The 72089-nt window shown below is 36.7% G+C and overlaps 2 protein-coding genes across 2 annotated transcripts; both read left to right on the forward strand.

The window, feature by feature from the left end:
• The first annotated feature begins 3666 nt into the window (after positions 1–3666).
• Positions 3667–46865, forward strand: LOC145766828 (microfibril-associated glycoprotein 4-like). The gene is made up of 7 exons (XM_082578532.1): positions 3667–3847; positions 22122–22232; positions 31217–31347; positions 31851–31947; positions 33467–33563; positions 35056–35123; positions 46432–46865. The coding sequence occupies exons 1-7, from the start codon at positions 3667–3669 to the stop codon at positions 46680–46682; spliced, it is 936 nt and encodes a 311-aa protein (XP_082434658.1). The 3' UTR covers positions 46683–46865.
• LOC145765977 (uncharacterized) lies at positions 39087–45567 on the forward strand. Its single transcript, XM_082577629.1, has 4 exons — positions 39087–39344; positions 42273–42341; positions 44233–44369; positions 45526–45567. Exons 1-4 carry the CDS (start codon positions 39101–39103, stop codon positions 45565–45567), a joined length of 492 nt encoding a protein of 163 aa, XP_082433755.1. The 5' UTR covers positions 39087–39100.
• Positions 46866–72089: the final 25224 nt, after the last annotated feature.

Raw genomic sequence — 72089 nt, forward strand, 5'->3', positions numbered from 1 at the left:
CAACAAGTTACCCTGACCTGCCCTTCCAATGACGTCACTGAGAGGGGTTTGGCTGGCCCTTCTGGCAAAAGGGGTCCAAAGGGTGAGCCAGGGATAAAAGGTAAGTTGATTGAATGCATTTTGTTGTTCTGCCGTCAAGCAATATTGACGTTGTGACGCTAGAACAACGTACGCGTCAATTGACGTCAGTCGGATAATAATGTCATGTACCTCTGTTGGACATTGATATGTTTCACTGAAACTTAATGACAATCATTTTTCCAGGTAATGACTAGTTGTGTTATTTTTTCTATTGTAACATTTAAATCACAAATTTAACGTTATTTATACTTTGAATCACCAAACGCATCATTGACGCATCCACGTCATAATAGATCAAGCTGTCATAAGTAGCCAATTATTCAATGGTTAGTCCAAAATACACTGAACATTGAGCATACAAACGCTTTGACTCACTGGCTTTACAGCGTCCAATACAACAGATGCAACTTGTTTTACCACTGTCAGCATACAGTGCAACGATGTTGTTATATAGCGACATTGCTATAAGTTGTAAAAGTAAACTCTTGGAAGCTTTACCTGACTATCAATACAAGGCTGAGCAATTACTTGTTCAGAAAATCATGACAAAAATATTATTTTCATGCATATTGTTTATGTGTATTTTCATGAACGTTTCAAGTGGTTGCTTAAAGCGCGTTTGTGAACTTTAAGCGTTGACAGTGTTTTAAGGTGTTTAAGGTGGTAAACTTTACGGTGTTTATGTAAACAATCCATTGTGAAAAGAGTTCTACAGCACAACACATTTTGCTTTTACTGCAAGCCACATGAAGACTGATCAATTGGTGGAATCTTTGTTAAAGAGAACTCATTAAGCAATAAATAATGTTAATACTTGCACAGGACAATGAAAGCGATGTGTAGGCCTAGTCATATGAATGTAGAAACAGACTTGATTAGTCAGGTCAGAGCATTTTCAAGAAATGGCTATCACTCGCCATTTATGCTAAACGTGCGCTTTTGCAAAGTAAAAATATGAAAATCATTTAACCCAGCCTATAGCTGCTGCAATTAGGACCGTAAAAGAGGAACCAAAATATCTCTGTAATAGCTTCTAGCGTGCAGAAAAATGAATGCAGTAATTTTTAGTGAAGTCGTAAAGTAAAGTAGTAAATGTAAATTTAATGTAATTTTCTCTGCTTGGCTTTTCGCTTGGCACTGAGCGTTTTTTGTAATTGTTGTTAAATTAATGTGAGTGCTTGATAACTGCGCAGCCTTACAATCGAGTAAGGCAAAATCAAGCAGCTAGTTTGTAACTAACTTCATCCAATCCATGTACAAACTTGATCTTCTTGTCCCAATATTAAATATTGTAAAAACATAATTACAGAAAATTACTTTTCATACTATTTGGACTTTTTTAAAAGAATGTAGCAAAATATGCCATAATTGCTTATTAGCCTATTCTTATGCGTGAGTTGACGAGTCGATTCGTACTGGGTAGTTCGACAGCGCAGTCGTTTTAGTGTTAAAATTGTCATTTGTTTTCGTTCTAATGACTTTCATATACGTTTTCCAATCTACAGAAAAGTTTAGACATTAAACTGGTTGTAACAATTAGAGGATGCTACTTGAATTGCTGTCTCATTAGCAAAACGATGTTCGCCAAGATTCTGCCAGTTTCTCACTTTTGTTTGGTGATGAAATATCGTTTATTTTAGCTGGTACTTTCCTTTGTGATCGAGACATGTTAATGACAAGAATGACAGATAAATGCCAAAATTATTTTTCGATAATGATTTAGTCTGAAAACGCCATTTTCTTGGCTTTAAATGCATCGTTTCTTTCAATCAAATTATATCAAAATGTGAAAGTATGTATTTGAAACAAACCTTAAACATTATGTTTGAACAAGTAGGCTTGTTAGTTAAACAAAACACTCCATTTTTCTTGTCTTGATTAAAAACATTCTTAAACAAGTTGTTCGAATCAGTATAATCAGACAAAATGTCCGTCCTTGGGTATTTGTGCTGACAACATGAACCTGATTTTTGTAACTGTTTGCCAAGTTTAAACTAACCAGAACTAATGGATGGAAACTCCAACCTTTAATTAAAATAAAAGAAAAAATATCTCACATGGAAACAAAAGTATTCAAGCTGCACGTCTGTAATGTCAAACTGAGAAAACAAAAGTATTGCAGCAAATTTCATATTGCTCAGTTTGAATTGTTGTGTCCAACACAATCTTCTATGCTGTATTTTTTTTTACTGATACACTTTTGTTCTCGTATCCAAACGTTCGTCCGGTGGTTGAAGATTTAAATTAATTTGGTAGGAAGACACTTTATGTGTCCACGTTCAGGTATGTTTTTAATGTCCTGCCAAAGGCACAGTCACATACTTTATAGCGGTGTCGAACCGGCACCCTTTGGAGCGTCAGATCAAGTTTCTTACCATTTGGCTATGCAGTAAACATTTCAGTAATCAGTATAGTAAGAATTAATATATAGTACAATTTGCAAAAATACATTTTTTTAAATGTCAAGTTCTACAATACTACATGACATTTTTATGTGGTTGTGCTTTACAAAGATTGAATATTGAACAACAACTATAGATTTGTAGGGAGAGGTAAATTGAAAGCCTCAAAACTTCCAATTACTAAGTTAACTACCGGCTTATTTTTGCTTCACTACAAGTTTATCAATCAGTCTAATTTTTTAAACCAACTGAGACATGTAGAAAGTTTGTTGAAGTGCAAAATGCACGGTTTTGCTGGTAAACGGCTTGGTCACGAAACATGAATTAGTGTCGACTAACGAAGTTTCAAACAAGATGCAATGGGTTGTGGACATTGATCAGTAAAACTGAACTAAAATGCCAGATAGTTCTCAATAAGCTCGCAATAATCTGCTAAGTCTCTCAAAATTAGAAAAAAGTGATAATGTCAGTTTTGAAGTTGTTTTATTAAAAGCAATATAATGTCAAGTTTGAAAGCTTTTGTATACCCTTTGTCATAACTAAAAAAGAATTAATATTTTGTTTTTCACTATTTAGGAAGGTTGCTCGAAACAAAACAAGTGTGTTTCAAAGCGAAGAAGAGATTCAGTTTTAACGCAAAAGTAGTAACAGGAGTTTTGTTTCGCAATCTAACGACATTCGTTTTGACTTGCCCTTGAAACAAATGAGCAAGGTAGGAAAATCGATCGATTCAGAAAAGACCTTAAAGTTGAAAGTAGCTAACCTTGTCATTCAAAGGCTGTTAAACATCAATGCTTTGCTTCATTTGATAAAATTATTTCGATAAGTAAAATTATTTCACTTTTTTAAAGTAATTTTTAGTTTCTGAATAAAGAACTTTTTTGCGTTAAAAGTTTAACCTAAACTTGCTTTTTTCCAAACACTTTTTAATCGCACTCCTGTTAAATTATTAGATAGCACTAGTCGATAGACCACTTTACAGACAAAAACTTATTTTAATTGCATTTTCATGGCACATTAAAACTTTTTGCATTACTTTTGATTAATCATGGATTCCAACACGACAAAAACTCAAAATGATGTCCTTGCACTGGGTTGTCGTTTGAGGAAGGGTTGTTATTATTATTATTATTTTTCAAAAGAAATAATAAGATCTTCGAAGACAATTACTTTAAGAATCAAGATGAATTTTCTCTTTCTCTGCACGTTGGTCGCAATTTTATTTTCAAAAGTCGCTAGAAGCTCACAACAAGTTACCCTGACCTGTCCTTCCAATGACGTCACTGAGAGGGGTGTGGCTGGCCCTTCTGGAAAAAGGGGTCCAAAGGGTGAGCCAGGGATAAAGGGTGAGCCAGGGATAAAAGGTAAGTTGATTGAATGCATTTTGTTGTTATGCCGTCAAAAAATATTGATTGATTGAATCTTTATCCTCGGACTGGGAAAGCTTCTTGCAGAGCTTAATCCTGGCAGTTTCGCATACTTGTAGAGGCTTTGAATCACTGACGCAGGCCGGTCACCGAGATTGACAGAGTGAAGTTTCCGATTGATGAAGTCTTGTTGCCGGGGAACTATTCCATCCATTAGATGCCGCTGAATGGAGAGCAGTCCTTAACGTGCGTTGCTCAAGCGCACATCCCGAGAGTCGAACCAGCGCCGCTTGATCTTAAAGCTTCTTCGTTCCAGAAGTGGCACGCTAACCAACTGAGCTATCGGGGCGGTTCGACTCTTGGTTGTACAATATTGAAATTGAGACGCCATAGAACAACGTACGCGTCACATATTATGTCACGATATCTATGTTGCGATATTCAATGTCATGTACCTCTGTTGGACATTGATATGCTCCACTGAAACTTAGTGACCATAATTTTTCCAGGTAATGACTAGTTGTGTTATTTTTTCTATTGTAGCATTTAAATCATAAATTTAACGTCATTTATACTTTGAATCACCAAACGCATCATTGACGCATCCACGTCATAATTTATCAAGCTGTCATAAGTAGCCTATTATTCAATGGTTAGTCCAAAATACACTGAACATTGAGCATACAAACGCTTTGACTCACTGGCTTTACAGTGTACAATACAACAGATGCAACTTGTTTTACCACTGTCAGCATGCAGTACAACGATATTGTTGTTTTGCGATATTGCTATAAGTTGTAAAAGTAAACTCTTGCAAGTTTTACCTGACTATCAATACAAGGCTGAGCAATTAGTTGTGCAGAAAATCATGACAAAAATATCATTTTCCATACATATTGTTTATTTGTATTTTTATGAACGTTTCAAGTGGTTGCTTACAGTGCGTTTGTCAACTTCAAGCGTTGAAAGTGTTTTAAGGTGTTTAAGAAGCTAAACTTTACGGTGTTTTATGTAAACAATCCATTGTGGAAAGAGTTCTACAGCACAACACATTTTGCTGTTACGGCAAGTCACATCAGATGACTGATCAGTTCATGGGATCTTTGTTAAAGAGAACTCATTAAGCAATGGGTAATATCGATAGTTGCACAGGACAATGAAAGCGATGTGTAGGCCTAGTCATATAAATGTAGAAACAGACTTGATTAGTCAGATCAGAGCATTTTCAAGAAATGGCCAACTCTCCGCCACTTACATTAAACGTGCGCTTTTGCAAAATAAAAATGCAAAACGGTCAGCCCTAGCTCTCCCGTGATTTGTCACAACCTAATATCAACCATTTTCAAGTTTTCGAGATAAACGACTTTTTGTGTTTATAGCTCTAAAATTAACAAGGTAAAACACTCGAAGTTGACTTTTGGAGGCTGGAGCGGACAAGCAAACAAAATTTTTTTAAATAAAATTTAAGCCAGGTTTTTTTTTTGTTTATTAAAATATGGCGTATATTTGTTTTTGCCAGATAACTAGTTATAAAAAATGTATTAGGTTTGTATGGTAAAACCTAATATAATCTCGATGTTGGCTTTATCCGCCTTATTGGCTTATTTAATGTTATGCTTTTGTATGGTAAAACCTAATATAAGCTCGGTGTTGGCTTTAACCACCTTATTGGTTTATTTAATGTTATGCTTTTGTATGAAAAAGCTTAATATAAACTAAATGTTGGCTTTGACCACACTATAATTTTATGATTTTGAATAGTAAAGCCTAATATAAGATTATTGTCTACTAAACTGCCTTGGCAGATTTTTTACTTTGACGTTTAGTGTGAGTACAGTACCCTGAAATAACTAAATTGTGGATTACTTTGCTCGTAGTAGATATAATAGAAGCATTAACATACAGTATAATTGAACCAAGTCGTTATGTTGATGCCTCCTTGATTTTTCAAGGAAATTTTTGCTACTTGCTGTGATGTGTTGGTTTTAAATCACAGTCATAACATTTCAGAAAGATAATCAAATTTATTTGTCGACCGGATAATGGTGTTATTAAAATAACCAAACTTCTAGTTAGGCCTGCAGGTAGACCCGCAAGGCGTTGTTACCGTTTTAGTTATTCCATGGATAGTTTCTGCACGTTTTGTGAAGTTTTCCTTTTGCCGCTTCTTGTGCTATGTTGTTGACTACTGTAAATTCTGTTGCCGCTTTACTGTCGTGTTGCTTGCATTAGTCGTACATAAATAAACATTAGGTAAAAATTATTGCAGTTTTGCAACTGTATGTGTACACTGTCTCCAAGTGATTTTACGCTTTTATTCAGAATACGGAACTTTTTAAGAAAAATGATATGTTTGATAACAATAAGTCGTACCAGAAAAGAACTCTTGGCTGCAATGAAGGCACGATCATGTTACCATGTCATTCATACTTCTTTAACTTATCATTATGAAACAACCACACAATCTCGATATGGATTGAAGGACTATTATAAAAGGCAAGACTTAAAAAAAAAATTCTTAAAAATCACACAGGTATGTTTATTCAGTGCTTGGTTGCATTTTTACTGCAACAGATTATCATAATTGTGCGGAAGTAACACGTATTGCGAAGGACGTTATCAAAGAACTTAAACACTGAGCTAACAGGGTCCGTCTCAAAATCACGCGGCCGGCTCAAGATCACGCGGCGCAAGAGGCTACGAAAAGTCAAACTGTTCGTTTAATGAAAAGCTAGTGTGCTCGGACGAACATTTTTAAGCTGCATAATTAAGTTTACCTAGTGGAGCCTAGTGCTTAACAACATTTCAACCCAATCTACTTTATCGAATGTTTTTAAATCCGCTTCACGCAACTCTAAGAGATGTAAGATGTGAAGTAGCCTGGGCTACTCTGCTGAAATTTTTCCGGTCACGTGACAATTTCCTGTTACTTGATTGGATAGACGAATATGTTAGGTTTTAGAAAATTATTCTTGCATAGATTGGAATATGTTAGGTTTTACACACCAATTATCTCGTAAACCATACTACATTGGAGCACAATTTTTTGTCAGGAGATGCATGAAGTCTTTAAACGCAGAAAAATGCAAAAAAGTCATTTTTGACAAAATGGCTGATATTAGGTCTACTAAAATCACGGGAGAGCTGCATTAGAACCGTAAATGAGGAACCGAAATATCTCTGCAATAGCTTTTCGCATGTAGGAAAATGAAAGTAGTAATTTTTTCGCAAATCTACCAACGTGAATATTGACAATGGTTATGCAGCCACTTTTAAAACATGACTTGGCTGCAGTGTCACTTTGATGGTTTCTTTCCAAGCTTTAATGTTGATCTGTGCTCTTGAAGGCAGAAGTTCAATATTCTTGTAAAGTCAGATACAATTGTAAAGCGACAGCAATTTGCAAAAAAACAACAAAGCTTAGTTTTCTTTTTTCCATCTTTTGTGTCTGAATAACTTATCACGTTGTTCAAGTATAGATCAACTTTTATTTATTTGGTTCAGAAATATATACATGTTACACATATAAGTCATAAATATATATTTAATGTAATTTGGTCTGCTTATCTTTTCGCTTGGCATTGAGAAATTTTTGTAGTATTGTTTAAGTCAGTGTTTCTCAATTTTTTTTTTAATAGCGCCCTCCTGGACAACGAACAAAGTATCAAAAGCCCCCTTCGACAAAAAAAGTAAAACCAAAGTTATTTTCTATTCATTGCAACTTAAAGTCCAACTCTAATGAGACAGATGAGGTTGGTGCAATGTCATCAGCCTCTTGATATCGGGTTTGTTGTATTTCCAGACGTTTAATATAAAATAAACAATAATAATTGTAGCGATAGCCAACCAAGTGAGAAAACCATTTACCTCTTGTTACTTACTGATTCAGTGTATAAAATCAACGCAATATATAGTAAGAAAGAAACGCAAAACAATCAACTGAGGAACGTGGTACAGAACGCTCAATTGATTACACGCGCAGTGCGGTGGTAATCAATTCCAACGTCTGTACCAGAAAACGCTGAACGGTGATTATGTAGTGACGCTGGTCACGAGTTACATATATTCAACGTAAATAGAATGACGACTATAACACCTCCCCGATAATTTTTATACACAAAGAAAAATATGAACAAGACACCGAATTAAACAATAAAACTCAAAGTCCGAAACGGGCCGGAGGTCTGCGGCGACGGCTCGACCTTCGTGGGTTGTGTGGCCCGAATTCCGGTACAGTCGGTGTGTCGTCCGAATCCGTTCGAGCTGAGGTGGAGACAGCGGAGGAGTCGACTGTTGGTGCAGGAGTTTCTCCCGGCTCCTGGTCCTCCGATGATGCATAGCGAGGTTGCAGTTGGTCCATATGGCGCCTCCACGTCGGACCATGTGGCAGCAGAAGTACCAGGAAGATTCGGCTACCCTGTCGCTTAATCACCTCGGCTGGAACCCAACGAGGATCCTGGCTCCGTCGTGGAGTGAAGGATAGCGCGTAACAGGGATCTCCCGGTTTGAAATGTCGTTTTGTACCTTCGGAGGCGTCCGTGTTGTGAGGGTTTTGTCGGGGTACCACTTGAGACGGTGTGGGGAGAAGCGTGTCGATCTTGGTTCGAATTTGACGATTGTTGAGTAACTGGCTTGGAGAGTAGCCACTTGGAGTGGGCGTGCGTCGATACTGCTGTAGGAACTCCAAGACTGCTTGTTTCGGGGGCAGGGAAGATTTGCGAAGTGCTTGCTTGAACGTACGTACGAGGCGCTCCGCCGCTCCATTGGTTTCCGGATGGTAAGGGGCACCCGTGATGTGTACCATACCCCTCTCCTTACAGAAAGTTTGGAATTCTGTGGATTTAAAAGTAGTAGCATTATCGGTAACTACAGTATGGGGATAGCCGAAATGAGCAAAATCTTCTTCTAGCAGGTTGATAGTAGCTGTTGAAGATAAGGAAGTAGTAGCATGAATACAAGGGTATTTAGAAAAAGCATCAATGCTGAGTAACCAATGGTAACCCATGAATTCTACCGCATGATCTATGTGTAAGCGACTCCACGGTGCTTCTGGAACCGTCCATGATTGGACCTGGGTTTTAGATTGCGGTTGATATTCGCCACAGGTACTGCACTTGTGACAAAGTTCCGCTATGTCTCGATCGATGTTTGGCCAGTAGACGGACGTCCTTGCCAACTGCTTCATTCTCTCAATGCCGAAATGTCCTTCATGAAGCAATTGAAGGACGGAAGGACGAAGTTTGGACGGGATGACCACTCTGGAACCGTAAAGTAGACATCCGTAACAAGTAGAAAGAGAGTCTGCGTACTTACGAAACGGTTCGACCGGGTCTTGTGGAGAAGACTTGGCCGGCCATCCTTCATGAATGAAACGCATTACCGTGGAAATGATAGGATCTTTAGAAGATTCTTTACGTAGTGATGCAGCATTTGGGGTCTGGACCTGCAAATCCAAAGCATCGATAGCGCAGACGATATCAATGTCATCCGCACTTTCCTCTTCATCGAAGACTTTATCCCCTCCTGCTGGTAAGCGACTCAAAGCATCAGCGTTTTGATGATCCTTCGTCTTCCTGTACTCAATAGTGTAGGTAAATTGCGATAAAAAGAGTGCCCAACGAGCCAAACGATTTGCTGCCAAAGAAGGTGTCGATTTGGCCGGGCCAAAAAGACTAAGCAATGGTTTATGATCTGTGACCAAAATGAATGATCTACCAAAAAGATATTGATAGAATTTCTTTAGCGCAAAAATTATCGACAAAGCCTCTTTCTGAATTTGACTATAGTTTCTCTGAGAGGCTGTTAATACTTTTGAAACGTTTGCTATAGGCCGTTCTGTGCCATCTGGGTAACGGTGAAACAAAGTAGCACCGATGCCCACACTAGAAGCATCACATGCGATACCTACCGGAAGTGACGCATTGAAATGTGTAAGAACCTCATCAGTAGAAAGATAATGCTTCAGCTGAACAAAAGAGTTTTCCTCTTGTTTTCCCCATCTCCAAGGAATGTCCCTTTTCGTGAGATGGTATAGTGGTTCTGCTACAGTGGAAGTGTTCAACGGTAGAAACGTCGAATAAAATTGTAAGGAACCTAAAAATGAACGAAGAGAAGATACGTCAGTGGGGGCAGACATCTCCAGTATGGCGTTTACCTTAGGACCTTTGGAGATGCCCTGCCTGGACAAAATGTGTCCGAGATACTCTACCTGAAGTTGTGCAAACTTACACTTGTCCTTTCTACACCTCAGGCCTTTTGAGTGAAGTCGATCGAGGAGCCGTCTAAGATTCTGGAGATGCTCCTCAGCAGTAGTGCCACTGACAAGAATGTCGTCTAGGTAGACTGCAACCCTTGGAAGGTCGGCTGTAAGGTCGTCCATGATCTTCTGAAAATAACCTGGAGCAGAAGATATGCCAAAAGGTAAAACATTTTGTAAAAGTACGCCACGGTGAGTGCTTAATGCGAGTCGTTTTCGACTGTCAGGACCAAGTCGAATCTGATTGTAGGCATCAGCCAAGTCTATCTTGCTGAAACCGTACCCACCACCCAACTTTGCATTAAGTCTTCTGGTAAGGGTAACGGGTGACGATGGGTCTCCAGGGAAGGGTTCACCGTGACTGAATAATCGCCACATATGCGTAACTTGGCCTTCGCTTCTGAAGAGTTTGAAGGCTTACGGACTGGAACAACCGGTGTGCCCCAATCGCAAAATTGAACTGGTGTCCATACACCACGTGCAATGCCCGAATCATAGGCTTGTGCTAAGTCCTCCTTTAGCGCGAAAGGTACAGGCCTAGGTTTGAGAAAAACAGGTTTAGCATCAGACTTAAAATCTATGTCTAGTTCATAATCTCGTAAGCACCCGAGTTCAGGCTTAAAAACATCTTTGAACTCGTCACATAAGAGGGAGCATGCTTTCTCCAGACTCTTATCAGGCTTGTCGTATGACTGGATACTCTGTAAAGTAGAATAGTTAGACAGAAGGAATTTATCGATAGAAATTCCTAAAGACGAAATTGCATCACGACCTAGCAAGTTCAGTCCTTTGACTGTCGTGACTACAAAAGGAATATTATCTGACCTTCCCGTGGAAGGACAAGTTACCTGGGCCGTGAAAGAGCCCGTGATTGGTACTAGATTGGAACTGCGACACTGGTGCTTGCAATTGAGGTGCGCCTACCCGAGTCCAGACGTCGCTGGAAAGGAAATTTCCATTTGTAGCAGTGTCCAGTTCTAAGTGTGTGGTTACCGAATTAATGGAGATCGGTACTTCCAACTTTGAGTTTCGAGGTTTTCTGCAAGAACTAGAAAGCATGTTAATTTCCTCGATACAATTTACCTTAGAAGGTTTAAACTGTCTAGCTTTCTTTCGACAAACACTCTGTAAGTGTCCCGTAATATTGCAGAAATGGCAAGTGGCTTTCTTAAACCTACAGTCATTGGCGTTGTGGTTGGAATTACCACAACGATAGCATTCTTTATTTTTAGAAGTAAAGAAAGTACCTGTAAGTTGCCTAGTTTTTGTAGGTTTGCTGATGGTCCTTACTTTCGCAACTGGTGCTGGTGGAGTGCCGTAAACAGTTTCTTTGGCCACCTTGGCTGCCTCTTCGGTTTCTGATGCAACCTCCACCGCACGTTTGAAAGTAAGTTCATCAGCTCTGATTTTGAATAACGCCTTAAGCACAGCCTCGTTACCTATTGAACAAATAAAACGAGTACGTAAAGCTTCGTCCAATGGATTTGAAATGGACGAGAAGTCACAGGTGGCAGCTGCCTGGCGTATGCGGATGGCTAGTTCTTGAGCTGTTTCCCCGGGCTTGCGCTTCATTTCGCTCCAGAAACGGAATCGCTCCCTCACGATGAAGCGTTTTGGGTCGAATTGTTGAGCCATGTAATTTGTAATTTCCGTCATGGTGAGATCGTTGACTTCTTTTGGGTTTGTTTCCTGCGCAGCCAAATTTGTTAACATTTTGTAGATTGTAGGTGATTGATTGGTGAGAAAAACCTGCGGCATTTTGTCTTGTGCGACTGAATGTGCTGCTACAAAGGTGTTAAACCTCTTCCAATAGTCTGCCCACAGTTCAGTGGTGGCTTCGAACGCTACGAACTTAGGTAAAGATACCTGTTGTTGTATTGTTGTTGGCTGTGATCTCGCAGTTTGGGCTCGTATTTCTCGTAGTTGTTCTTGGTGGCGCCTTTCTTGTTCTTCTTGACGTTCCTGGTGACGTTCTTCTTGTCTGGCAATTTGCTCCTTCGTCTGACGTTCTTGGTTGACAATTTGTTGTTGCAGGACTTCGATCAGTTTCTCCATGTTTCTAAAATCCTGTAGAAATTCTGTAAAGATCCTGCCGACGACGCCAGTTAAATGTCTGTTGTATTTCCAGACGTTTAATATAAAATAAACAATAATAATTGTAGCGATAGCCAACCAAGTGAGAAAACCATTTACCTCTTATTACTTACTGATTCAGTGTATAAAATCAACGCAATATATAGTAAGAAAGAAACGCAAAACAATCAACTGAGGAACGTGGTACAGAACGCTCAATTGATTACACGCGCAGTGCGGTGGTAATCAATTCCAACGTCTGTACCAGAAAACGCTGAACGGTGATTATGTAGTGACGCTGGTCACGAGTTACATATATTCAACGTAAATAGAATGACGACTATAACAGGGTTTGAGTTTGGACAGGAACAATCTTAAGTCTCCCCGTTTAACTAGGTCAAGACGGTTTCTTTCGTTATCAAGAAGTATGATCACGGCACTGAAAGTACGCTCTACCAAGTATGAAGTAGGAAAGGCAATGATAAAAATTTTGAGCCGATTTCACACGTGAGGGTATTTCTCTTTGATTTGGTTCTGTAGCCAGAACGATTGATCCGAGATATTGAACTTCGGTTTGAGTGCAAAATCGCTTTGCAATGTTATCAGTTCCTCCTCAAGAATTCCATGTTCGGAAATATCACAGAATGGGTCGATTATCCAGTCAGGGATTTCTAACTGGAATACATCCTGGAATCGAACTCCTATGTCTTTGTGTACTTCTTGAAGATGATTGCTGTACATCTTTACATCAACATCAGATATGCTTCTGTCACTGGTATCAAGTTGATGCAAACTTGAGAATTGGAAAAATTCTCGTCTAGCTAAATTTCGCTGATACAACACGAGCTTATTACTGAACCATAAAATACCACGCTGTAAGACAAAAAGTGTAAGCGGTGTGACGTCACGACTTTGCAGAGCGAAGTCGTTCAGCGAGCGAGCGAAGTCATAGTTTCCTGAATCTGAATCAAATTGATACTATTTTATTAACTATTTAAAATGAAATCAAATTTTTCTGAAGTCTGCACTCTGTTGAAATCGTTCTGGCTGTTTCCTGAATTTGAATCAAATTGATGTTATTTCATTAAATGCGATAAACGATTGTAGTTTTCGAAATACGTTTTCTGCAGCAAGGACATGTAGCTATTTTTTGTTCACAATTTCGGCAGCAACATAAATCTCCGCATGGTAGAACTTTGTAGATGTGAAGTATCGTGCGTGGTGGTTATAAAACAATCTATTTTTCATTACAATGAAAGTCCTAAATATACCTAAAGCATACACTTGAAGATCATAAAGGTTTATTAACATTATTTTTATAATGTTTCTTACTCAACCAACATAAAAATATCAATCTCAGAACACATTAATTAATGTAGTGTTGCTGATTTTAAACCGTAGACCTAGGTTTGTTACATTTCGCAAACTTCCGAGGACAACCCTTAATTTTTGTCAGTCTGATTGTAACCATTTTTTTTTTTTTACAAAGCTTCATTACATTTTTTTTAAACGCTTTAGCAGGTTATTTAACGGTGCTTGCGGTTATTTAATGTTACATGATACCTTTGTGTCATCGCTTCTGTTTCATGATGCAGCGCACTGAATGTTTTAATCGCGTAATTGTTTTAATCTCGTAGACGTTCATAATTGTCTTGCCTTAATTTCTTTCATTACAATTACATTACCTAGGATACAATACATATGAGAGCTTGTAAATGACGTGATTTTAACTATGTTTCATCTTCGTTTCGAAGTACTGCCATAATTATTATTACAATCCAACTCCTAAACACATCTAAAGCATATACTTGAAGATCATAAAGGTTTATTAACGTTATTTTTATAATGTTTATTGCTCAACCAACATAAAAATATCAATCTCACAAAATATTAACTAATGTAGTGTTGTAACATTTACGACTTGGTTTTATGATGTTTATTACAATTAAATCACTCAATGATAATAACATGACGATGCAACTCAATACACAACCACTAAATTAAGACAAAGAACCTTCTGCTTTGGTATTGTTCAGTTTGGATTTGTGTATAGCTTGTCAGGTTCATAATTTAGCTAAGCATTTGTTTGATAAAGATCATTGAAACAGTGGTGTTTGGTAATCACGTGAGGGTATTTCTCTTTGATTTGGTTCTGTAGCCAGAACGATTGATCCGAGATATTGAACTTCGGTTTGAGTGCAAAATCGCTTTGCAATGTTATCAGTTCCTCCTCAAGAATTCCATGTTCGGAAATATCACAGAATGGGTCGATTATCCAGTCAGGGATTTCTAACTGGAATACATCGTGGAATCAAACTCCTATGTCTTTGTGTACTTCTTGAAGATGATTGCTGTACATCTCTACATCAACATCAGATATGCTTCTGTCACTGGTATTAAGTTGATGCAAGCTTGAGAGTTGGAAAAATTCTTGTCTAGCTAAATTTCGTTGATACAACACGAGCTTATTACTGAACCATAAAATACCACGCAGTAAGGCAAAAAGTGTAAGCGGTGTGACGTCACTACTTTGCAGAGCAGGCAAAAATATCAATCTCACAAAATATTAACTAATGTAGTGTTGTAACATTTACGACTTGGTTTTATGATGTTTATTACAACTAAATCACTCAATGATAATAACATGACGATGCAACTCAATACACAACCACTAAATTAAGACAAAGAACCTTCTGCTTTGGTATTGTTCAGTTTGGATTTGTGTATAGCTTGTCAGGTTCATAATTTAGCTAAGCATTTGTTTGATAAAGATCATTGAAACAGTGGTGTTTGGTAATCATTGATAGTAATTTTAATAAATATAACTTACCTGGAAATTAAATTTGTTGGTATGATGTCACTGAAAGCTTGTAAGAATAAACAACGTTACTTTACTCAACAACGTCCCGGAACAACTTTTTCAAAACAACGTTAATCTTGTTATTGTTTGTTTGTACGAATAAATTTTACATTTTTATCTTAGATGATGCTAATACTAGCTAAACAATCAACATTCCCTTTATGCAATGAGACCACCCGAATGAACAGCTATAGAACAAATTGTTGCAACATATGGTTTGGTTTTGAATCTTTATTCTCTGACTCATACCCGCCGACTTCCGGGGGGGGGGCCGGGGGGCGGCGCCCCCCGTAAATTTATGGTTGAGGGGCAACAAAAATGGCTATTACAAGTGGTATTTCGAAGATAAAATACTTCGCGAAAGAGATTTAGATCATTTAAACGGACTTAAAGAATGCCGAAAGCGAAAAACAGCCTACGTTGCTCTTGCCCGCAAAACAGCAGCCGATCGCATGGCTTTCTCTGGAACGTGAATTACTACTGAGATGCGCACGGCACAGCACGCCAGGGCTCTCACAAATGAAAACCAGAAAATCCCTAAAGCTATGTCAGAAAATCCCTATATGGCATGAAAAATCCCTAAACGTAAATAGCGTGTTATGTTGGATTTCGAATGAAATGTAGCCTACCGTTTTTCCTTTCATTCAATCGTTTCAACACTATTTTTAGTTCAGCATGTACTGTATACATTGCACAATGCACATGCACACAAATGTATCATATGACAGCTACACTTCATTGTCACAACATCAGGATAGTCTTTCATTAACAAGGCAAGTGCACTGTTGTCTGCCAAACATTACGTTAATTAGTAGTGTCAGATGAGTATCCGACAATGTTGCACATTGGTATGCCTTTGTCATTCAGTGACTGCTTGATTGAACTATATATGCCTTCTGCTGTGACATTATTGAATTCTACAAGGTCAAGGAACTGGGTTTTAACACACATAGCTTCGACATCGCAAAAGACTACAACAATGCCCACTGCCCAGCTGTTTTGCGGATGAAACATCGGTAGTTTCCTCCGGTATGATGCTGAATTTTGTCTTTATTAACGTACACTACATATCAGTTTCTCAGCGAAAAATAAACCAGTTTCTTGTCTCACATCATTCAACATTGGTGCACTTTGTGGCAATAAGTTTCACTCATGATGAGGCAAATTTTTCCGCTGGGTTAGTAGGTACTCTTGACTGTATCAGCGACAGTAAAGGATTAGTCAAGGTGAAAGGTAAGTTATAAATTCATGCAGAAACACTGCTTCCAGGTTTTAAATAGGTTAAGCAGTTTCAGTTACTCTTTAAAATTTCAAATAAACACAAACAAGTTGGCATAATCAAAACTTGTTCTTTTTTCAACCTGTTTTTTTTTGCCTGGTTTAGTGGTGCTGCCAGTGGCGTAGTTAGGGAATGTGCCTCCCGGGGCGGATTCAGATTTTTCCGCTCCTTCAAGAAAATTTTTCGTGTACTTTTGCATTATCAAAAAAAAAGTCTTGTCTGAAAATGCCACCCCCAGACGTGCCGCCCGGGGCGGTTCGCTCCCCCCCCCTAGCTACGCCACTGGGTGCTGCTGGTCAACCCTGAGCCACTCGTCTATAAGCAAATCATATGGTATCTGGTGTACCGGTACTGGTGTAGTGACGAAAAAGGAAACAAAAAGGCCACTTGCCACACGGAACAAGTGACGGTGACGTGATTTCAAAAATCAACTTCATATCATATAAAATGAATAAAAAAAAAGGAATTTAGCCTACTGGTTAGCAAATTATACAATACGATTTGCAAGGGATTGCGAAAAATCCCTAAATCATCAAAATCCCTAGATTTGTCCCTAAAGGGGGTTAAAAGTTCCAATTTGGAACTAAATCCCTAAAAGTGAGAGCACTGCAGCACGCTCACAGGCACACACAGCTTATTTTCCCGCGTGTGAGGAGCAACTTCAAAGTCAAATACGGTGAGGAAATTTCAAAGTAGAGCATGGAGCAACTTACGCTGCTGGAATAGTCACGCAACACTATTCACGGCAATAATAAGTAAACACGCTAAATTGGACGCGCTATTTTCAACGAGGTCTTCCCGGCTCCCGCTGTGAGATAAATTATGATTTAACAGAACGCATTGTTTTAATCAGTGAGAATTACATCGAAAACTGATAAAAAAAAAGGTATTTAATGGTCTTGGTCGCAGAGCCAGATATCGCCTGCATTAACGACGTCTCTTACCGCTATTATCACCTAGCCAACCTGATATTGTTTTATGCGGCCGCTTAGGTTTGATATCGACTTCAACGATCATGAAATGTTTAGTAATAAAAGCGACTATATTCTACAAGCAAAAATAAAAAAATTGATCTCTTAAAACAGCTCTTTCTGCTGTTTTGCATATTGCTCAACAAGTGCATAAAGTTTAGAATTGACAAGAAATCGTTAAATTTGAAAATTAAGTTTGAATCACTTCACTTCGGCCGACGCCATTTCACACTCCATAAGCTACGTCGGCAAATGATTTTGCCGCTGCAAAAATGCGTTCATTTTGAAAACTGCTGAGTTGGAGACAACAACTTGTCTCATGCATAAGTTGAACCTGCCTTTTTGAGGTGAAAATCACTTGCGAACATTTCGACCTATACTCGAGTATATACGGTATTCGATAAAAGACTATAAAAACTTTCGATAAAAAAACAGAAGAGAAAACACTTCGCGTTGTTAACGCTTTGAAGGTAAGTAATTAGCAAAACGAACGAAACGTGGTTAATAAAACTGATAGCCGGTTTCCACTTTTTTTTAGACTTAGGTGTCAATGTAAACAAAACAATAAGCTTAATCAACGACTATTTTAATTCAGTAAAATAGCGTTATGGTTATGACGTCACCACTATTCTCGCCCCCCAAAGTTTTTTGAAAAGTCGGAGCCTATGCTCGGACTGACAAAGCCTTGATACGTTATTCAGGGTAGTTTCACATACTTGTAGAGGCTCTTGATTTAGGGCCGGTTACCGAGATTGGCAAAGTAAAGCTTTCCGGCTGTTGAAGTGTTATTGCCGGGGAATTATTCCATTCACTAGTTGCTGCTGAATGGAGAGCAGTCCTGAAATGCGTTGCTCAAGCGCACACGCCGAGAGTCGAATCGCAGCGCCGCTTGATCTTGAGTCGGGCACGTAACGACTGAGCTAACGGGCAGACAAATATTAAAACAGACTTAATGTAAGAATTTTTAGATTGGTCATGCTTACTGAGCACTTGTTTATACCAAACTAGATTGACCGAATGGTTAAGATGTTGGTCTTAATTACCAATGGACTAACGTCCGCGTGGGTTCGACTCCCAGATCTAGTATTTTGATTTTGGGTTTATTTTTAACGCATAATTCGATTTATTTTGTTTCTTAACATCACTTCAGTTGCTTGTTCACACGGTTGTGATTTCTTTTTTCTCAATCATAACAAGATTCCTTTTTCACATAAAACCATAGAAAATTAAAAATTTCCAATAAGTCACCTTTTGTTTGCTTAGATTCCAACATAAATAGATGAAAAATCTCTTTACCTTTGATCCATTTCACTATTTTCTGTCAAACAATTAGGTTTTGGCAACACTTTTGCAACAACTTATTCGGTTTTTACGTGTGTTCTGGCTACAATCTACTCATCACGAGTTTATTTATAATAAAAATGGCGGATAAAAGTAAAGAAACTCAACTTAGAATGGTGTAACCTTCGTAGTTTGCGATATGCTTGTGCCTACAAAATGTCAATTTTGAAACTGAACCAAAGTTAAATACATATAGCAACAACATTTTACTTGTTTTTATATAGCGATACCAAAAGTACAAATTATTTCCAACCATATAACACCACCCATTTGTATAGAATCGACATAGCCCATTTTTTAAACAAGGCTGAACACGATTTATATGAAATTAGCGACTTATTTTAAATCGATCACAACATCGTTTCAAATTGGTGGCAGTTAAGTTGTTTTTTTTAGTTTTTGGTAAATGTTCATTTATTTACATCATGTAAAGGTGCATTTTTTTTCATTTCACTGTGTTATTATTTGGTAATTTTTTGCAAATATCTCAGTCTTTTGTGTAACTTTAAGTGTTTTGTAAGATCAAAACAAAAATCAAGCAATCTGATACATTTCATCGTAGCTTTTGAACAGGTCTAAACCGGTTTCGATGAAAATATGCTTGAAAACACATGATGATGCTTTATTAAATGACTCACGTGTATCAACCACGAGCCAAACCAGTTGCAATAATTTTGTTTAACAACATCAAAAAACTTTGTGTTCGTAGATTTTAATAATTGTTTGGTCTGTAATCGACTTTACCGGTTTTTTTACCATCAACTTAAGTTTAAACATAAGAAAATTGCTTGAACACTCTAAATTGCTTGAACAACTACACACCAATGACGCTAATTCATTCAACAGAACCATTAAGTGAAGATTTGTTTATCATTATTCGCAACTATTTCCCACTGTCTTTTCACCATTGAACCAGTTTCTTAGACTTTCTTTTGTCGTATGTTAGGGGAGGGTGGGGTAAGATGAGCACCTTTTTGCTTAAGTCGCTTTTACAAAAGAACGGTTTGTTTTGGAAAATTTTAATAGGGTAAACTTAAAGCACTAGTGAATCAGCTACATTTTAGATTGAGTTTTATCACCTTGCGATTTTTTTTTTTATATTGATACTTATTCGCGTGTTGCTCAACTTACCCCGGCATAAATTGTATGGGGTAAATTGAGCAATGACCTGGGGTAAGTTGAGCAATTCGATTAAGTTGAAGCATTCCCCTGTCAGTTAGTTTGTATAATTGCGAGGCATTATGCTTCACAACACTGTTTTTTTTTATCCAATACGAACCTAAAAGACACAAATTCAACAGTTCAAACATTAAATAAGCTAAGGCTATTTCTTTTAGGGTAAGTTGAGCAATTGCTCCAAGATACAGTATTTCAACTAGCATTGCACACTTTACCCCATCCTGATTTTTGTGACAAAATTACAAATATTTAAAAAACTACAAGACTAACCAACCTGAACGTTTTATTGAATATCCTCACACTTTATACTTACCAATACAAAAAAACAGATTTGATTTACATAGTGTAACAATAAAGTTATTCAGTTTTTGGCAAAAAAAAAAAATTTCGAATTTTCGACATATGCAATATAATCTGATATAATTGCGTGCCTTTGTAAAATGCAATTGTCAGTGGACATAACAAATACATTGAGTGAAGTGGCATTATGAGTGATACATCCAGAATAAAAATAAAAAAATTCCGCCGACTCGTTTTTCCAAAAACAGGGGTTGCTCATCTTACCCCATTGCACACTTTACCCCAGTCTCCCCTATGTAATGTTTAATTCTTATAAATATGTTATTTGAACAATTTTCCGTTTTTATACTTATCCTCCTTTCAAACAGATTGCTTTTGAAGACTATACTTTATTAGTTTCCATATTTTAGTGAAGAATTCCATGTTTTATTTAACTCTCTATTCTTGCTCCTACATTTAAACTTATTGTTTGGGTCCTCTTGAAACTGCCTTTTGGTCACATGTTCCTGATGCTTTATCTTTATTACTCTATCTCACTTAGAATACATTGGTTTGTGGTTAGTCTACGTAATACTGACATATGGTTTTTGTACTAGTTTTTACTTCCATACAGTAGACTTATCCTTTTTATCTCCACGTAATCTTACAGTACAACTGCTTTCATTTCTTCCAAACACCTCTTCTTTAGTCTTTCTCTGATTTTATTGAATCAAAACTTAATAAGTTCACCAACTAGTCTTTCTGTTTTTACATGTCCATAGTATTTTATCACCACTCTGGTGTTTTTTCACAGATATTAATCCAAAGGTAAAGCTTTAATTTTGTGTTACATTTTCAAAATAACTTTAAAACAATTTTTTTAAGATATGTACAAAATATCATAAAATTGTGTTTGAACCTAAAAGCAAGAAAAAAAAAAATTATATCTATGCAATACTTATCACTAAACACAGATACAAAAGTGTTAAATCACTCAGTTTTGATAATTATTCTCTGTTATACAAAAATAATCTATTTTTTGCTTGAAAAAACGTTTTTTCGTTTAGATAAGTCACATATCTGTACACACCTTTCCACAGTGATTGTCTACCAAAGTGGTGCTTCTTCCACAACACTTGTTCGAAATGTTTGTGGTGACGTACTTGTATTTAATATGATTATGTTACGCTAACTACAAACTGTAAAACATTAAACCAGTCGTTCACCTCGGTGAAGTCGGATGGGCTACTAGCTTTTAAATTTTTATTGCGACAGAAGCAAACTAGGTAGGCTATTACTTTCTGTTGCAATCTGGACTGTATCGCTAGAGTCTAACTTTCCACAAGTTTGATGCTCAGACATTGCTGATTGTTCATTGTATGTGTGGAATGGTCGGAAGCAAAAACAGATTAAACAAAGCTTGTCGTGTTGTTTTTTTTTTTGATCTTTTTCTCACCATAAAGCGATGCAAGCAAGAAAACACCTGACAGTTTGCTACAAATCCCAATGAGTTTGTCAAATGACGTGCTTGGTCATTGTAGATATATCTGATTGACAATAAATTCGTTGGTTTAATGTTAAAATCCACAAAAATAACACCAACTGATTATCACCTAAACAATTGCTTTGCCGTGATGTTTCAGCTGAAACGATTGTCTGACTGAAGATATTAGATACCTAACTTGTGTCAATAGACGCACACGGTCGTTCTATTGATAACTGTAAAAACTACCAAACACCACAAATACATCCACTGGTTTATTATTCCCCATTACCTCCAATATTTAAAACAAGTGACCAGGGTTATACTATAATCAGAGCAAACAGCTGTATGACATTGAGGGTAGTAGCATGGCACTTTTTGATGTTTTGCATATAAACAAAATCTGCTTTCTGATTTGCTAAAATTTAATTTTCCTCGTTAGAGGATAAAATAGAAAGTTATACGGATGACTCTAAACCTAAAGTCTAAACGCTTGTGACGTTACAATGGCTTAGGTGCAATCATCACAATTAAGAACAAAACATTCCAGGAGGGCAAGGAGCCAAAGGGGACCATGGACAACGTGATGACTGCAGAGAAACGATTGAAAGACTTGAGCAAAAACTTACAGAGTTGGAAACGGATTTTAACCAAAAATTAGGTGAGAATTTATGTTTTTGATAAAAGTTTTTTAGCAGTTTTCATTTAGTGTGCATTCACCAAGGTACTTGTGAAAAGTTAAAGTGCCCCTGACAGGTTGGACCCAAGTATAGTAAATTTTCTAAGCATTTTCTAGCGCAAAATTATGCTTATAGTCCCGGGCTGAAAGTGGGTTTTTAAAGTCAACCTATACTGGAATACTGAATGGAACTTTTTTGTAGAAATACTTAGAGGGGTCCTATAGGAACAATTTTAGAGATGTTGCCACCTTCCAAACCCTGGGCAACATCTCGATTTCGTTCGGTTTCCAAAGTCAGTAAAATCCGAAAAATTTGCCAAGACAAAATTTGGAAAAAATCTCAATTGGTCCAAACATAGGCATGTTATATATCATTTTAAAGGATTTTTTGTCTAGATTAATAATATTGAGGTCTTAAAAGTTGTAATCACTTTGAATTTAAGTTATTTAAATTAACAATTCTCGATTTTTTTTTATAAAAAATCGTAAGAAAAAGAGGGATTTTGGAGAAGCATTATTTTGAAAAACTGCTGAACTCTTCTTTTTATTTAACAAAATACATAGTCATTCTTTAGCAGATAAAAGTTCTTCGTCGCTGTCACTCTCACTCCGACTATTGTTAACATTCCATTCATTTTCGCAATCGCTGCATGTACAAAAATCGGTAGGCTACAGCCAATTTTCGATTTCGAACAGGAACATGCTTTTGTGTTACATTTCGAAGCTGAAAAAAGAAAAGAGTTTTTCATGTTCATGATAATCCTTGTCTTTCTACCACTAAACATGGCAGTCAATTCATTCTTCTAAAAATGGATGGAGCAGCCAAACTGAAGGGTAAAACAATGAATTTGTGTATCATGTGACGTGACTATCGATCAAAAACCATCAGGTAATGATTTCGGGAATGAAGCCATTTGTTTTTTACCAATCTCCACCGATTTATTGACATTTACTTTAGTACCAGACAGCTGACCAGTATAAATGTTGCAAAGAGCACTTTCTGGATGGTTTGAAAAATCGAAAAGATGGATGCATGTTTCAAGAAAGTTTTGGAGCTTTACCTTGTCTGTAAGATCTGCTTTCATCCTTCCTTCTTTTTCTTCCTTGTTGGTTGGCATTGTACATTCTTGATTCTCTCTGATGGCATCCAAAGATTGGAGTACTTCATTGCATGAGTGTTGACTTTTGGCGTAGATTTGCAAGGTTCTTGGCTTTGTTGTCTTTCCGATGATTCCATTAGGACCTTTGCCGAACTTCATGTAGGAGGTTTCAATCATCATGTCAGTGACAGACTTCAGTGATCTGGGTGATCGGATAAATGGAAGTGGTGGATGTGAAGCAGCGGTGACAACAAGGGCAAGATTGGGCTGGGCAAAGTTCAGGGAATGTGGGAAAATGTTGTATGGCAGAAAATTTTCACTAAGGATGAACGGAAAAGTATATCGGAGCTGTGTGCGGCCTGCAATGCTATATGGTAGCGAGACATGGGTATTGAGAGAGAGTGAACTGGCAATCCTGAGAAGAACGGAAAGGTCAATGGTGAGAGCAATGTGTGGGGTGAAAACGAGAAGGGAAAAAAGGACTGAAGAATTGTTGGATATGCTAGAGATGAGAGAGACCATAGACCAACTGGCAAGGGCAAATGGAGTAAGATGGTATGGACATGTGATAAGGAGGGAGGAAGGAAGTTTTCTTAGAAAGGCACTAGATCTAAAGATGGATGGGAAGAGGAAACGCGGTCGTCCAAGAAGAACGTGGAAACAACAAGTGAAGGATGAGTTTAATAAAGTCGGACTGAAGGAGGAAGACGCAAGGGACAGGGTGAAATGGAGAAAAGGGATTAAAACAATTGCTGCGCGGAAACAATCGGCCACCCCCACTAGTGGGAAACAAACCGACGATGGATTATGATGATGATGATGATGTCAGACCAAATACCATTCCATATGCCTTCTCTTTGGCGCAGAACATGTTCTCCTTTCAAAAACTGGTCGAGGATTGTTGGTGGTAACCTTGACATTGTCAGCAGATAACATAACCCAAACCTTGCATAATTGATATGTCCAGCAGCAAAGAAGTAAGGAATCATTTGGTGACATGCATAAAGATGTAGGGGAAATTCTCCTTTTCGTTCTGCTCGTACAAACAACATCATAAGCAGAACTGGCCGTATCAGATTGCTAATCCAATGCTCAGCAATCATACTCTTCTGTGCTAAAAATTCCATTCTTTTCTCCAGATCTGCAAAGGAATATACATCATCTATGAAACTCTTAAGCAATTCCATGAAAGCAAAATGTAGTGCGCGCATGTTCATAGGGAACTTTTTACCAGTCATCATTTCGGTACACTTGCAAAAGCAGATTGTAACCAAGGGACAAGACCACTGTTTTCCATTAGAACTCCAACACATCCTATCAAACTCATTAACCAGTGCATACCACCAAGTCTTGGAATTATGTGGTTCCATCGTAAAGCATCAGACCAGATAACATCTAAAGCTACTTCGTAAAGTTGCTGATCCAATGTGAAAACAGTAAATCCTTGCCCTGATTGAACAGTGATTCTTTCAGCCTCATGCATCACAGTCAAAATTGTTGAGAGATCAGATGGTGTTTTATCGATGAGTGGTAAGTAAGATACCTTGGATTTTGGTTTAAACGAGATGCCAGATTCTCGCAGCTGCCTGCAATTATATCCATTGAAGTCAGGAGATAACTCTGATGCATGATACTTCTTAATAAATGAAAGATCGTCGCATCTACTTCTATTCAAACTCAAAGCTTGATGACACAATATCTTCAGTGGCAGAATTTGGTATTTGCAAAATGATTCTGGCATAAGGGGGTTATTTTTCCCCTTGAAATACTTCATTTCAGTTTCTTTCAGTTCAACACTTTTTAAGTTCTCTTGTTTCAGTCTCGGAATGGGTGTCTTCGACGGTTCAGATTTTAGTGTTGGTTGGGCAACGATTGTTGCCATATTGTGCGTTTGTTTTAAGCCATTTTGGGAATGAATATGTGCATCGAAGTTGTCTGTAATTTTTTGGATAAGACCATCTCTCGACCTAACTTCATTATCGTCGTTGTCACTTGATGCTGCTGCCGATATTTTGAATCTTCGGAATTCTTGATATGTAGATGTGATCCCGTACTCATGCAAGTGTTCAATCAATTTCCTGTCATTTGCTAGAAGTGAAAGTGCCAATTGTAATTTTGTGAAACGTTTTGTTACCACAGCGGTCAATATATAGTATGTCCAATCATAGCAGCAGGTAGGACTTCTTTCGAAAGTCGGAGATATATTTGACAAGAAAGTCATCAGAGTCTCGCTGCATTCATCCATGAGATTTTCGGGTTCAATAACAATGTATTCATTCTTGGAATGTGGCAGCTTACCAATCTCTTCCTTTACTTTATTTGAAAGGACACTCATTGACGAATCAGCGTCATCGTTTTTGGTTTCAGAAACAGCCTTTACCAAATGGGACGCTTTTCGCTGCAACATCATAATGCTTGCTACTCCTGGACAAGAAAAGACACAGATTTCTTCATTCATGTGATCCTTCAATTTAGTGATAAATCTTGATCGGTTATTCGGTTTCCTTCTATCCCTCCTTGGGCCCTATATATCAAGTGAAGCTCCAAAGATGACCATGATTTCTCTGGAAAGTTTCTAATTGACTTCGAAACGTACTTAAAAGCAGAGATCTCTGGTGAATTGATAGAGTTATCACGCTTTGCTGATGCGATCTCTTTGGGGTTCTGGAATAGCATTTTTTCTGGTACCTGTATAAATGACATAAACAAAACAATGGGCAATTAAAGACAGTTGCTTCATGTTATAAAGAAGGAATATTGCACCACACAGACAAAAACAAAGTTCAGAGAAGATCACTGCGCTACCTACCAAAAAAAGGCTGTACGCTGGTAGATATCACTATAACTTATTTCAAAAACTACACTGATACCTCGCCTCTGCTGCATGCAAGTCGCTACATGCACCTTCTATTCTAATTCTAACTAAATCTCCAGGTGCATCACCACGTTCCAAACATTGCTAAAACAAATATTATCCAATTTTAAATCTGCAAATATCTAATACTAATCTCTAAATATTACTCTTTAATCTCTAATTCAACCATGGCCAAATCCCAAAGAATTAAAAAAAGTAAATTCATTGACTTTGTATAAAGCAAGATTTGTTTTGTAACTCCACAAAACTTTTTCCAGACAACACAAAATTCAAATGCAATTATGCATACTTGAAGAAGTACGTCTTTAAATGATAGCTTTCCGTTTCCACGTTCGGCAGTTCTGCACAAGAAGCTTTTGTTCTTTTCCCATCTTTCTGGATGCTTTTTATCCTTTTCAATGTCACATGCTTCCCCACATATTAGACAATTTTTCTAGAAATCAAAAAATGTACTTGAAGATCGTTTGCTACGTTTCACATATGACGTTTCTTGATTTTTGTTCTTCCTTTTCAGATATCTCCCGATATGATTGTTTGATGTATAAGTAGGATAACGGTTTTGATAGTAATATAAGGCATTGCTTGAACCCAATGTTTCATGAAAGTGATCACCTCTTCTTTCGCTGCATTGTTTTACTTTTTCTTTACGTGTCAATGTCAATTGTGCCTCCACTAGCTTATGCGTATCAGAGCAATCCAATATATTTTGAAACATACAAAGGGATTCCATACTTTGCATATTATTATTTAGACAAATTACTTTTTATTTTCTGAAAAAACGAAAAGAAATAAAACGAGAAAACAAACTCAATGCACATATTCCAAACAAGGGTGATGAAGACATGCCATAGCAGTTGAGAATGCACTTCACAATGCAATACCATGTCTTCATGTTCTATTTTTACACAATTTGCCAACAAAATGAACAAATACTAATGGGAGAAAATATGATAAACTGATCAGAGTTTTTTGTGAATAACTGAAGACCTCAATATTATTAATCTGGACAAAAAATCCTTTAAAATGCTATATTAACATGCCTATGTTTGGACCAATTGAGATTTTTTCCAAATTTTGTCTTGGCAAATTTTTCGGATTTTACTGACTTTGGAAACCGAACGAAATCGAGATGTTGCCCAGGGTTTGGAAGGTGGCAACATCTCTAAAATTGTTCCTATAGGACCCCTCTAAGTATTTCTACAAAAAAGTTCCACTCAGTATTTCAGTACAGGTCAACCTCACCAGCCCCGGACTATTAGCGAACTTTTTAATCTTAACCTCGAAGCTCGACTGGTTAGGGCAAAATTTATACAAAACGACAGTTCCGCAGCGCCACCACAGGCGAAATTCCATAATTTCCCTGCTCTGGGACGACTTTGGTGGTATTACGTCATCGTGGGTGGGCGTTGTTAGCGACGGATGAAACTAATGCTTTCTAGATGTAATTGGTGGATCACAGTTTGGTCGGAGTTGGTACAAGCGGTTGCTTTTTTCAAAGATTTATTGTTTTTTGCAGTTTAATAAAACTGTACTGGATACGTTCCTACAAAACCTAAAATATACTTGAAGTGAAAAATGAAGAAATCGTACGAATCATCATTCATATTTAATTCATCACTATTCATAAATAAATAAAAGTTCTTTCTCTCTCCCTCATAATGTGCCTTCAGTTGGCCGTTGAAATCCGGTGTAACGGCCATCTGGACTTGAAAATTGTTTCGGATTCGCCAAACAATGCATGACGGCAGCACAATCCGATTGTTGCTTCCGAGAGCACCACCTTGTAGTATCCACTCCAATACATGCCTGTAAGCGACTAATTACCGATACTGCCTGCAAGGAAATAAAATCACTTCGTTTAGTGTGCATTCTTTAGCGTTTAGGGTATTAGGGTAATGGTATTAGGGTATTAGGGTTAGGGTAATGTAGCATCCTTACTCTTTTGATAGGTCTCCGTTTTCTCCTTTCGGTTTATTGTTTTTTTCTCGAGTTCTTCCGGCTCCTCATAAAAAAAAGTCCTCAGAACTGCACGATGTTAGTGTGCCTCAAAATCGGTCAAATTGGTAACACAGCTAGATGCGTCTTTCTTCAAAAGTTCTTTCGTCTATGGCACTTCATGGCAACATACACATTCATTGGGCTGGGACATAGACTCGCACCTGTGGCAAACGCACCACCTACAGTTCCCAGCACGCCACTCATTGCTGAGAAGATCCAAATCGGGTTGGTGGTGTTAACAAAATCATCTCCAGTGAAGTGAAAAGAACATATACGACTAGTTTTGTATGGTCCATCCCACTTTCGAACACTTGAAGAAAATTCAAAGAAAATGAAGGGGTGTACCAGCAAACATCTATAGGATTGGCCCATTCGATTCAACGGCCCATTCGATTGGGATTGGCCCAATCATTCTGATTTGATTCAACGTCTAATTAATTCTAATCGAACAAAAACTACCTGACGATCTCAATGAGGGTAAAACGGGCTGTCAATTTTTTTGTGATAAGTCACTATATTTGATAGAATTTGCTCTGCTTGCCTTTTTTGCTTGGCATTGAGCACTTTTTATAGTGTTAATAGTATTTAATAGTTTGTTAGAATTCACGTGTACATTTCCTCTTTTGCACCTTTAGGATTGCACTTGAAGAAAACTTTGACTATTTTCTTCTCAGCACCTTGTTTTGTTTGAAAGCATGAAAATATAGCACACGTCTTTGTCACTGACTCTGTCACATAAACAGCAATTTCCAGGCATTAGGCCTACCTCAACCATAAATTAAGTGTACTGTCTGTGAGATATTGCTGTTACACTGCAAATGGCTATAGCCAGATTAGGACAAATAAAAAATTATCCAAATTGTAGCCCTACAAGAGTTTAGAAAAACTGCAATTTCAATTGAATTGAGATGCTGTTTGATAAAAATAAACTCAATCTATTTGATCTAAACCTGATAGTAATAATAAGTTGACTTTTTCCTTTCGGTAATTCTCATTTTGCACATGCTTTAGACCAATAGAGCCCCACACATTGACGTTTTGGAGCAGTCGTACCATACCTTACCAACTCACCACAGAGAAAGAATGTATCCTTCCCACCCACGGTGACGTCACAGCCAGGTTGCCGTTTTTATTTTCGCAATTGAATGAGTGCCAGATTCGCCGAAAGTGAACGAAAGTTTGCAAGCGTGTAACTTATTAGCCTGTTGATATTTTTTACTATTTCCTGGTCAGGGAAGTTTGTTAGTGTCATCTCTTTGGTATCTTAGGTAAATTTAGCAAATTTATTTTCCTGTCAGAGGCACTTTAAGCCTTATTACATGACATGGCCTACTACATAATGATACATGATCAAAAACTCATTCAAAGATTCATTTAAAATAGCATTTGGTTTGGGTTAGGAAATGTACACGTGAATTCTGTTTTGTCGGTAAATCTAAATTTTTGAGTAGTTTTGCTGCATTCGCTGGTAAAAGTTGTTTTATTGTTGCTTGAAACTTCAGTAAGTTTTCAAAAGAGTCAAACAAATAAACGAGCTAGAGCTCGACGCCATTCATCAGACAAGTAAGCCTGGAGCTTCTTAAAGTGTCAATGATGTATTACAAAACCGTTTGTTCAGCAACAAGTCACTTGAAACTCAAGTAAAAAGAAAGCAATAACATTTCTGGCTCCAAAACTATTTCAATTACAAATCCCTAAAGCAAAGGTCTCTAACTCAAATTGTTTTGAGAGCAAAATGAATACTTGTTAATGAATTCGAAGGCCGTAATACCTTTTTACATTGCGAAACGTTAAGCCTGTTTCCCTGACCCGTTTCGGTTTTCTAAATTTAACGGACTGGCACTGCAGAGTTTTCAATCCGCACTTTCCTTCCACAGGTTTCTCGAATTTAACCTGGCTCCCGCATGTTAAGCTGGTGTACATCTTGTCTGGGTGCATCGCCACTCCAAAAACACGTCACTCCCCGCCACCACGGGTGTGGCAGGCCGGTTCTTTAAAATCTCTAACCTGGCTGTGTTTATTGTGGCTGAGTTCTTCTTGCAGTGTCAATTAGTATTTGTACCTGTGCGTTGTTGATGCTGATAAACCAGTTCATCACCGTTCAATGAACAAAATAACACAGTAAGAACGCAATAAAAAAGGTAGTAAAAACACACCAAGAACGCATCACCTCAAAAAAGAGATAGTAGTAAGAACAAAGAGATGGAAAAATACTGTGAAAACAAAAAAATGTAAACGGAATAGCTTGGATCTGGAGAGCAAAAAATCTTGCAACCGACTTTCAAAATGCGCGGAAAAACGATGAACTAAATGTCGCAAATAGGCTACCAAGGTTTCTATTGTGATAACGACACAAAAAGTGAATAGGCAATGTGATTGTGATGCAACAGTGCGGGTTTCTCACAAGCAATAAATGGCGCGACATTAGGCCAGCGCTGATAAAGCGGGGTATAGATTGATAGGCATTTTCAGATTTTTCATTTTCAGATTTTCAGTAATTTTGAAGTGAATTTAGCTTGTTAAGTGAATAGTGAATAAGAATAAATAAGTGAAATTTAATTGTTAATTACTTCAAAGTTTAAACATGCATCGCTGGTTCCACCAAAACGCCCTGGCGGGCAGCATGCGGCCTGCGGACTGGGTGTTCGAGACCCTTGCCCTAAAGGAAGTATTTATGACATTGCATAATGGACTGTAGAATTACATGTTCCAGTAATGTTTATGCATTTGTGCAAATATGATGATTACTTGTGCAGCTGTCACAGATACCAAAGGTCTGTAAAAACAAAGAATGAAAAAAGTTGTAGAAACAATAATTTAAACTGTTAAAGTAGTTTCGACAAGTTGTAGAACTATCCGCCAAAAAGACTGAAAAAGCAAACATCAAATTTAGACAAAAATTTGCGAAATTATTACGCTACGTTACTGAAAAAAAACATTTTATTTTTCAAATAAATATATTTTTTACAATAAACTCATTATTATCAAAACAGCAAGGAGAAGCCACAACTGCGATGATCTTTACCAAGATGGCTTCACTACCGATGGTGCTTACAACATTTCTGTAAATGGGCAAGTTATGGAGGTTTACTGTGAATTTCAGAAGCATGGCAGCAATTGGATGGTTTGTTGTTATAAATTAAATGTGATAAAAGGTAATAGGCTATGCCATTATAAAGGCAAGGCTTTTGGTTAGGCTACCAATTGACTTCCAGATGGAGTAATCTTTGAAGTTTTAAATATCACGACCTAATCCTTTCTAACATCTATCATCCTGGTAGGCATCCAAACTTTTCAGGATTCTCTTAACTTATGTTATGGATACTTCATTTTATACAGCCAGATTGCCCACAAGTTTGCCTAACAATGGTAAACCCGTTCCATAATGCTAAAATATTTGTAATAACAATTCCTAAAAAGAAAGAAAATTATGAAAAAATGTAATACGTCGCATTATGGTAAGTTACATTTCTTTAATGTAAAATTAGTCATGCAAAACTTCACTTTATTTAGTCCTTTAATCTCAAACTGCTGTGGCAACCGCACGAAAGTGCAACTGTATTTTTCATTGAGTAGGAGAGATATTCAAATACTTGTCATTAAACTGTGTTCAATTTCATCGTTTAGATTTTTCAAAAACGATTTTCCGGTGAAGTTGATTTCTACAGGAATTGGACTGACTATGTCGAAGGGTTTGGTGAAAAATATGGAGAATTCTGGCTTGGTATGGTCACGGCCACCTGGAAACGGTCTAATTTAGAGGATTCGGCAAACTTTTCCAGATTTTCCAACTGTTGCTATCTGTCTGAAAGATGTTTTTTTTTAATTAGTATTTCAATTGAGTCTCAACATGCATCACCAGGCTTTGAAAAACAAAGACAATTTGATTCAGAAAAATTCAGACTGTTAGCCACTTGCTAACAGTGTGTTTTAACGGTTTCAACTTACTTTTACTCATTTTTTTTTCTGCTTTACTAAGACAACAAAGGACTTTTATATCTTTGCAAGATAATAAATAGTGAAAAAATATTGTAAAATTTCAATCAAACAATATCAGTAGTGGTATTCAAAATCTGCAAAATGTAACAAATTAGACCACACCTCCAGGTAGCTATGGTGTGATTCATCTTGTTCAAATGTAACCAGAGTTTAATAGCACAGAGACCTGTAAAATACGGACTGCAGGCCGTACCTGTTTCTGTGGCCCTCGTTGCATTGTTTGAAAAACGTCAATAAACTCCTTGTTTTAGTCTTCTACTGTTAATGAAACCATGTTCTTGTTTCTAATAATATCTTAAGGCCATCTATTGGTAAGTTTGTTGTCATATTACTGTACATCCGAGATTGTTAAACATAAACTAGCTTACCTGGTTATGAAAGCTTACATTGTTAGAGTTTGATTAAAATAAATTCATTCTACTAAAATTTATTCAGCCAAATTCAAAATAACCACAAGAGGGAAAACTTTGTTTTTCAAATTTAAGAAAATAGCACGCAAATATCAATGATTCGTAGATTCATAGCACGGAAATATCACAAAAATTCACATTGCGCGGACGACTTTGCAATTTTCCACTCCACAAAGTCGTGGGAAAACCTAGAAGACACCTTGAGCCAGAACATAAAAACCATCTCAGCTTATCTCCAGAACTGGCGACTGAAACTCAGCGAAGCCAAAACTGTGGTAGTAGCTTTCCATTTACATAATCGGGAAGCTGATCGTGGGCTAAATGTTCAGAACAATAGAAAGTCTCTGTCCTTTTGCCGCGAACCAAAGTATCTTGGGGTGACAATAGACAGATCGCTCACATACTGCCATCATTTGGTGCCACTGCGCAAGAAACTGCCATCGTGCGCTGAGGTGCTCATGCATCCAAATAAAAATAAATGATCATTCATCCATCCTGCAATGAATCAAAAGTGAGAAAAACTAACTGGTAAAGGTGATCAGGTACTATGACACTTCCTCAAATGGGCGATCAACCTAACACAGAAAGCAATCATTAAGAAAATAAATCAATAGTTTTTTTTCAAGTCTAAACCTTAAACCATTTGACCAAGTAAACACTCACATCCTATAGGAAGAAAACCGGTTCCACAACATAAAGTATATTAAAAAAAATTTGAAATACTATTGTGAGTGTTTACTTGGTCAAATGGTTTAAGGTTTAGACTTGAAAAAAAACTATTGATTTATTTTCTTAATCCTGCAATGAAGATAATTAATTGTTTGTTTATTCAAGGTCTGAAAGATTTACATTCGATTTTAAGTACAGAACGTCACATGTTGAGAGTTGACATGGAGGACTGGGAAGGAAACACAGCATACGCTGAGTACAGGCAAGTAAACATGAAACAGAGTCTTAAATCAAATGTCTAATGTTTTTGTTTGATAGTGGAAATTATAGCGGGGATGTACAGCTTGCATATGGTTACTGCCCATGGCGCTGAAAAGGAGGAATGTAAAGGGAAAATGTTTCCAAAACGTTGAAGTTGTATCTTCATATGAGTTGCAAAGAAATAAAGAAAGTCAAAACATATTTGAATGAAAATTTAATGCTCTCGTTCATGCAAAATTACGTAGCTAGTTAGGACAATGACCTAGTCTTAAATGATTTTAAAAATTATAAAATTGCAAAAAACGTGTTTGAAGCTTGTATGTCGTGTCATCACATCATTAATGCTGGCTTGTGCGAAACACAATTAAATTATTTCCATCCAAGGTGCTTTTTCTGTTCCAATGCATGAACCCTCACAAAAACTTAGAAAAGAAAACAACGCACTTTCGACTCATTTTCGTATTATAACAATCAGGTAGATTTCTGTAATCCTTGTATTTTCTTTCACAATGCAACGTTTCATTTTTAAACGAGGAATTAACTTTTAGCACTTTCTTAGTCATCATTTTATTATAGATAACCTTAAAACTGTTTATTTACTTCGAGTTGACTTTAAAACTTAAATATCTTATATAGAGAGGCATTTAGTCAAGTACATTTCAACGGATTGTGAAAATTACAATTTGCAACTAAATAAAGCAAAGTTTTCATAGCTTCCTTATTGAAGCACACCCCCACAAAAGCAAAATTAAACATTCACTTTTTTGGATTGGGATTTTGTTGAATCTCTAATTGCAATCTCAAAAATGGATGAATGTTCAGAAAGATTAATTCAGAAACTTGATCTTTTTAAAGCAGTAAAAAAAAATTGAAAACAAAGTGTCCTGTAAATAGAAAAGAGAGCCTTTGCTTCAATTATCACGATCTCATCAGTGCAGTGATAACCAGGGCCGGATTTGGCTGATGGGGGCCCGGGGCACTTTTTGATGGGGGCCCCCGTGCAAAAAAATTTTTGCTTCTACGGCGCGAAAAACCACCTCTGCGTCTACAATAGCGTTAATCCAGCACTACACTGCACAGCATTTTGCAGAAACTTTAAAGGCTGAAAGAAAATATAATAATAGCCCAACACAAAATCACATTTTTTCCACATAGGGGGGCCCGAAGCACCTGCACTCTCTGTTCCCCCTTTATATCCGGACCTGGTGATAACTAGGCACTAAACACATTTAAGTGAAACATAACAATTTATCTTTACTGCACTCATGAGCTAAAGAAGTTTTATTTTGAAAAATATCAATTTTTTTATTCAACTGCAAAAGATCAAAAAGTTTTTATTACACAAACATAATTTGAAAAAAACTGCTTTGAAGAATGAAAGTTTAGTTGACAATATAAAATTACAGTAGTTGTTGCTGGTGATACAAAATAAATTGCAGCCTACACTCTTTACAGCGTTTCTAACATAAAGCTTAAACAGTATGTTAACGCAGAATGTTTTCAATTGGAAATGAATCCACAAATTATATCTCAAGGATTGAAGGCTACAGTGGAAATGCAGGTTGGTGTAGATACTATAAGTATATATATTTATATTTACTATATATATTTACTATTTACTATATTATACTATATATATATTTACTATTTATTATATATATTTACTACACAAAAATTATTTGGTATACAGTTATAAACGAAGTAGCCTGCTTGACGATATACCACATCTGGTGAACTTCAGTGAAAACTAGAGTTGTGTCGATTGCGTTGGTTTAATTTCACGGAAAAATTCTAAAGCTTCAATAAAATTCCAATAGTTACATTGCAATGCAATCTGCATCTTTTACAATATAGATTGAGAGAATCGTGATTGAAAAGCATTATACTATTGCGCTTGACGACTCAGCACGCTTAGTATTGAATACCAACTCGAAAAGTAATAGGCTAGTATATTTCAGTCGCACTGCGTTTTGTGTATGCATGTTGCAGTGATATCGAAAACTAATTAAATTGATTTAGCCCATCGTAAGTATTATATCATTTTATTTTTAGGTGATTCTTTGTCCTATCACAATAATCGACAGTTTTCCACAAAAAATCGCGACAACGACAATTCCTCTAGTCATTGTTCTAGAACATTCTTTGGTGGTTGGTGGTATCATGCTTGCCACCGCGCAAACTTGAATGGAAAGTACTTGAGGGATGGAACCATAAGCGGCAGAGGAATGACGTGGCGTCACTGGAAAAACTCATATTATTCGTTGAAGAAAAGTGAAATGAAAATACGTCCTGTACAACAATGAACTCGAAATGAACACAGACATGAGACTATCGCAGTATTTGAAAGGTTATAAGGGGTTGTAAATATAACCACACGCCAAAACTTTTGAAAAAGAAATATTTACGAACTAAAAATGAGCCTAAAAGTTTCTCTAATAACAATGTCAGTGTTCCATCGCAGAAGAGTTAAAGTTGCATTATTACGTACTTACAAGTGTCAACTGAAAGCGATTCGAGCTAATAAAGTGACAGTCAATTGCACAAACGTGTCAATAAATTTCCGATGTCATCACAAAGACTCTTTTGAAAGTGATATATAATCAACTTCAACTTTTTTAAATACGTTGTTTGATAGATTTTGATTTTTATTGAAACAATAGATATTCAATAAAGAAAAGTGAAATGAAAATACGTCGAGTAAAACAATGAACTCGAGACGCACACAGTCATGAGACTATCACAGCATTTGAAAGGTTATGAAGGATCTAAGTGATAGCACGTCACAAAGCTCATTATTTCAAATGATTTAAAAATATTTAAACCTAATCAAAAATGTGCGATTTGAATAGCAGAGTAGCAGTTTCATCGCATAATTATGTCAATAAATTTCTGGTGTCATCATAATGATATTTTTAAAAGTCACAACCAACTTTATGTTTTCAAAATGTCATCTGATGGATTTTTTGTTAAAATTGGCTTCACAAAAATTTGTTTTGTTGCAATTTGTTACCAAGTGCCCTTTACAAACACTTCTGTGCATATGTAAAAATTATTGTTTTCACGCGACCATCTACAAATATGCGAGTATGTTGTAAATTGAAATTTTTCATTTGCTTTGATTCGAGAAACGTAAAAGTTACATATTAAAACTGTCAAAAAATTTAAAACGCAATAAAATTTACATCTCAAATTGTTTTAAATGTTAATTTTTTTATGTATACACGTAATCAATAATAAAAGTCATCACGTATCGTCAGCAACCGTAAATGCAATTTACAGAACTAGCCTATTATTTACCAAGTCAACAAGTTGCAATGTACCATGGATGGCTTCTATTATACTCGCGGAGAGGTGAGCATCCACCACTTTGAAAGTGACACGCTCTTTCTGTCGTTACAATCTTTGAAAAGTCGCTACTCGCTACCAGTCAATGAGAAGTAACCGCTGTCGCTATTGCTACTCGGGTTAAAAGTAGTCGGTGCTTCCATTACTTCTACACGCAACAAACCTTGCTGCAGGGGAATCTTAAACAGCAAATCTTGGTTTTGGGCTAAAATCAACTGCTTTGCGCACCAGCTCAGTGGTCGAGTGGTTTCACTTTCGGCTCTGGTACTGGTAGATCTAAGATCAATTTCAGGTCGGGTCAAACCGAAAACTTTAAAAACGGTACCGATTGTATTCTTTCTTGCATAACGCAGTTAGAATGTCAGGTAATAATGTGATGACATCGTAAACCTGATATAAAATTGATAATGAGCCGGGTCGCTAACAGACCTTAGCCGTTGTAAAGCGACAATAAATAAAACCATAAGATTATTATAATTGCTTTACGCAGTTCAGCTTAGTTTGGACTACTAGAACGTATCAAAACATTTTTTGCTAAGTTAACACTAGGATTATCAAGATGTCTCATAGGAAACCGGTCATTGTTGGTTTTGCTGCAATTCCTTCAATGTTTGCACTTGCGCCTTCATACTTTTTGACTTTCCTAAATATTGTTCGAGATGCTTTGTCATCAGAAAAAATTCAAAATATACTTTTATTTTATGTTTATTGAGCGATTTTGTTCACATAGGCTACCACCATTTTTATCATGGTGTTCTATTGGACAGCTATGGTGTTGACAAATCCTTCTCTTCAATACCATCACGATACATTTAAACAACTCCATTGTGTAGGCTATTCTGTTTTGTTTTCATTAGTGTTTACTTTGAAAGTTTGACAGTTTTGCAGAGTCAATTCCTTAAAAGTATCTATGCCAACGTTTCTAATGTAAAGTTTGATTGATTGAATCTTTATCCTCGGACTGGAAAAGCTTGTTTGAGAGCTTAAACCTGGTAGTTTCGCATATTTGTAGAGGCTTTAAATCACCGACGCAGGCCCGGTCATCGAGATTGACAGAGTGAAGTTTCCGATTGCTGAAGTTTTGTTGGTGGCGGGGTATTATTCCATCCATTGAGTGCCACTGAATGAAGAGGACTCCTTAGTATACGTTGCTCAAGAGCACATCTCGGGAGTCAAACAAGCGCTGCTTGATCTTGAAGCTTCTTTACTTACGAAGTCACACGCTAACCAACTGAGCTATTAGGGACAGGTGAACAATGCCTTGCAATACACAAATGCATGCATGGAAGCAAGATAAAATCTCTGTTTTTTATTTGTAACTAGTTTCTTATTGCACTAAATGTATTGTCTCCCAGTGCTTCCTGAGGTTGGACACCAGTGGGACACATCAGTGCGAAATTTAAAGCTTAAAAGTAAACATCAAAACATCAAAATTTTTCGTTGAAATATTTTGAAAATGTGAGCAAAAGGTGGAACTTTATAACAAATGTAGTTTGGTACACATTGTACGTTAATTATTTGAGTTATTGAAGAAAAAAGCAATTTTGTCCCACTGATTCCTGATCTTTCTTACCTGTTAAGAAAATGCAAAATTTTCGTTTGTTGTTTTTTAAATTGTTTGGTTTCGAAAGTTTTGAGGAAATTGAGTCACCTCAGGGAATCAGGAACTCAAATCGTGAGGACTTTAAAAAAAGCTTCAACCCCAGGGTGACAGCACGTTGTATGGCGTCATATCACAGACGAGAGAACCTTTCCGAATTTTTGGTGGCATTTGGATCTGCTTGCAAGTCAAGTCTACTTTATACTACTACTATTTGCAACCATGTCAAGTATAAGACTAAAAGAACAAGAAGACATAGATCACATCGTAGACTGGTAATAATTAATCATACAAGTAAGCAAACATACAATACGCTTCAACTGAAAAAGATGCTTTTTGATCACGCTAATGCTGCAACCAGTTTCATTCTAAAAACGCTTTGCCATCGGTCAATACTTATCTTAATCATGAATGTTGTCATTGAAGCGACTGAAGCGCATCATTTGTTTTTCACAGATGCACGTGGATGACGTAATTTCATAACTTCCGATCTTCTGGCGATATATTTTGCCAAGAATCAACAAAATTGATCATTTTCATAACTTGTTGTTTTTCAATGCAAGGTACTTTGCAAAACGTTTCAACGTTTCACAATGAACGGCATTATAGAAGTTGCTCTAGCTTCGGCTATTACCCTTTGCATGTCAATTTGTGGAAGTTCTGAAGATCGGGTGACTGTTTGCAGAACATACAATCCTGATAAAGAGTCTGGAACACCAAAATGCGAGGGTGAAACGGTGACAATAGTGAATACAGGCAGCCCAGATGGTGGTATTGAGTCTCTCGATAAATCCAAGGAAGAGCAGATCAAGGAAATCGCTCAACAAGTTGTTGAAGGTAACTTGCTTTTTTATTGTTTTGCAATGAAAGTTTTTATTAAGATGTGATTGGTATCCACAAATTTTCCTTTGGTAAAAATGTTGTAGGCTGCCATATCTGCTTACCCAGAAAATGCACCAATGAATGTCTTTTTAATTATCAATAAAAGAATAAAACTTGGACAGTCACAATCATCTTATGAAAAAAATTGTGAGTCACTTTGCAACACCAGCTCGTATTCATCATGTAGCGTCAGAGAAAGCAGACGTTTATCTAGACTGCATACCCAAAGGTTGTGGCGGTCAAAATTGTTTATTTTTTCTCAATTAAATGAAAACTATTCCGATAACCCAGTAGTTCTCAAACTGTGCGTCGCGACGCCCTGGTGCGTCGTTTCAATTTTCCAAGAGCGTCGCAGAAGAGTTTCGTTTCGTAGCTGAATTCAGTTTATCTGATAAAGATGAGGTTAATCCTTTGATTAGCAGTTTCAGTTGTCATCAAAGTTGTTAACTTCATTAAAACACCCCCACTGAAGTCAAGAGTTTTCAAAAAACTTTGTGGAGAAATGAATGCAGCGCATCGGAGTTTGCTCTTTTAATTTTCATCCAGGTGGCTTTCGCTTAGAAAATTCTTTGAACGCTTCTACGAATTGGTGGATGAACTTCAGGCTTATTTGCAGCAAGAAAATAATCCACTTGCAGATTGTTTAGCTCAGAACAATTTTTTATTGAAATTGGCTTACTTTACTTGTGTGATATCTTCGCCAAACTGAACATTTCTATGCAAGGGCCGATTAAAAATGACATTTCAGATAAAATTGCAGCATTCGTTAAAAAGCTGCTATTGTGGAAGGAAGATATAGCAAACCTGTCTGGCCTCGATACTTCACTTTCTTGTCCAATTTGCTTGAAAAGAAAAGTATGACGCTGCCTTCAAATTTGTGAAGCATATTTGGGCAACATTTGTCCAAACTCGAGTCGAAATTTGCAAAATACTTCTCAAAAAATTCATCAAACTACGAATGGATTCGTGATCCTTTTGTCCAACCTACTCCACTCTCTTTTACTGCACAAGAAAAAGAAGCCTACATTGACCTTTCTTGTGACAATTCCCTGAAAAGAATGTTTAATTCAGGAAATCCGGCAAATTTCTGGATTTCAATGAATGGCGATTATCCAGCTTTGGTGAAGAAAGCACTACGAATTATTATCCCATTTGTCACGTCATATTTATGTGAAGCAGGATTTTCTGCCTTGGCGGTGATAAAAAGCAAATTTCGATCACCAATAAACACTGAAAGAAAAATGCGGGTGGCAATTTCAAAAATTCTCCCAAGATTTAATCAAATTTGTAAAAACAAACAAGCCCACAAGTCACATTAAATAATATGCATTGCTTTTTGTTGTTGTATCAACAAACAAAACTTTAACAATAAGTTTCCTCATTAACTTTTATTTGCTGGTGCGTCGCAAGTCCAGAAAACTTTTCCAGAGGCGTCACAACAAAAAAAATAAATGAAAACTATTCCTATAACCAATCACGCGAAAACCGTGAGGTTTAAAAATCATAAACAGCAATACTGTAGCCCAGTGCTCTTCAACCGGGTATACTATATACCCAAGTGTATACCAGATCAAAACTAAGGTATACAGCTGGAGAAGGGTATACGAAGGGTATACAGCTTAGATCTGTGATAGTGGAAGTCACAACAGAGACAGCAATTGGCATATTTGTAAACTTTTAAACGGACCTACTGGTGTGCGGTTATTACTCGCCAACCTGCTTTGTGCTTTTGAAACGGTTATAGGCGAATTCTTCGTAAACAATTTTTCGTAAAGCAATTCTTCGTAAGCAATTCTTCGTAAAACAATTGTTCGTAAACAGTTGTTGGTGAAATGAAATCCGTAAAAGAATTTTTCGTAAAGCATTTCTTCGTATACATCAAATCTCCATTGCATGCACGAATAAATACTTTGGGAAGAATTGTTTTACAAAGAATTAACTTTACGAAGAATTGTTTTACGAAAAATTGCTTACGAAGAATTGCTTTACGAAGAATTGTTTACGAAGAAAACGTCGGACACCTTTTGAAACAGATACGCTCATTTTGGATGCGTGTGCCGTGTGGTTCGCATTTGACTTTGTGTTGCGTCATTAATGCGCAAGTACGGGCTTGTGATGAAATGACCTCCTCTTCTAAAAAACTTATTCTGCACTCAAAGGTACGGTGGCTATCGCGAGGGAAAGTTCTTTCCCGTGTGTTTGAACTTCGCGAACAATTAGGGGCATTTTACACTGAACACGGAGACCCAAGAGCTTCCAAGTTTCGTGACATATTCTGGATTGCAAAATTGGCATACATGGCGTCGATTTTTGATCGTTTGAACCAAGTGAATATCAGTCTTCAAGGGAGAGGGGGTGATATATTTCGGTCAACTAGCAAGATCAATGCGCTGAAGATGAAAATTGCACTCTGGAAAAAGATTGCTTTGTCGAGGAACTTCAATGACTTTCCTGTATTAAGTCAATACATGAAAGAGTCTAGCTGGGAGTTTGAGGACGTTTCTACTGAAGATAACTTGTCTGCCCTTATTGTTGGTCACCTGAAATTACTTGCTGACAATTTGACTACGTATTTTTGTGAAGATAACGACCAATGCACAATTAAACATTGCTATTTGTGAGGTATACAAAGTTATTAAAAATTGAAAAAAGGTGTACCACGGACAAAAAGGTTGAAGAGCACTGCTGTAGCATAAAAGAAGTTGTTTTTTCAATGTTTATTTTTTTAATAATTTGTAGGCCTAAATGAATTATTTAGATGTTTTTGATGAATTTCGTGCTAAGATAGGCCCATGTAGGCCTACTTGACTTTAGATATCAAAACTTTTGGTTATCTGATAGGCAATAGGTCACATATAAATACAAACTTAGACACTGTTCCAGAATACATCGGAAATTTCACGACCAGACTTAATCGTTTATCTGAGAAGATAGATCAAGCAATCCAAGCAGGTGAGTAGTAGATTATTGAAACATTAGCGATGATTCATATGAGATTTTGGTGATTGTTCTTTCAAGCGGTTTCATTTGAAAGAGAAAGAGAAAGAAAGAAAAGTTTCATTTCGTCTGTTGCGAGAATAGTAAGGTACAACTACAGTATAAACAATACCGTATGAATAACATAGCACCATGTCTAGATACCACAACATACAGGAAGTAGCGAAAGACTATATCGGTCATCGAGTCATCTGCTTCCCTGTTGTTAATGTGACAAATGTCAAGCATCGGTAAATTACGTTTAACTTATTTTTTCACTTTCCCTTTTGTTACTTTCACGTTCGCTACAAGTTTGCCCCAGCAATGAAAAATAAAATTGAAAAGTAATTAAATAAGTAACAAGTTTTCTGAACTGTTCACTTTGAGAGTCTTCAAAGGCATTAACGAATCTAAGAAGAGCCTTTAGTCAAGCTTTCACATAAAAATAAAAAAAATGCAATTGTTTGTAGTTTTTAGTCTTGTTCGATTTTATTCCCAAATTAGATTGCTCACACCGACAGAATAAGTGCACGTGTTTTAAGTCAGTCACAGATTTAAGGGGATGAAAGGTTTTTATTCTTCAACAAAACTTTCTTTACTAAACTGCATTAACTTCATAACTGATTTAGCCTATCCCAGCGGTAATAGAATATGAGATGAAACGTCTTGTATTTTTAAATTTTGTGTCAATCTTGTTCCGACAATTTCAATACACAATACGGGCCTTCATTTTTACCCAAACGAATTTGTATGTGCTAGGTTATATTTTGTAATGTTCGATAAGAAACCCAAGATCTACCAAGCTAAACACTAATCAAGTAAAACTTATTGCAATTACAAATCACTGAAGGAATTATTGTTGTATATGTTATATAACAGCGTATATGCTTGACTGTACAATTTACCTAACGAAGCGTTTTTATGCATTTGTGCAAATATAATGAATACCTGTGCAATTGTTACCAGGGCTGTGGAATCAGGCAAAAAATATAAGACTTTGAGTTTAAAACTGGCCGACTCCGACTCCAGATGCAATGTTGCCAGATATTTGAGTATTGCCTGAGTTGTTTTAATTTTTTTTCTTTGTATTTTTTTAAACTTTATTGCATTTAGTTGTGATCGAATTGAAGCGGCGACTTTTATATAATAAAATAGACAAGAACAAACACTTCTATTTTCCGTTAAAATTTTAGAGCACAATGCGGAGAACAAGAAACAATATTTTGAAAAAAGGTTGCACAGAAAAATTTTATTCATCATTTTGTATCAAACCGAGTCGGAGTTAGCCATTTTTTTAACGACTCCGACTCCAGACGCGTCAAAATCCCTCCGATTCCACAGATCTGATTGTTACAAGCTCCAAGGAACCGTGGAAACCAAGAATTAAATCGACTGTGAAAATCCTGAATTAAACTTTGCAGGTTATTGTTGAATAGGTGCAGATCCACTCGGGCTGAAAAAGCAAAAGTCGATAAACGAACTTCATACCTAGCAAAGAAATATAAAAACTATACAGCTATTATTGCAAAGAAATTTATTCTCAAACAAGTCAGTTCAATCATATACAGCCAAAAATCGATTTCGATCAGCTTGGAGCTAGATCATCTTCAGTTATATCTAGCTTATTATCTAGCTCCTAGCTGATCGAAATCGATTTTTAGCTGTATATGATTGAACTGACCTGTGTGAGAATAAATTTCTTTGCATTACAAGACATGTAACCGAGTCGTTCATATCAAGCATTGTTGTGGGTTTGACACCTGTCGGAAGATACTTCATTTTCTTGATACAGCTACTATTACGTTACTTTACTAAAAAAACATTCTCTTTTTCAAATAAAAAGGTTTTCATGATAAAATCATTATAGAAATATCAAAGAAAAGCCAGAATTGCGATGATCTTTACAAATATGGCGTCACTACCGACGGTGCTTACAACATTTCTGTAAATGGACAAGTGATGGAGGTTTACTGTGAATTTCAAAGGAATGGCAGCAATTGGATGGTTTGTTATTATAATTTAAATAGTGTTCATCACATTTAGCGTCTTATACAACTAAAGAAATTAATCAAAAAATAAAGAGCTTAAATGTAGCTACTAAACTCATGTTCAGCAAACAAACGTTTCCAAAAGTGTACTGTCTTCATCTTCAGTGCTATAAATGACATTTGATTCCAGATATTTATTGCATTCATTAGACATTTATAGACATTCATTTCCACACATTTATAGCACTGAAGATGAAGGCAGTTTAGTTTTCGAAACGTTTGTTTGCTGAACATGAGTTTAGTATCTACATTTTAGGCTTCTTTTTTTTGATTAAAAAGATTTTGATTTCCTACTGACCACTAGCCTATTAAGTGCGTAATCAATTTTTCGTAACTCTTGCAAGAAGAGTTTTGTCTCTGTGGATCCAACTTTACAAGAAATTGTGTTTTCACATTCTTCTCAATTGCCGATCATAAAAACATAGCCCAAGATACAAGGCTTTCATTTTTATGATGTTTTAATTCCATTTCAATATCTCTAAACTTTAGTCAATTCAAAAATTAAGCTGCGTAAAAACGCGTTAGTTGCGTTACTTTTATGTTATCCGGTTAACCAATAAAATTATATCCAGATATACGACAGTAAAATTTGTTCCGGATAAACGCTTAACCTTTATTCGGATATTCTAACCCTTCTATCAGACGAAGGTGAAATGCACGAGCATCAATGCGTGATAAAAAGCTCCCCTTACAAAATCGATTATCGTCGAGTTGCCCACAGTGATAGCGATTGGCTCCAACGACACTTGTTGTGATAGCCACTTAACAGGCTTGATAAAGTGATCTTAAAAGGTTTTGATGTCACGACTTTTACTAATGTTATGGACACTTAATCTTATTCTATACTATCAGGTCGCTCATGGGTCAGACGTATTAAAAGTAATGCTAAAATAATTATGGCAAATTTTTTTTAAAAGCAAGTTTTTACAATTTAAACATGTTTTGCGTCATAGCCTATCATAGAAAAACGTTAGAAGTGCAAGCAGGTACCGTGAGCAATTTATGAAAAAGTACATCACCTTATTTGGTATTCGTCCAAAGTACAATTGCAGCCCACTCCACCAAACAAAGATATCCAAATAATCGTCGGTAAATTTTCTTCAATTGTTTAGATTTTTCAAAAACGATTTTCCGGTGAAGTAAAAAGTTTTTGAAAAAAAAAGTTTCCTGTAGCCTAAATGGAGTCTTTGTTTCCATTATCACGATCTCATCAGTGCAGTGATAACTAGGCACCAAACACATTTAAGTAAAACACAAAAATTTATCTTTACTGATGCCCTGATGAGTCAAACAAGTTTTATTTTGAAAAATGTCGATATTTTTATTCAACTGCAAAAGATCGTTGCAGTTGAATTGCTCAAAAGGTTTTTATTACACAAACATAATTTGAAAAAGACTGCTTTAAAGAATGCAAATTTAGCTGACAACATATAATTAGTTGTTGCTGATATACAAAATAAATTGCAGCCTATACACTCTTTACAGCTTTTCTAACATAAAGCTTATACAGTGTGTTCACGCAGAATGTTTTCAATTGGCAATGAATCCACAAATTATATCTCAACGATCGAAGGCTACAGTGGAAATGCAGGTTGGTGTAGATACTATAAGCTTGTGAAATATCTTGTAAATTATAGAGCAATGACTGGTTTATTACAAAAAAAATTATTGAAGTACTCAACGATATACCACATCTGGTGAACTTTAGTGAAAACTAGAGTTGTGTCGATTGCATTGATTTAATTTTACGGAAAAATTCAAAAGCTTCAATAAAATTCCAACAGTTACATTGCAATGTGATCTGCGTCTTTTTCAATATAGATTGAGAGAATCGTGATTGAAAAACGTTGTACCATTGCGCTTAGCGACTCAGCACCCTTAGTATTGAAAACCATCTCGAAAAGTATAGGCAACTATATTTCAGTCGCACTGCGTTTTGTGTATTCGTGTTGCAGTGATATTGAATACTAATTAAATTGATTTAGCCCATCGTACGTATTATATCATTTTATTTTTAGGTGATGCTCTGGCACTTCACAATAATCAACAGTTTTCCACAAAAGATCGCGACAACGACATTTACTCTGGCCATTGTTCTAGAAAATACTTCGGTGGTTGGTGGTATTATACTTGCCACGACGCAAACTTGAATGGAAAGTACTTGAGGGCTGAAACCATAAGCAACACAGGAATGACGTGGTGGCACTGGAAACGCTCATACTATTCGTTGAAGAAAAGTGAAATGAAAATACGTCCAGTACAACAATGAACTCGAGACGAACACAGACATGAGACTATCACAGTATTTGAAAGGTTATAAAGGAATTGTAAATAATACCGCATGCCAAAGCTTTTGAAGTCAAAGAAATATTTACGAACTAAAAATGAACCTAAAAGTTTCTCTAATAACAATGTCAGTGTTCCATCACAGAAGAATTAAATTTGCATTATTACGTACTTACAAGTGTCAACTGAAAGCGATTCGAGCAAATAAAGTGACAGTCAATTGCACAACCGTGTCAATAAATTCCTGATGTCATCACAATGACTCTTTTGAAAGTGATAGCGTCCGATAGCGTCCGCCCCGTTAGCTCAGTTGGTTTGCGCATGACATTTGGAACGAAGAAGCTTCATGATCAAGCCGCGCTGGTTCGATTCTCAGGGTGTGCGCTTGAGCAACGCACGGTAAGGACTGTTCTCCATTCAGCGGCATCTGATGGATGGAATAGTTCCCCGGCAACAAAACTTCAACAATCGGAAACTTCAATCTGTTAATCTCGGTGACCGGGCCTGCGTCAGTGATTCAAAGCCTCTACAAGTATGTGAAACTGCCTGGAGTAAGCTCTGCAAGAAGCTTTCCCAGTCCGAGGATAAAGATTCATTCAATCAGTCATAGGCTATATATTCAACTCCAACTTCTTTAAATACGTTGTTTGATTGATTTTTCTTTTGAAACTTGCTTCACTAAAGTTTGTTTTAGAAATTCTGCTTTGTTACAATTTGTTATCAAACACTCCTTATAAATACGTCATAAGGGGAGCTTATAAATACGTCATAAGGGGAGCTTATAAATCAAATTCGTCTTTTATATCAAGCGAGCCTTATAAATACTTCTGTGCGCATGAAAGCTGTCAGTGATATTTTGACAATTGTTGTATTCATATAAAAACATATACATTTTCATGCGTCGGTTCATGTAATCAAACTGCAAATATTATTGTTTTCAAGCGAGCATTTACAATCATGCGAGTATGTTGTAAATTGAAAACTTCTACTTGTTCTAATTCAGAAAACATAAAAAAGTACTTTTTAAAACTTTCTATAATATTAAAGCGCAATGAAATTAACCATTTAAATCGTTATAAACGTTCAATAATTTATGTACATGCATAATCACGTATTGTAACCAATCACATTAAGCCTATAAATGTCCATCTATTAACTAAGTAAATAACTGTAATGAACAATTGTGTGCTTCTATTAGAATCCGGAGAGGTGATCAACTGGGCATCTGAATACTGAAAAGTTTGGGTGTTCATCAGGACAATTATCGTTTCTAGCACTAGTTGCTACGTTCATCTGATGAAATTGAAAGTAAAATTAACAACAAACGAGATGGTTTATTGCTTCACTGACGTTTCGCGCACCATGACAATGCGCATCCTCAGAGCGAATAACATACAAAATAAAATTTCACCAGGTTATATACTGCAGTGCGATTGAAGGCAAGAAAAACTAAAACACGCAATATTTTAAAAATTGGCCAATGATGTGTGAGCGGTTACTTTCCACGTTAAATTATGTAAAAACTTCCAACAATAAACAAAAATTCGAAGCGGTGACGACCAACAGAAAAAGTGCGATTGAAGGCAAGAGAAATAGAACACAATGTTTTAAAGATTAGCTAATGATGTGCGGTTACTTTCGACGTTAAATTACGTAAAATCTTCCAACAATAAACATAAATTCGTTGGAAGATTTTACGTAATTTAACGTCGAAAGTAACCGCACACCATTAGCCAATCTTTAAAACATTGTGTTCTATTTCTCTTGCCTTCAATTGCACTTTTTCTGTTGGTCGTCACCGCTTCGAATTTTTGTTTATTGTTGGAAGTTTTTACATAATTTAACGTGGAAAGTAACCGCTCACACATCATTGGCCAATTTTTAAAATATTGCGTGTTTTATTTTTTCTTGCCTTCAATCGCACTGCAGTATATAACCTGGTGGTGAAATTTTATTTTGTATGTTATTCGCTCTGAGGATGCGCATTGTCATGGTGCGCGAAACGTCAGTGAAGCAATAAACCATCTCGTTTGTTGTTAATTTTACTTTCAATTTCATCAGATGAACGTAGCAACTAGTGCTAGAAACGATAATTGTCCTGATGAACACCCAAACTTTTCAGTATTCAGTTTAATCAGAAAAGAGCATGGAAATAACGTACTCAGAAAGGCTCGCTCTTACGTCAACTGTTTCAAAACGATAGAAAAGGAATATGGTCATCTTAAATTTAATCATGCGTGCAAGGCAATGCAAGTTCTCCCAAATAGTTTAAAGTTTTCGCCACCAGTCAAATCTCCGAAAGGTGTCAGTTTAGCTCGCAAGTTTGGTTGGCAATTTTTGAAACTCCGTATAGAAGAAAACCATGGCAAAATAAAGGAAAAGAAGCAGATGTCGGAAAGTTTGAAAAACGAATTAGGTGCAATTTTAAATGCAGAATCAATGAAAAAATTAGACCAACATGCAGAAAAAAGGAAGATTTCGACAGCCCAAAAAACAAAACAGAAGCACGAAGAAAAAATCTCTAAATTAGCCCCAAGAAAAACTCACAGTAACAATTGCAATGACAAAAGATGGATAAAAAATCTCTCGTCACATTCTTTAACGCAGCACCAAACCACCGTTTTGAAAAAAGGTTTAAACTTTGCCGTAGTTCCACAGAAAATTCCTACCGTAGATTTTATATGCAGCGCCGAACGTGGTCTAGTCAGATTAGAAAAAGAAGCCAACATGAAAGTCGCCGATGCTCGTTCAGAAATTTCTCACATTCTGAAACATGCCAAGATCCCGAAAAAGAACCTATCCAACGAAGAAGAAAAGTCTTTAACAAGTCTCCAAAACAACAAGGACATTACAATTTTGAAAGCTGACAAAGGTAACTGTACGGTTATACTGGACACCAGTGACTATGAACAAAAAATTAACGCTTTATTGTCCGATTCCAAGACTTACTCAATTTGTAAAAAGAACCCTCTTCCGGCAACCGAACTTAATCTCAATAAATTCATTTGGAAATTAAAAACTGAAAATAAAATTGATTTTTTGACTTATAAACAGTTAAGAAGTTCAGACGGCATTGCTCCAAAATTTTACGGTTTACCTAAAATACACAAACCGGAAGTTCCTCTTCGACCAATTGTTTCGTTTGTCGGTTCGCCTACTTATTATTTGGCAAAACACTTGGCCAATATTTTCAATCCTTTGGTTGGGTGCACCGATTTCTCGGTTAAAAATTCAAAACAGTTCTGTGATATTATTGCCGATTATAAAATAAATCCCAATGAAGTTCAAATTTCCTTTGATGTAATCAGTTTGTTTACCTCCGTACCTGTCGACATGGCCCGTAGTATCGCTTTAGATAAACTCTCCCAAGATTGCACTCTTTCAGACAGAACTGATTGGACAATTCCGGATATTGAACGTGCTCTACAGATTTGCCTTAATGCATCGTTTTTTACCTACAAAACGACAATTTACAGGCAAGTTTTTGGAACACCAATGGGGTCGCCACTTTCGCCGGTTTTGGCCAATTTAGTCATGGAACACATCGAAGAATTAGCTCTCAACACTTTTTCATCACCACCCAAAATTTGGCTTCGATATGTAGATGACACTTATGTTATACTACAAAACCACGCAGTAGATCAATTTCATCAACACTTAAACGCCATATCAGACTCCATCCAATTCACTAAAGAAGTTGAAAACAACCAAAGCATAGCATTTCTTGATGTGAAGGTCACCAGACAAACCAACGGTACATTATCCACAGAGATTTACAAAAAACCAACACATACCAACAGGTACATGCAATACACATCACATCACCCTCTTCAACACAAATTATCTATTCCCAAAACACTTTACAACCGCGCCAACAACTTGGTCACCTCTGCAAAGAACAAGAAAAACGAAAACAAACAAATTTATAACACTTTAAAACTTAATGGATTTCCCAAGAAAATGACAGAACGACACACTCATTTCTCGACCAAACGTCAGGTCAAACAAAGCAACAGCAAAACTTATAACAGTTTCACCACCATTCCATACATACAGGGAGTTTCTGAGTCGATAAGACGAGCATTGAACCGCGCCGGAGTTAAAGTCGCTATGAAACCATTTCGAACCATCGGCAATATTTTATCACTACCAAAAGACCCCACCCCTTTTGACAATAAATGTGGTGTTGTTTATGAAATTCCTTGTAATGATTGTGACGCAGTTTATATTGGCCAAACTGAACGTAGTATAAATTCCCGGGTCAAAGAACATCGCAGAGCGGTCAAAAATATGGAACATGAAAAGTCAGCACTTTGTTCACATATGTTAGAAGAGGATCACAAAATTAACTGGTCAGAAACAAAAATTTTGAAAAATGAAAGTAATTATTATCAACGCACCACCGCAGAAAGTTGCTTCATCAACATCACATCCAAACATTGCAATGTACTCAACCGGAACGACGGAAACCTTTTACCAAAACCTTATAAATCATTATTGTCTCGACGTGCAGGCTTCAAGCCTACTTAAACACAGTTGGAAATGTTATTGTAATCTAATTTTATAGCTTTGGTAGAGAGGTACTTTTTAAAAACCATAGACAGACAATCGATAACAACTTAATAACATTGAATTGCATAATTCAAAATTAATACAGAAATGAAACAGATACATAATTTCAAACGTTTTCGGCAAAACTTTCTGCCCTCTTCAGGAAAATATCTTAATCTAATTTTGTCTCGAATTTCTAGTGGTCTTCAGTGCTTCGAATTTATGTTTATTGTTGGAAGATTTTACGTAATTTAACGTCGAAAGTAACCGCACATCATTAGCCAATCTTTAAAACATTGTGTTCTATTTCTCTTGCCTTCAATCGCACTTTTTCTGTTGGTCGTCACCGCTTCGAATTTTTGTTTATTGTTGGAAGTTTTTACATAATTTAACGTGGAAAGTAACCGCTCACACATCATTGGCCAATTTTTAAAATATTGCGTGTTTTATTTTTTCTTGCCTTCAATCGCACTGCAGTATATAACCTGGTGAAATTTTATTTTGTATGTTATTCGCTCTGAGGATGCGCATTGTCATGGTGCGCGAAACGTCAGTGAAGCAATAAACCATCTCGTTTGTTGTTAATTTTACTTTCAATTTCATCAGATGAACGTAGCAACTAGTGCTAGAAACGATAACTGGGCATCTGTTAGTGTGAAAGTTCTTTTAGTCGCTACAATCTACTAAAATGATTGACGCTTCCGCTACTCAGACAAAAAGTAGCCAGTGCTACTTCTACGCGTTACGTTTTCCCCTGCTGACATGAGAAGCTGTAATCAACTACCTTGAGACCGGCATAACAGTGAAAACAAATTTGTTTCAAATTTATTTTCTAACAGATTGCAGATAATAAGTTCGTTACCAATAAATCTCTCACTCTCGCTTACACTACATTTTTATTATTTTTATTTAAAAAGCGTTCCAGGTTTCCAAATGTGAGTTATCCGATCCTGTTTGCATCGACATTCATACATCTTCCCGGCAGGAAAAGTTTCTCCGCCGCAGCACTCGACGGAATGGACATGATGTGGCATGAAAAATGGCGGAGAAACTACAGCTATGACCTTTTGGATTGAAATGAAGACACGATTTTAATTGCACGATATCATAAAAGCTTTTCTTGAACCATTCCTTTAGCCCTCGGAGGTCTTTCAATAACTAGCCTACGTCGCGATAACTGAATTACCAATAAAAATGATAAACGTATTTGTCATTATTATAAATGCATATTACCAGAATTAAAATTAGCACTAACTAATCATTCTCATAAAGCGACCAACAGGCGACATGTAGGAATTCTTACATGAAAGAAGCAGTTTTTTTCAATGTTTGTTTTTTTCATAATTTGTAGACCTGAATGAATTAGATGTTTTTGATGAATTTCGTGTTTAGATAGGCCCATGTAGACCTACTTGAGTTTAGATATCCAAACTTTTGGTTATGTGGTAGGAAATAGGTCACATGCAAATATAACTGTCCGCCCCATAAGCTCAGTGGTTACGCGCCCGGCTCAAGATCACGCGGCGCAAGTTCGACTCTCGGGGTGTGCGCTTGAGCAACGCATTTCAGGACAACTCTCCATTCAGCGGCACCTAGTGAATGGAATAATTCCCCGGCAACAACACTTCAACAATAGGAAAACTTCACTCTGCCAATCTCGGTAACCGACCCTGCGTCAAGAGCCTCTACAAGTATGCGAAACTACCAGCAGGGCCTCCGAGAGAAATTAGAACTGGTCGGAAAACAATACGAAAAATGGGCCCCCAAGAAACAATTTCCAGCAAAAATAAAAGCAACAAACTTGCATCATATCTCTTATGCTGAACTTGGCTTACTTTCCTCAGTGTGAACTTGAATTTCTTTAAAATTTAGAGTTTTACATCGTATCGTTATGAAAGAAAAACTTCTTTCAATATGAAAATCAACCAAAATCACTCGACTACACTTGCAGCAAAATTGCTATTGTTTCTCGCTATTTTGTTTATAAAATTTATAGTAGGCCTATAGTCGTATGGTGTGCACATCGCATATATGCGGTGCATTTGACGCTTAAACCAGTGTTTAAAAAATATCGTCACATGCGTGTAGGCTACTGCTGCGCAGTCTGTAGTTACGCTGATGCCTGTTCAGTGGCATCTCTAATCATCCAAGATCAAATAATAATAATAATAATAACAACATTTATATAGCGCCACATCCACAGTCAAACTATGCTCCTGGGCGTTGTACATGACAATGGTGATAATTAATACAGTAATTTCAGTCATAATGTTCATTGAAGTAGAACGTTTTCAAGCGAGTTTTGAATTCATTTAAATTTTCTGCTTCTTTCACACAAATAGGCAAACAGTTCCAGCAACTGGCAGCAACAACTGGGAAGGTACGATTTCTGATCAAAATTTGACTTGAAAATTGCAAAAACAGCAAGCAAACTCTATGTTTCTCGAAATCCGATTATACGATAACAAGATTTGACAACTCAACATATTGATCATTTGATTCTGAGGCTGTCTAATCTCTATGGACTGCACTATCTGTTGGCTACAACACAACACGCACCAATTTGGAAATACTTTTAGTTATAGCTTAAAAATCACGAGAGGATCATATAGAACTTCCATATGAAATTAGTGTCTCCAACTCCCTTATTAATAGTAATGTCCTTACTCCTTACTATGGATGTAAAATACTTTGGAATGCTTATTGAAATACAGAAAATGATGAGATTTCGATAGTCAGTTTACATATGCTTTTTGTAGGACATACGTTTAGGGTGTTAAAGGGATATATCTTCGTAGCCGAGTGGTGAGAACGTCTGCGCGACGTTCGAAAGGACGTGGGTTCGACACCGCTCGAGATCACGTGGCTGTGTCTAGGCAAAGACACTTAATGGCAAGCCAAAATAAAGGGGAGCAGCTGACTCGAAGACTATATGTCACTTCGCTGCTTCCTGTCTGTTGTATCGCATCTGCGATCGCAGTGTACTGTATGTTATTGCAACCGCAAATAAAAACATGATTATTATATTATTATTATCTTCGACTTTGAGATTGATTTGACAAGTAGTGAGTGAATTTAAACACTGGTATGCAAGCAGTAGCGGTGAGGGGGTCCAGGAGGTACTTTCAACCCCGGTCAGGAATGATTTTAGGGGCCTAAACACTTTCAAGGGGCTCGGAAACTTGTAGAAATGTTTAAGTTTGCAAAAATGTAAATTTACTAGCCAAAAAACGTTGCACAAACGAAATATAAGTCGACCCCTAGGTGAGGTAAGTCCCCAGTCGAAGGTTTGGAAAGCAGTAAATACGGTCTTGCATGAGTAAGCTATTGATAGAGCTTCTGTAGAATTTTTTTATTTTTTTAAACAGTAAAAGAACATTAAACAAATTGCAATGAGTCGGCCCCCAACATCGACCTTCTGTAGCAATATTAACAACATTTTTTCAATTTAAATAGCCAAAAAAAAACATTAAACAAACTGAAATGAGTGGTCCCCTAAACAGCCGTGACTCTCCCCCCCAGGGGGTACGAGGAGCGATTAATACAACCCTGCTACCCAAGACCACTCTTGAACAATAATATTTTTCCCCTACACAATCACAACAACGCTAAAAAAATAAACATTTTTTAAAAGTGGAGGAGGGCATGGCCCAATGACACTTTGGTCAGATGCACATAGCCAATGTTGTGGCTAACTTTTTGCCAATGTTAGCCGAACAATCAATGTTTACTGGGGATCAAATTTTTTCTCTGCTTCTGGCTAATCAAGTAGAATTGTTCAACACTGAACGTACTTATGCGTTCCTCTATGCTTATAAATTGTTGGTTGTTGTGATGTAAGATTATTGTGTACCTCACTATTATAGAATCTGATTGGCAAATAAAGTTATTTTTCTCTCTCTCAAATTCTCTGATAAACTACTTTAACTTGAATGTTTTAATATGTTAAAACGTTTTATTTTGTTTCTGTTCAACTGAAGTGAAAATTTATGTATAGACTTTTACGTAGCCTATACGAAAAAAAAATACACAAAAGATAATAAAGCACGAGACCACCCAATCAGCACGGTGTACGGTCGTTTGGTCGACAGACATTTGGTAGACAGGACGTTTGGTCGACAGTACGTTTGGTCCACAGGACGGTAGGTCGACAGAACGATTCATGTTAGGGTTAGAGTTAGGGTTAGGTTAGGGTTAAGGTTAGTTAACTAACCCTAAAATGAATCGTTCTATCGACCTAACGTCCTGTCGACCAAACGTCCTGTTGACTAAACGTCCTGTCGACTAAATATCTGTCGACCAAACGACCTGATAGTGGTACCATCAGCACGAGGCCACCCTATAAAACGTGCTGGTAATTACCTTTTGCAGTCAATGATGACCTTGGTCTCCTCTATCCTGGTTCAGCGCAAATAATAATAAAAGTAAATTTTTCCACTTTTCCGTTTCTTAGCAAGGTCCGACTAAAAACACATAGCCTATTTTGAAACAACAAAGATTCTTTGTGAACTGAGTTTCATGAATCATCGAAAAGTTAAATAAGGGAGATCGGTGACCAGTGAGGCGCTTCGCCAGTGAAACATTACCATTTCTTTAAGCTCGGGTAAACGTAAATGAGTGAAATTTTAATTGTAGAACCGAAATACTGGTTAATGTTGTTTAGCGTAGTTTCAAGGTGAAATTTTTTTAGTGCAAGTATTCCATCATAAAGAGCTTTTTTCACTTGTTGAAGTAAACAGGAACGGTCACAATTCTTTTGCGTTTTTGATTGAACAGTAACTTCGTAGGAAGCAGTTTTTGATTTAAGTTGATTCTTACAACTTGTACTTCCATTAAGCAAAAACTGCAAAGTTAATTTTTTTGTATGTTTTGGACTGAGAGGCAAAAATATTTCAAAATGGGTTCAGGCACCAGTGAGACGTTTTGTTCAAGGACCTGTGGGACAGTATAAACGTAGGCTATACATAACAACATATATAACGCAATATCATGGTGTTGACAAATCCTTTTTCAAAACTTCAAAACCAACTCTTCAAAACCATCATGAGACATTTATACAACTCCATTGTGTATTCTGTTTTGTTTTCAGTAGTGTTGACGCAGGCCCGGTCACCGAGATTGACAGAGGAAAATTTCCGATTGTTGAAGTTTTGTTGGTGGCGGGAATTACTCCTTCCACTAGGTGCCGCTGAATGAAGAGGTCCTCAGTATACGTTGCTCAAGAGCACATCTCGACAGTCGAACAAGCGCTGCTTGATCTTAAAGCTTCTTCGCTTACAAAGTCACACGTTAACCAATTGAGCTATTAGGAGCGGTGAACAATGCCTTGCAATACACAAATGCATGCATGGAAGCAATGTAAAATCTCTGTTTTTTATTTGTAACTAGTTTCTTATTGCACTAAATGTATTGTCTCCCAGTGCTTCCTTAGGTTAGGCACCAATGGGACACATCAGTGTGGAATTTAAAGCTTAAAAGTAAACATCAAAACATCAAAAATTTTCGTTGAAATATTTTGAAGATGTGAGCAAAAGGTGGAACTTTATAACAAATGTAGTTTGGTACACATTGTGCGTTAATTATTTGAGTTATTGAAGAAAAAAGCAATTTTTGTCCCACTGGTCCCTGATCTTCTTACCTGTTAAGAAACTGCAAAATTTTCGTTTGTTGTTTTTTAAATTGTTTGGTTTCGAAAGTTTTGAGGAAATGAGTCACCTCAGGGAATCAGGATCTCAGACCGTGAGGCCTTTAAAAAAAGCTTCAACCCCAGGGTGACAGCACGTTGTATGGCGTCATATCACAGACGAGAGAACCTTTCCGAATTTTTGGTGGCATATGGATCTGCTGCAAGTCAAGTCTACTTTATACTACTACTATTTGCAACCATGTCAAGTCCAAGACTAAAAGAACAAGAAGACATAGATCACATCTTAGCCTGGTAATAATTAATCATACAAGTAAGAAAACATACAATACGTTTCAACTGAAAAAGATGCTTTTTGATCACGCTAATGCTGCAACCAGTTACATTTCAAAAACCCTTTGCCATCGGTAAATACTTATCTTAATCATGATTGTCGTCATTGGAGCGACTGATGCGCATCATTTGTTTTTCACAGATGCACGTGGATGACGTAATTTCACAGCTTCCGATCTTCTGGCGGTATATTTTGCCAAGAATCAACAAAATTGATCATTTTCATAACTTGCCTTTCGGTGCAAAGTACTTTGCAAAACGTTTCAACGTTTCACAATGAACGGCATTATAGAAGTTGCTCTAGCTTTGGCTATTACACTTTGCATGTCAATTTGTGGAAGTTCTGAAGATCGGGTGACTGTTTGCAGAACGTACAATCCTGATACAGAATCTGGACCACCAAAATGCGAGGGTGAAACGGTGACAATAGTGAATACAGGCAGCCGAGATGGTGGTATTGAATCTCTCGATAAATCCATGGAAGAGCAGATCAAGGAAATCGCTCAACAAGTTGTTGAAGGTAACTTGCTTTTTTATTGTTTTGCAATGAAAGTTTTTATTAAGATGTGATTGGTATTCACAAATTTTTCTTTGGTAAAAATGTTGTAGGCTGCCATATCTGCTTACCCAGAAAATAAAATGCATCAATGAATGTCTTTTTAATTATCAATAAAAGAATAAAACTTGGACAGTCACAATTACCTTATGAAAAAAATTGTGAGTCATTTTGCAACACCAGCTCGTATTCATCATGTAGCGTCAGAGAAAGCAAACGTTTGTCTAGACTGCATACCCAAAGGTTGTGGCGGTCAAATTTGTTTATTTTTTCTCAATTAAATGAAAACTATTCCTATAACCAATCACACGAAAACAGGGAGGTTTAAAAATCATAAACAGCAATACTGTAGCATAAAAGAAGTTGTTTTTTTTAATGTTTTTTTTTTTAATTTGTAGGCCTAAACGAATTATTGAGATGTTTTTGATGAATTTCGTGCTTAGATAGGCCCATGTAGGCCTAATTGACTTTAGATATCAAAACTTTTGGTTATCTGATAGGCAATAGGTCACATATAAATACAAACTTAGACACTGTTCCAGAATACATTGGAAATTTCACGACCAGACTTAATCGTTTATCTGAGAAGATAGATCAAGCAATCCAAGCAGGTGAGTAGTAGATTATTGAAACATTAGCGATGATTCATATGAGATTTTGCTGATTGTTCTTTCAAGTGGTTTCATTGAAAGAGAAAGAGAAAGAAAGAAAAGTTTCATTTCGTCTGTTGCGAGAATAGTAAGGTACAACTACAGTATAAACAATACCGTATGAATAACATAGCACCATGTCTAGATACCACAACATACAGGAAGTAGCGAAAGACTATATCGGTCATCGAGTCATCTGCTTCCCTGTTCTTAATGTGACAAATGCCAAGCATCAGTAAATTACGTTTAACTTATTTTTCCACTTTCCCTTTTGTTACTTTCACGTTCACTAAAAGTTTGCCCAAGCAATGAAAAATAAAATTGAAAAGAAATTAAAAAGGTAACAAGTTTTCTGAACTGTTCACTTTGAGAGTCTTCAAAGGCAATAACGAATCTAAGAAGAGCCTTTAGTCAAGCTTTCACATAAAAATGAAAAAAATGCAATTGTTTGTAGTTTTTAGTCATGTTCGATTTTATTCCCAAATTAGATTGCTCACACCGACAGAATAAGTGCACGTGTTTTAAGTCAGTCACAGATTTAAGGGGATGAAAGGTTTTTATTCTTCAACAAAACTTTCTTTACTAAACTGCATTAACTTCATAACTGATTTAGCCTATCCCAGCGGTAATAGAATATGAGATGAAACGTTTTGTATTTTTAAATTTTGTGTCAATCTTGTTCTGACAATTTCAATACGCGCCTTCATTTTTACCCAAACGAATTTGTATGTGCTAGGTTATATTTTGTAATGTTTGATAAGAAACCCAAGATCCACCAAGCCAAACACTAATCAAGTAAAACTTATTGCAATTACAAATCACTGAAGGAATTATTGTTGTATATGTTATATAACAGCGTATATGCTGGACTGTACAATTTACCTAATGAAGCGTTTTTATGCATTTGTGCAAATATAATGAGTACCTGTGCAATTGTTACCAGGGCTGTGGAATCGGGCGAAAAATATAAGACTTTGAGTTTAAAACTGGCCGACTCCGACTCCAGATTCAATGTTGCCAGATATTTGAGTATTGCCTGAGTTGTTGTAATTTTTTTTCTTTGTATTTTTTTAAACTTTATTTCATTTCGTTGTGATCGAATTGAAGCGGCGACTTTTATACAATAAAATAGACAAGAACATACACTTCTTTTTTCAAATTGAAAATCCCTAGTTTGAAGAACAAACTAGGGATTGTAGATCATAGGGATGCGAAACTTCATCCGCTTTTGGCTTATCCGCAACACTAGAAGGGTTACGTTTTTTTGTAATTTACAAAATATTTTACTTTTTATGGGTTATATAAGACGAGTGAAGTTGGTTTTAAAGTAATTTAAGGTTTTTAGTTGAAATCAAGCCAGCAGTAAAGCGTAAAAAAAATGTCAAATTGGCAATTGACCCTTCTAATGTTTAAGAAACAACGGAGTTGCGCGTCCAGTAATGTACCGTCCCTAGAACAAACACTTCTATTTTCCGTTAAAGTTTTAGAGCACAATGCGGAGAACAAGAAACAATATTTTGAAAAAAGGTTGCACAGAAAAAGTTTATTCATCATTTTGTATCAAACCGAGTCGGAGTTGGCCATTTTTTTAACGACTCCGACTCCAGACACGTCAAAATCCCTCCGACTCCACAGGTTTGGTTGTTACAAGCTCCAAGGAACCGTGGAAACCAAAAATTAAACCGACTGTGAAAATCCTGAATTAAACTTTACAGGTTATTGTTGAATAAGTGCAGATCCACTCGGGCTGAAAAAGCAAAAGTCGATAAACGAACTTCATACCTAGCAAAGAAATATAAAAATTATACAGCTATTATTGCAAAGAAATTTATTCTCACACATTTCAGTTCAATCATATACAGCCAAAAATCGATTTCGATCATCTTGGAGCTAGATCATCTTCAGTTATATCTAGCTTATTATCTAGCTCCTAGCTGATCGAAATCGATTTTTAGCTGTATATGATTGAACTGACTTGTGTGAGAATAAATTTCTTTGCATTACAAGACATGTAACCGAGTCGTTCATATCAAGCATTGTTGTGGGTTTGGCACCTGTCGGAAGATACTTCATTTTCTTGATACAGCTATACTATTACGTTACTTTACTAAAAAAGCATTCTCTTTAAAATAAAAAATGTTTTCATGATAAAATCTTTATAGAAATATCAAAGAAAAGCCAGAATTGCGATGATCTTTACCAAGATGGCTTCACAACCGACGGTGCTTACAACATTTCTGTAAATGGACAAGTGATGGAGGTTTACTGTGAATTTCAAAGGAATGGCAGCAATTGGATGGTTTGTTATCGTAATTTGAATAGTGTTCATCACATTTAACACGTGTTATACAAATAAAGAGATTTTAATCAAAAAATAAAGAGCCCAAATGTAGATACTAAACTCATGTTCAGCAAACAAACGTTTCCAAGACTGTACTGTCTTCATCTTCAGTGCTATAAATGACATTTCATTTCAGACATTTATTGCATTCATTAGACATTTATAGACATTCATTTCCAGACATTTATAGCACTGAAGATGAAGGCAGTTTAGTTTTCGAAACGTTTGTTTGCTAAACATGAGTTTAGTATCTACATTTTAGGCTTCTTTTTTTTGATTAAAAAGATTTTGATTTCTTACTGACCACTAGCCCATTAAGTGCGTAATCATTTTTTTCGCAACTCTTGCAAGAAGAGTTTTGTCTTTGTGGATCCAACTTCACAAGAAATTGTGTTTTCACATTCTTCTTAATTGCCGATCATAAAAACATAGCCCAAGATACAAGGCTTTCATTTTTACTATGTTTTAATTCCATTTCAATATCTCTAAACTTTAGTCAATTCAAAAATTAAGCTGCGTAAAAACGCGTTAGTAGCCTTACTTTTATGTTATCCGGTTAACCAATAAAATTATATCCAGATATTAGGCAGTAAAATTTGTTGCGGATAAACGCTTAACCTTTATTCGGATATTCTAACCCTTCTATCAGACGAAGGTAAAATGCACGAAGCATCAATGCGTGATGAAAAGCTCCCCTTACAAAATCGATTATCGTCGAGTTGCCCACAGTGATAGCGATTGGTTCCAACGACAATTGTCGTGATAGGTACCTAACAGGCTTGATAAAGTGATCTTAAAAAGTTTTGATGTCACGACTTTTACTAATGTTATGGAGGCTTAATCTTATTTTAGGCCATCAGATCGCTTACGAGTCAGATGTATTAGAATTGCCCTTTAAGTAATGCTAAAATAATTATGGCAATTTTTTTTTAAAAGCAAGTTCATTACAAAGCATGTTTTACGTCATATCATAGAAAAACGTTAGAAGTGCAGGCAGGTAGGCTACCGTAAGCAATTTATGAAAAATTACATCACCTTATTTGGTATTCGTCCAAAGTAAAATTGCAGCCTACTCCACCAAACAAAGGTATCCAAATAATTGTCGGTAAATTTTCTTCAATTGTTTAGATTTTTCAAAAACGATTTTCCGGTGAAGTTGATTTCTATAGAAATTGGAATGACTATGTCGAAGGGTTTGGTGAAAAACATGGAGAATTCTGGTTTGGTATGTTCATGGCCACCTGGAAATGATTCGGCTATTCCGACTTTTCCAGATTTTCCAACTGTTACTAACTGTTTGAAAGAAATTTTTTTAAATTATAATTTCAATTGAGTTTCAACAAGCATCACCAGGCTTTGAAAAATAAAGACAATTTTATTAAAAAAAATTCAGTTAAATTGTTAGCCACTTGCTAGCAGTCTGATTTAACGTTTTTAAGTTACTTTTACTCATTTGTTACTGCTTCACTAAGGCAACACAAGACTTTTATATCTTTACAAGACAGAAAATAGTGAAATTGTTTTTTTAATTTCAATCAAACAGTATCAGTAGTGGTATTCAAAATCTGCAAAATGTAACAAATTAGACCACACCTCCAGGTAGCTATGGTGTGATTTATCTTGTTCAAATGTAACCAGAATTTAATAGCACAGAGACGTGCAAACCACGGACTGCAGGCCGCACCTGTTTCTGTGGCCCTCGTTGCATTGTTTGAAAAAAGTCAATAAACTTCTTTTAGTCTTCTACTGTAATTGAAAAATGTTCTTGTTTCTAACATCTCAAGGCTATCTATTGGTAAGTTTGTTGTCATATTACTGTACATCCGAGTTTGTTAAACATAAACTAGCTTACCTGGTTATAAAAGCTTACATTGTTAGAGTTTGATTAAAATAAATTCATTCTACTAAAATTTATTCAGCTAAATTCAAAATGACCACCAGAGGGAAAACTTTGTTTTTCAAATTTAAGAAAATAGCACGCAAATATCACAAAAATTAACATTGCCGGACGACCTGGCAATTTTCCGCTCCACAAAGTTGTGGGAAAACCTAGAAGACACCTTGAGCCAGGACATGCAAACCATCTCAGCTAATCTCCAGAACTGGCGATAGAAACTCAGCGAAACCAAAACTGTGGTAGCAGCTTTCTATTTACATAATCGGGAAGCTGATCGTGAGCTAAATGTTCAGAACAATAGAAAGTCTCTGTCCTTCTGCCGCGAACCAAAGTATCTTGGGGTGACAATAGACAGATCGCTCACATACTGCCATCATTTGGTGCCACTGCGCAAGAAACTGCCATCGTGCGCTGAGGTGCTCATGCATCCAAATAAAAATAAATGATCATTCATCCATCCTGCAATGAAGATAAATAATTGTTTGTTTATTCAAGGTCTGAGAGATTTACATTCGATTTTAAGTACAGGACGTCACATGTTGAGAGTTGACATGGAGGACTGGGAAGGAAACACAGCATACGCTGAGTACAGGCAAGTAAACATGAAACAGAGTCTTAAATCAAAGGTCTAACGTTTTTGTTTGATAGTGGAAATTATAGCGGGGAGGTACAGCTCGCATATGGTTCCTGCCCATGGCGCTGAAAAGGAGGAATGTAAAGGGAAAATGTTTCCAAAACGTCGAAGTTGTATCTTCATATGAGTTGCAATAGAAATGAAGAAAGTCAAAACATATTTGAATGAAAATGAATAAAAATTTTTATGCTCTTGTTCATGCAAATTACGTAGCTAGTTAGGACAATGACCTAGTCTTAACTGATTTTAAAAATTATAAAATTGCAAAAAACGTGTTTGAAGCTTGTATGTCGTGTCATCACATCATTAATGCTGGCTTGTGCGAAACACAATTAAATTATTTCCATCCAAGGCGCTTTTTCTGTTCCAACGCATGAACCCTCACAAAAACTTAGAAAAGAAAACAACGCATTTTCGCTCATTTTCGTATTATAACAATCAGGTAGATTTCTGTAATCCTTGTATTTTCTTTCACAATGCAACATTTCATTTTTAAACGAGAAATTAACTTTTAGCACTTTCTTAGTCATCATTTTATTATAGATAACCTTAAAACTGTTTATTTACTTCGAGTTGACTTTAAAACTTAAATATCTTATATAGAGAGGCATTTAGTCAAGTACATTTCAACGGATTGTGAAAATTACAATTTGCAACTAAATAAAGTAAAGTTATCATAGCTTCCTTATTGAAGCACACCCCCACAAAAGCAAAATTAAACATTCACTTTTGTGGATTGGGATTATGTTGAATGTCTAATTGCAATCTCAAAAATGGATGAATGTTCAGAAAGATTAATTCAGAAACTTGATCTTTTTAAAGCAGTAAAAAAAAGTTGAAAACAAAGTGTCCTGTAAATAGAAAAGAGAGTCTTTGCTTCAATTATCACGATCTCATCAGTGCAGTGATAACCAGGGCCGAATTTAGCTGATGGGGGGCCCGGGGAACTTTTTGATGGGGGCCCCCTCGTGCAAAAAAAATTTTTGCTTCTACGGCGCGAAAAACCACCTCTGCGTCTACAATAGCATTAATCCAGCACTACACTGCACAGCATTTTGCAGAAACTTCAAAGGCTGAAAGAAAATATAATAATAGCCTAACACAAAATCACATTTTTTCCACATAGGGGGGCCCGGAGCACCTGCACCCTCTGTTCCCCCTTTATATCCGGACCTGGTAATAGCCTAACTAGGCACTAAACACATTTAAGTGAAACATAACAATTTATCTTTACTGCACTCATGAGATAAAGAAGTTTTATTTTGAAAAATATCAATTTTTTTATTCAACTGCAAAAGATCAAAAAGTTTTTATTACACAAACATAATTTGAAAAAAACTGCTTTGAAGAATGAAAGTTTAGCTGACAATATAAAATTACAGTAGTTGTTGCTGATGATACAAAATAAATTGGAGCCTACACTCTTTACTGCTTTTCTAACATAAAGCTTATACAGTGTGTTCATGCAGAATGTTTTCAATTGGCAATGAATCCACAAATTATACCTTAACGATTGAAGGCTACAGTGGAAATGCAGGTTGGTGTAGATACTATAATGTTGTGAAATGTTCTTTAAATTATAGAGCAATGATCAGTTTATTACAAAAAAATTATTTGGTATACAGTTATAAAGGAATTACTCGACGATATACCACATCTGGTGAACTTCAGTGAAAACTAGAGTTGTGTCAATTGCATTGATTTAATTTCACGGAACAATTCAAAAGCTTCAATAAAATTCCAATAGTTGCATTGCAATGCAATCTGCATCTTTTTCAATATGGATTGAGAGAATCGTGATTGAAAAGCGTTATACTATTGTGCTTGACGACTCAGCACGCTTATTGAATACCATCTCGAAAAGTATAGGCTACTATATTTCAGTCGCACTGCGTTTTGTGTATTCGTGTTGCAGTGATATCGAATACTAATTAAATTGATTTAACCCATCGTATGTATTGTATCATTTTATTTTTAGGTGATGCTTTGTCCTATCACAATAATCAACAGTTTTCCACAAAAGATCGCGACAACGACCTTTACTTTACTTTCGACAACAACCTTCATTGTTCTAGAGAATTCTTCGGTGCTTGGTGGTATGATAGTTGCGCCAACGCCAACTTGAATGGAAAGTACTTGAGGAATGGAACCATAAGCCACACAGGGATGACGTGGTATCACTGGAAAAACTCATTTTATTCGTTGAAGAAAAGTGAAATGAAAATACGTCCAGTACAACAATGAACTCGAGACGAACGCAGCCATCACAGTATTTGAAAAATTATGAAGGAATTGTAAATAACACCACACGCCAAAGCTTTTGAAGTCAAAGAAATATTTACGAACTAAATGCGAGCTAATAAAGTGACAGTCAATTGCACAACCGTGTCAAAAGTTACATTTTAAAACTGTCAAAAAAATTAAAACACAATAAAGTTTACATCTCAAATTGTTTTAAATGTTAATTCTTTTATGTATACACGTAATCAATAATAAAAGTCATCACGTATCGTCAGCAATCGTAAATGGAATTCACAGAATTAGCCTTCTATTTACCAAGTCAACAATTGCAATGTACCATGGATGGCTTCTATTTGATTCGGGGAAAGGTGAGCATCCGATACTTTGAAAGTGACACGCTCTTCCTATCGTTACAATACATTAAAAGTCGCTACTTGCTACCAGTCAATGAGAAGTAACCGCTGTCGCTATTGCTACTCGGGTTAAAAGTAGTCGGTGCTTCCATTACTTCTACACGCTACGATTTGTTTTGCTGACTTTGGAGGCTTTACTCAACTACCTTGTGAGGTCGGTATAACGATGCAAACAGATTTAATTACGACTTTGTTTAGATTTTAGATTTGAAAAACAGATTAGAAAACAGATTTGTTTAGTATAAATCATTCGATCCTGCTCGCACTGGCATCAACAGCCAACACGTCGTTTCCAACATCGAGTTCGAAGGAGTAGACCAGTGCTTCTCAACCTATTCTGAGTAATGGCCTCCAGACTGTGGCTCTAAAAGCCTGTGGCCCCCTTGAGTGAAATAAAAATGTATTTGTTTAAAGAACAACGAACGAAACGAAATCAATGAAAACAGTTAACGAGTGATTAAATGACATGGTTTTATAAGGTCTTCCGCAATTGTGTGCTGTTTTTGCACTTTGCAATTCTTTATACCATCTCATAGCTGCATTGCAAGGCAAGTTTTTCTTCTTGCAAAAATCCATAGTGGGTTATCGAAGCTTCCCTGTCATATCGCGCTCTTTTTCACAGTCACAGTCCCAATATCTGCAAACTTCAATTGTGGATGTTTCTTGTCACGATGGTTTGCCAATTTAGACCGACGTAATGATGTATTTTACATCAAGTACGAGAAATGCAGGCATTGTGCACAATCGAGACCATTTCGATTAACTTTGGTGAAGCCAAATGCGACGTAATCGTCATTCCATTTTCAAATTTTAGACATTTTATAAACAAAATTTATATGTGAGTCAAATATAAATAGCAAAAAAGCTACAAAAATATGAAATTTAGTTATAATGTAGCAGTCGATGGCTTATTGTCCTTTACTTTAACACTCAGTCTATCACTAAGCCACGTCAATGCTTTCTTTTTCGTAATAGACTACGCCAATAAATCAAGCGTATCCTTGATTGTTGCGTCACAATCACAAAAGATGATGCAACATATGCAGTGAGATGGAACATACGATGAAAAAATATGCTTTTAGCTAGCTTTCCGATACTAACACCTACATGAATGTTTTTGTGTCACAATTCTACCTTTCTGTCAATTAATGCATGTTATAATTCATTAATGAAGCCTTTTATCGTGGCCCCCATGAAAACGCTCTGTGGCCCCCTTGGAGGGGCGGGGGCCCACGGTTGAGAACCCCTAGAGTCAGGCCCGGATTAAGGTCAAACGGGGCCCCTGTGCTAATGAATTTTATGGGGGCCTTTACCAGCTTACGTGGAGCGTAATAGAAGTAAGCTGGTTCGCTTGCAGAGGAAACCGAGCCTTGCTTAGGTAAGTTAGATAACTTTGAAATAGCACGTGATCGATGATTAAATAAGCATGTGCAAATTAAGTCAACAATGTTTACGTTATAATGGATGCAAAATCACACACACTAAATCAACGAAACCGTGCAAGGGAAAACATTGTAGCAAGGGACCACTGTTAGTACTGCACACTACACTGCAAATTGCAATGAAAGGTTATTCTGAATTTCTATTCTAAACTGCTCTTCCATTCACTACTAACTACCAATAGGATTTAGAAAACTAACATGAAATTCAGTCGAACGACTTTTTTCTGGCTTTCTTTGCTGCAAAGTCTGTAAGGATAGCAGCAAAATTGAGAAGTCGCAGTTTATCACACTCTATGCTGAGAAGGCTCAGATTAGCCAACCGCTCCTGTTTCATTGTAGACCGAAGTACGTTTTTGATTCTTTTCAGCTTAGAGAATGATCTTTCTCCAGAACAGTTAGTGACCATCATACAAAGAAACAATCTAAGAATTGTTTCTACATTAGGGAAAGCAGCTTCAACTTTGTCATTCTTTATTATCTGGTACATGTTTTCATGACTAAAACTTGCTTTATTTACATAAGCCTTTTTAAGATACAGGTAGAAATTCAAAAGTTCATCAACAAGACAGAGATCAACATCAGTAGGAAATTCTTTCGCTAAATTCATGACACTCTGTAAAATCTGTTCCTTTGATGCATGAAGATCAATTAAAAACGAGAAATTCTAAGCAACTCTTTTGTAAATTATTGTTATTTGTTATTCAAAATTTGTTATTCTATTTTATTTATTTCATTTTTAGGAAAAGTGGGGCCCTCTGTCTGCGGGGCCCCTGTGCTTTAGCACACCCTAGCACAATGGTTAATCCAGGCCTGCCTGGAGTAGACTGTAACATCTGCAACATCTTCCAATAAAACATAGGAAAGAAACTAACCTAATTGCAAACTTTCCTGCAAAACGAAATCGTGGCGTGAAAACTTTGCAGCTTGCATAGGCTACATGCAACTGTACAACGCATTTAACACTAGAACGGCCGAGGTGTCGAAATCGACACTTTTAGAAATTTAGTTCACTATTTTGGGCCTTAATTGTTATCGCAACGTTTTCAAACTTACAGTAGCTTCCCAATTATGCTTACATTTTATAGTTCAGTACTATTTTTCTAAAAAATATTTTTATGTTATCTGCAATGTGCGGATATACCTCCAACGGCCGAGGTGTCAAAATCGACACCTCATAAGCCTACAAATTTAATAAGATTTGTAAAGTATAAAAGATTTTCTATGTGAAAAAAACTAATCCAATAGTTTTCACACTTACTTATAGCGTTTCTCGTGGTAATTGTCCTACGCTCGGCGTAATGTGTGTTATCGCTCGGCTTGATTTTAGGCCATCCTACTGAGTTTACAAATACCTTCCAAAATCTGTCAGCGATTTGCAACAGATAAGTTTATTCATATTCGAGAGCCACTGGAAGCACTTGTTGCTAATTGCACCAACAATTACACTCCGGATTGGAGCCTGACAATCGATGAACTGTGTAGCGGACGTGGCAGTTAACATACGCGCTCATAGGCAGCCGTCCATGCTGACGGCGACATTCCTGGGCAGAACCGGGGTCAGAACTGGCGAGGAATGACCAGGACACGATAGTCTTCTTTACTGCCTTATTTATCGACTGGTTTGACAGAATAATATTTGACCACAAGACAGAATTCTTTAAGACTGCGTTATTTATTAGCTTGACTTCTAGCTTCAGAAGAACAGAATCCGAACACATCAAAAATGAGAACACCGAACTACTGACAATCCTACTACCAAAACACTAGCATGCTGGCGTATCACATTATGAGCTCCATCACAAAGAACAGAACTTCAACTTCGGGGTAAAAGGAACTTCGTTTACAACTGCATCTTCCAGCGAATAGAACTCTACATATTACCTTTTACAAATTACATCCTAGAAGCCGCAGAAATCAACCAACCAGCTTGATTACAAATGGAATAGTAATAATAATAATGTTATGGTTTTATTTATTGTCGCTCTACAACAGCTAAGGTCTTTTAGCGACAGGGCTCATTTTTAATTTGTATCAGGTTTACGATGTTATCACATTATTACCCGACTCATTCTCACTGCGCTATGCAGGATAGAACACAATCGGTACCGTTTTTAAAGTCTTCGGTTTGACCCGACCTGGAATCGATCTCAGATCTACCAGCACCAGAGCCGAAGGCGAAACCACTCGGCCACTTAGCTGGTAAAAAAAATGGAATAGTAGCGAGGGATCATAGTTGCAGTTTCTTAAAAAGAACTCTGGTTTTAATTGGAGAGGCGCATCCACAGGCATTGCCAATTCCACATGCGACCATCTAACGTAATATAACGGTGGATTTACGTGTCGATGAAGTACAGTGGGACTGCGATTCAGGCACAATGCAAAAATTGATTACAAGACTGCATCCCGAGAGCACGCGGTATTTGTTTATTGGAAAGAAAGGTTCTAGAATGCGACATGACGTCATGGAATTGACGCGCGTTACGTCAAAGAAAATGACTCTCTGGCGCCACAGACAATGTTCTAGAATACGGCTTGACGTCATTGGAGTGACGCGCGTTGCGTCAGAGAAAATTAGCTCTCGGGCGCCACAGACACCAACCCCCGCAAGAAGGCAAACGGGGCGAACCGTTTGGCTTCTGATGAAGGTGCCTGAAGCAAAAACATGTGAGGCGGAAGAAACGTGCTAGTACAAGCCACAGTATGTATATTATATAACAAGGTGATGTCTAAATTAAATCGATAACACGGTATGCACTGAAAACAAGAACGGGGTCGGATCCCCTCCGCACGGCACAAGCGCTAATAGTCCCTCTGTCATTGAAGAGCGGCTGGTCGGCTCTGACGGTCGGTTGAAGTAGAGGCCTCATGCAGCGGAGATCCGGCCACGATGATTCCTAAATAGCACAAAACATGTTGGAGGTTACAATTATACACAATGAGCTGTACAGCTTTCCACAAAACCCTAAAAACTTTGTTCAAAGATAATTTATTGAAATCTTTCTGTGGATTAACCCTTTGCTTTTCAACCTTTTTTTGGAAGTTAACTGCTCAAGGGGGGGCCGTTTTTGGATCAAATTCAATCAGCTGTTACGTGTGATCCGCTGGTGCTATTTCAACAGAAGTTGCACTGGTGTGAAAAAAAAATCGTTTGTCTATAAGTTTGAAAAGTCATTATTCTAAAATTTTATATGTTAAACTAGATGTTTCAATTTTTGCAAAGGTACCCAAAAACGATAATTTTGACTTACTGCATCTTGCCGCCGTTTAATTACCGTACCAATCCGATTTCATGCAAAGTTCTGAAAAACAAAGAGCTCGATCAACCTCACGAAGTGTGTGTGCGGTGTGCCGACTCATTGCATTGATAAAGATTTACGACTTGCGACCAAATCTTATTGTAGGCTACTCATTAATTCTAAAATAGTTACAATCAGAGTAATATCGTTACACGAATTTAAAAAAAACAAAACTGCGTTTGATGTTTTATATTTTGTCCTAAACTAATGCTTTCCGAAACTCATGGCTAGATTCTAGTTTTATGGAACCAAACTTCTCATAAGTAACATCTTAGTCTACTTGAATAGCTGTTTACATCTTTATTTGTATATTTCAGGTCTACAATTGAGTTTGCAGTATGAATATTTTTAGTAGAGAGAAAACAATTGAACAAGCCGTTGAAATTACCTGAAACTTCTATGTTCAAATTAGGTGCTTTTGAAATTGTGGATTTGTGTCAAGTCCCATCACAAATATCATGCAGGCTACATCATAAGTCATTTCGCTTACAGGTGTTTATAAACATGACTCATAAATTACATCCACTAAAAATACAGCATTTACATCAACAAAGCTAAATTCGAAGCTCACTTTTTATTGAAGATTGTGTCAATCAACTTGAAAATACATTTTTAGTCCGCCAGCGTCGAAACAATACAACAGCGAAGTGAGGAACATGCGTGAACAAAGGAAACGTGAAATAACCCACAGTCAGCAAATCTACATAAATTGAACGTTTACAAATGTTGAATCAATGTAAAAGGACTGAATTGCTGAATGGGTCCTTATTGTTTGAAGCACAAAAAATACGCGTAAAGGCGACAAAGCGATACAACAGCAAGGCAGCGATTATGTTTCTGACCAAAAAAAATTAACTTTTGACTTCAAAGATAAAAATGATAACGAAGCTTCAAAGTTTGTCGTAAAAAATATTGCAGAGATACAATAAACATAATCATTTTGTGCCAGATTGTGAGAAGACTTCCTAGATTCTTTCCAAACATTTGCATGATTGCAAATTATTTTCTATAACTTTATATTGCCAAAAAATGGCTTCTTTGTTGAAACAACTTGCCTACAATTTGATAAAAAACTCTTAGGGCGGAATTCAGATTTGCGTCTCAAAATAAGTCAGTGTTATGCTTAAGTCAGACTTATATAGGCCAGGCTTATACGAAAAGCTTATTTGCGATGCAGAATCTCGACTTACGCGCGACTTATATAAGACCGTATTTTAAGCCTCTTTGTTTTCACGCGAAAGAGAAATATAGCAACTCTTTGGTTGAGGTAATGAAGCGTGAAACTGAGGGCTGTAAAGCTGAGCTACATTCCTGCTGAACCACCAAATAAGGCAATATTGTGCTTTAAACTCACAACTAGAAAAAAGTACTTTTTTATGATGTTGAAATACG

The sequence above is a fragment of the Aplidium turbinatum genome, chromosome 3 (assembly GCF_918807975.1).
Source record: "Aplidium turbinatum chromosome 3, kaAplTurb1.1, whole genome shotgun sequence".
NCBI classification, from domain to species: Eukaryota; Metazoa; Chordata; class Ascidiacea; order Aplousobranchia; family Polyclinidae; genus Aplidium; species Aplidium turbinatum.

Coding starts and splice junctions, on each gene's coding strand:
- LOC145766828 (XM_082578532.1), top strand. CDS start 3,667: ATGAATTTTCTCTTTCTCTGCACGTTGGTCGCAATTTTATTTTCAAAA. Junction 3,848..22,121: donor GGGTGAGCCAGGGATAAAAG/GTAAGTTGATTG, acceptor AAAACATTCCAG/GAGGGCAAGGAGCCAAAGGG. Junction 35,124..46,431: donor AGGCTACAGTGGAAATGCAG/GTTGGTGTAGAT, acceptor TTTTATTTTTAG/GTGATGCTCTGGCACTTCAC.
- LOC145765977 (XM_082577629.1), top strand. CDS start 39,101: ATGAACGGCATTATAGAAGTTGCTCTAGCTTCGGCTATTACCCTTTGC. Junction 39,345..42,272: donor CGCTCAACAAGTTGTTGAAG/GTAACTTGCTTT, acceptor ACACTGTTCCAG/AATACATCGGAAATTTCACG. Junction 42,342..44,232: donor AGATCAAGCAATCCAAGCAG/GTGAGTAGTAGA, acceptor AAATCATTATAG/AAATATCAAAGAAAAGCCAG.